The 72,089-nt window shown below is 36.0% G+C and overlaps 2 protein-coding genes across 2 annotated transcripts; one reads left to right on the top strand and one right to left on the bottom strand.

The window, feature by feature from the left end:
• The first annotated feature begins 44,106 nt into the window (after positions 1-44,106).
• On the top strand, positions 44,107-47,717 carry LOC112801432 (uncharacterized). The gene is made up of 3 exons (XM_025844149.3): positions 44,107-44,593; positions 44,689-46,684; positions 46,763-47,717. The coding sequence occupies exons 2-3, from the start codon at positions 44,707-44,709 to the stop codon at positions 47,386-47,388; spliced, it is 2,604 nt and encodes an 867-aa protein (XP_025699934.1). The 5' UTR covers positions 44,107-44,593; positions 44,689-44,706; the 3' UTR covers positions 47,389-47,717.
• Positions 47,718-52,287: 4,570 nt separating this feature from the next.
• On the bottom strand, positions 52,288-59,203 carry LOC112801431 (protein SPA1-RELATED 2). The gene is made up of 8 exons (XM_025844148.3): positions 58,828-59,203; positions 57,196-58,731; positions 56,755-56,912; positions 55,684-56,503; positions 54,851-54,997; positions 53,999-54,316; positions 53,545-53,604; positions 52,288-53,280 (listed from the first exon to the last, which is right to left on the bottom strand). The coding sequence occupies exons 2-8, from the start codon at positions 58,642-58,644 to the stop codon at positions 53,089-53,091; spliced, it is 3,144 nt and encodes a 1,047-aa protein (XP_025699933.1). The 5' UTR covers positions 58,645-58,731; positions 58,828-59,203; the 3' UTR covers positions 52,288-53,088.
• Positions 59,204-72,089: the final 12,886 nt, after the last annotated feature.

The raw sequence follows: 72,089 nt of genomic DNA, 5'->3' as shown, positions 1-72,089 counted from the left end.
GAGGTCAGGGTTGACAGCATCCACAAATTCTATTTGCACTTGTCTTCAATTCTTGATTCCTCCTTGTGCTTTTGCTTCTCTTTTCCTAAAATTTCCCTACAAGAATCATGAAACTAAAGAAATCAATGTACTAATAGAATAGTTTTAAAAATTATATAATTACTAAGCAAAAGTCATGACTTTTCTATAAGAAATGCTATGAAAAGTGCTTAAGATGCTCACTCATCACTGTTCTATCATCGTCGCTACCAGGGGCTACTGTCGCCACTGTTTTGATCATGGCGGTCGAAGCTGCCGCTGCTGAAGCTCATTGGAGTCAACCGTTGGCGTTGTAGCTGTTCGGTTCTTGGTTCTTTCTCGATATAGTAAGTTGTTTTTACATTGAAACTCTCGTTGTTAGTATTTTGTTATAGTTTGTTAAGGATTTTACGACGTTAATATCTCAGGGTCTAGTTACTATGACTGCATATGGTGTTTGATGACTCCTGCTATCGCAGGAGCGATTGAAAGCGTTGCCGCCGCTATGAATTGAAAGAAAAAGGGGCTTTGACGCATTTGATTTTGAGAGTTTCGGCGAGTTGAGGAAGGGGCATTTTCTTAAATTCAATTTACTTTTAAGAGTTGTTATAAGTCGATAATAGTATAATAAACATATTTTTATAATTATGTGAGTCTTATAAATTGAATTGAACTGTTTGGATGGATGTGATTATTTATCTGATTGATTTATTGAATTATTGAGGAAGCTGGTTATTCTAATTGTTTTAGTTTGTTGAGTTGGTTGTTGTTGGACTGGTTTCTTGAATTTGGTTTCTGGATTATGATAGATTGATTTGAGAATTTTGGAATTAGTTTGTTTGATTTATTAGAAATGATTATGAGAATTGGATATGATTTGAGATGAAAATAGTTTGATTTTGTAAGCGGATTGATTTTTAATTAGTTTGATTTTATAAATGTTTTAATATTAGAAATAGTTTTGATTTATTGGAAATAATTTTGCTGTTGGAATTGGTTTGATTTATTGGAAACAATTTGAAAAGAGTTTGAGAAATGGTTTGGATGGGACTCGAGAAGGGTGGCAAAGTCCGAGTTTTAGGGGAGGTGCTGCCAAAATTTTTAGAAGAATTTTGAGAAGTTTTATTTTGGTTAATTTGGATTGAAGAATTGTGTTATTCGATTTTGATTTATTTAAGAAAAGAATGAATTATTTTTTAATTTAAATGATTTGGTTTTGAAATGAGATTGGTTGTTGCTCTCCTCAAGTCTAGAGGCCTTGCCGAGGGGTTTAACTAATAAATGATTTTCCTTTGCCTTTTGAAAAGAATTTAAATTCAAAAGCGGTATTGAAGTTAGCTCGAGGAATATGAAAATGAATGAGACATGATCATGGCAATGATGATACTGATGAGTTGGATGTGGGGAAGACAGTAGCACGCTAATACCTCGATTCATTCTCCCACATTCTTTGTGAATTATGTTTTGTGGGATGTGAGGAAGGCGGTAGGGTGCTAATCCCTCGATTCATTCCTATGCATAGGGCACTAATCCCCTGACATTTTCTCTCACATTCTATCTCTCTTTGTCTGCAAGATGGTAGGGCACTAATCCCTCGGCTGGTATGGCACGACCTCACTAGGGGAAGGTGATAGGGCACTAATCCCTCGATTTATTTTCCCTGGTGTCTGCCTCCAGGAGAAGGTGGTAGGGCACTAATCCCCCGATGTTATGCCTCTTGAAGATGCGCAGACGATAGACGGCATTTGGGTTAGCTATCGGAATGTGTCAGGTTCTGGCAGTATAGCTGACATGTGAGCTCACGGCCAGTAGAATAGGGATGCATCATATTGCATTTGTTTGCTTTATTTGGGTGTGCTTAAGTATTTTGGTTTGCCTATCTGATGAATTCTGTTTAACTGGCAATTGTGATACTTATTGTAACTGTTCCTAAAATGTGTTTGCCTTGTATTTGTTTGTGCTTGAGATTGATTTCTATTTTGAAGTATTGGGGGTGGATTGATGATAGCGGAAATTTATTTTGAATTGGGCCAGAGGCCGAGTTGATTGATTTAATTTGGATCAGAGGCCGGAATTGGTTAAAAAAGTGTGGTAAGTTTGTTTAAAATGGTTTTTTCGTAAGCAGTGAAATGTATGGGATGCTGTTTTGTGCGAAATTTTATAAGAAAAATATAAGTTTTAAATTTGGATAATGAACTGACGTTCACCGCGGCTGAAAATAGTTTTATTTAAAATATCTTCTTATAACAATTCTTTAAAATCCTCTACTGAGAACCAGCGAGGACGATATTCTCACCCCTACAGCTTTATCTTTTTAGGACGGATGAAGAAGCTTGTGGAGTTTTAGTTAAGTACTTAGATATGTTGTGTCTGTTGCATACATATGTTATATATTTTTTCTCGCTCTTCTTATTATAATATTGTAAGAGGGATAGGAGTTATATGTTTTATATGTATATTATATTTATAAGCTACCTATGTAAGAAGTTTTGTTTATTTGTAAATGCTTGTTTTTTTTAAGATAAAATATTTTGCCAATTTTTCAAAGAAATCAGTGATACAGTTTCGAGTCAAAGGATTTTATTTTATTATTAAGTAGATGAAGTAGTCGTAATACTTCTTGCTATCAGAGTGGCGCAGCTGGAAGCGTGACATTCTGATAGGGAGAGTGTTTCATTATGGTATCAGAGCAGTCTTTACTGTAGAGCCTGAGCAATGGACTGACTATGCTTTAGTTGCATACTATGAGCGTCTGTCATGTACTAAGTCTTGTTCGAATGACAAGAGTTAGAGATTTATGCACATGACTGCTTAATGATTAATGCCGTTAGTCTACCATTGCATACATTATGGTATTAAGTTTGGCCGGCTTAATACTAATGGTTTATATATATGAGAGCACTAATGGGTTATCGTAGGCAAAGGTAACGCATATCGTAGGGTTTGAAAAACGTTAGAAGTTAAAGTTTGGGAAGTTGAAACTCTAAAGCTGATACGAGATTAGTATGTGGACATTAATCATATCGTTAACCACAACCTGTTTTATAACCCTTCACCGCCTTGCCTTACCATCACATGCTTGAACCATGTCATCTTTTGCGTCATGCCTGCCTCGTAACTTCTGCTTTGCAATCGCACTTCTACCCTTATACCTTTATACCATCTAAAAATCCAAGTAATTGAAGCTGTATATATGTATATATGTTGAGATCTTTTTGCTTCTTCCTTGATTGTATTTAAAAAGTGAAGTTAATATAGCCTCTCTTGTTTTGTATCAATTTTTAAGGACAAAATTTTTTATAAGTGAGATAGGATGTAAGACGTTTTATTTTTGGAAATTAAATAATAAATTTTTTAATAATTTATTTTATTTATTCGAGAATATATTTTTAGAAATATTTATATTAATTGAGTACTTTCTCATTATTGATTTAAAAATTTTAATAATTGAAAAATAATGAGAATTTTATATACTTTAATTTCAATATTTAGATTTTGAACTTTATTTTATGAATAAAAAATTATTTTAATTTTCTCTAATAATGAATTAAAATATTTATTTGAAGATAAATTTTAAGTTGATAATTAAATAGTATTTTTATAAATATTATCATTGAATTAAATTTGGTTTTTAATTAATACTCTACCCGAACCCTAATTTCCAAATCAAAACCCTAATCGGTACTAACCCTTACCTAACACTCACCCTCACTCCCTTTTCCAGATGCAGGTTGAGAGGCACCTCATTAGGCGTCTGGAGTTTCATGACGCAAGCGGAGTTGGGATGTTGTCTTTTGAGTTTTGTTATGTATATGTATATATATATGCATAGACATCTCCTTATATATGCTTTAATTTTGTCCCTCTTAGAGGCCTTTTGGAGAACTAGGAGTTTACTTTATGTATTTTTGATTATCTAGATTGCATATATATATATATATATATATATATATATATATATATATATATATATATATATATATATATATATATATATATATATATACATATATATATATATGTATATGATATTCTCTGGCCAGTCTTGGCTTTGTAGGTTGAGTGTGGAGCTCGATATTCTGTATCTTTGACACTCCTATCTTATTATTTGTATATGTCCTTCTTTTCTTCGTCCGCAACTTTCTGTTACGTGAGCATCGCACTTTTAATTTTCACGATTTTGTTTAAACTTTCCTTCAAGGCTCCTCGATTATTAAATTCCTTCAACTATTATTATGTTTATATTTTATTTTAGAGGTCGTAATGCCATACCACCTCTATTTTACCGCTTAAGCATAAAACTTTGTGTGGTAAGGTATTACAACATGAGCTCAAAGAGATTGAAGAGTGCATCACTGACGATGCATCGGAACCAAGTGCAATAGAAACAACGCCGACTTCTGATCTACCACTAGTCACGATGGAAGTTTGACTTGGTTGGGGTCACCGCACGAAGACACCCTTAGTCAGGTTGCACGACTTTGTCTCTGCTGCCACGATACAAATAAGCCCTGCCGACCAACTTTCCTCTCCATTAAAATTATCAAGTATGTCCTATTCTATACAAAATTATTTTGTGAATTATAATTCTTTTTCCAAGTAACACTGCAGTTTTCTTGTCTTTCTCCAAACAGAACAAGAGCCCCTACTTTTCTCTCAAGCAATTAGAGATGAGCATTGGCGTGAAGTTATTTCCCAAGAAATTCGTGCGCTTCAAATCAATGACACATGAAAACTTACAACCCTTCCCCCAGGAAAGAAAGCCCATGGATGTAAGTTGATGTATAAAATTAAATACAATACTGATGGGACAATAGAGAGGTTCAAAGTTCTGGAAAATAATTAAGTGAAAGGCTTGAATTACAATAAAATATTTTCCCTAGTTGTGAAGATGGTAACAATTCGACCGCACTCGCAGTGGCAGTAACCCAGGATTGGGAACTCCACCAGATAGATGTCCACAATGCATTTTTTCATAGAGAACTTGATGAGGATGTTTTTATGAAGCTTTCTCTTGGTTTTCAAGTGCCTCAACAAGGACTGGTCTGTAAACTTTAGAAATTTCTCTAAGAACTGCGACAGGCTCCACGTTGCTGGTTTGCAAAATTTTCATCTGCCCTCCTTCGATATGGTTTTCATCAATCCCCAAAGGACCATTTCTTGTTTAGCTTTCACCACAAAAGTGTGCAATTGGTAGTTTTGGTGTATGTTGATATCCTTGTAATTGCAGGAAATAATGGTGCTGCAAATCAACGTTTAAAAGACTATTTACACAAATTTTACATGAAAGATTTAGGCCGACTAAAGTACTTCTTGGGAGTTGAGGTTGCTAGATCTCTGAGTGAAATCTTCCTATGCCAAAGAAAATACGTTTTGGACATAATCACTAAAACAGGACTTCTAGGTGCTAAGCCTGTAGCAACACCGTATAAAGAAAATCATCGATTGGGGTCAGCTACAGGTTCTCTTTTATCCGATCCTAAAATATATCATCGACTTATTGGAAGGCTAATTCATTTGTGTTTTACTCAGCCTGATCTAGCCTACAGTGTTCATATGTTATCCTAGTTCATGCAAAATCCATGCACCGAACACTGGCAAGCCATTTTACGTGTTGTACGCTATTTAAAGGGACACCTTGGGTAAGGAATTCTTCTCCCACGAGAAAATGATTTGTAGCTCTATGGATGGTGTGACTCTGATTGGGCTAGTTGTCCACTTACTCGCAAGTCAATCACAGGCTGGTTTATTCACCTTGGTAACTCACCAATATCTTGGAAAACTCACAAACAACAGATAGTGTTTGCCTCCTCTACCGAAGCTGAATATCGTTCAATGGCTCAGACAAAAGAGTTGAAGTGGATTAAAGATATACTATCCTCTCATGTCCCCATACGTCTTTATTGCGATAGTCAAGCAGCTCTTCACATCACGGAAAATCCAGTTTTTCATGAACGCATGAAGCACATTGAAGTATACTATCGTCTTGTTCGGGATGCGATCGTGCACGAACGCCTCCTTCCATCTTATGTTCCCACTCACACTCAGTTGGCCGACCTTTTTACTAAAGTTCTTGGTGTCAAAAAGTTTGAGGCAATATTACTAAAGTTGGGCATTGAAGACTTGCATGCTCCACCTTGAGGGATGGGGTTTTAATGGATAATTTAGATACATATAGAAATATCATATTAATAATGTTTTTATAATTAAGTATAGATACAATACCCTTTGAGTACCCTCGTATATATTTATTATTAGGATAGGAAGTTATGTATTCTAATTTATTAGGATAATAAATTATGCCTTTTAAAATAGAAAAAATTTGATATAATTTTATATCTGATTTGGTCATTATAACTTGGCAGATATAAACTATAATTCAGAGATTAGGTCTGATCTGTCCTTATAAGTTGGCTACGTAAGCTATAGCTTGGCCATTTGCAAATTCAAAATAAAGCAGTTCGTGATCCATTCGTATAAGTCGGCCGCGTGTGCTATAACTCGGCCACATGCAGCAAATTCAAAAGAGAATGGTTACTTGCTGATAACCCTAAAAAGACCTTTTCAAAGAAGCCACAAAATGATTCTCTGTGACATTCTCGGGCCATATTCATGCCTCATATCTCGGAATGAAGAGAACATACCACTATTAAGTCATATACAAATATTATATAAACAAAACCAAGTAAACATAGCAGGATAAGTATAGAGAGAACTCTCCCTTTTATTTTCTCTTTAAACGAACATTATTCACTATGAATAACATATACCTCATCTTATACTCTTTCTGACTTGAGCGTTGGAGTCTCTTTGCAGATCCCAACCTCTTCCGGTGTTCCTCGATGGCAGAAGTATAGCTCGGCGTCTGTGTTCTTAGGACAGAAAACTCTATACACACGGAAGAAAGAGTTATACCTCGGCTCAGATTACTGGAAAGGAACATTTGGCGCCCATCGTAGGGCCGAAGTATAGAACCCGCGGTGAATTTAACTCTTTTAGCTTTACACTTTCTTTTTGCAGGGTTACTAACCCTCAGGTATGACTGATAACGGGGCCTAACAGCCCACTCATGCTGAGCTCCTAGCTCAGATTGCCGAACTTCAGGTTGAAGTTCGAAGGATAGCCGAATTGTCATCCAAAAGCCAAAACAGAAAGCACGGCAATAGAGATCCCAAGAGCTCAAACCTGACCAATACACAATCACGGGAGGCAGAACCCCAAGAGACCACCTCGCTGAAAAGGAAACTAACAATAGACAACCCCTTTTTGGAGGACATTGTCAAATTTCAAATGTCAAAGAACTTTGTGCTGCCGGCCGCTTTCAAGTCATACGAGGGATTCGGTGATCCCCATGTCCCCATTAAGAAATTTCAATCTTTGATGTTCTTTAATGGTGCCTCTGAACCTATACTTTGTCGAGCTTTTCCAACTTTTCTAGATGGTGCTGCATTACTTTATTTTTCTAAGTTGCCTACAGGTTCAATTTCTTCTTTTGAGGAACTGGCACGATGTTTCATCGATTATTTTGCTGCGTCGAGGATATATGTACACGGATCGGACCACATAAGCACTATCAAACAAGGACAACACGAGAGCTTGAAAGACTATATGACACGATTCGCCAAGGCAACTATGGAGATCCCAGACCTTAGTCCCGAGGTCCACCTGCATGCACTTAAAAGTGACCTCCGTTTTGGAAAGTTTCAAGAGACTATAGCCGTGACCAAGCCAAAGACATTAGCAAAATTCCGAGAAAAAGCAGTTGGACAGATGGAAATAGAAGAGCTTAGACAAGCTCAGCGAATCAATAAACCAACTCAATTAAAAGAAGATGATCAAGAGGACCTTTTTGAATCAACAAATTGATCGGTAGGGGATTTATACCCTTCAAGCACTACTAGGGCAAAAACTATGACTCGAAGATGTACTTTTTTTTTCACTCACAGGAGTTTTTCCTACATCGGATTTTGCTTGGAGAGGTTTTAATGAGGCACTTTATCCTATACCTTCTATGTTAAAAGGGTAATCCTCAATAAAGAGTATATTATTTTTAACTTCATCATTCTTTATTTTTATCCATGCCTTTAATTTGGCTACTGTTTATGCTCTACCCATATTATGGAAACTAATATTAAAGTCGGCATACAAAAACAAACCGACAGTTATAAGTTAGAACCAATCTAACAAACCGGCAACCATAAGTCGAAATCAATACGACAAACCGATACCTATAAGTCAGAATCAATCCAAACAAACCAACACCTATAAGTCAGAATCACTTCAAATAAACTGATAATTATAAGTTTGAATCAAATCAAAGTAAATCGACACCTATAATTCGGCGTCAGCACAACAAACAATCACCTATAAGTCGGCATCAGTCCAACAAACAATCACCTATAAGCTCGTTCAAAAATATATTGAAATAAGCAACTCATTTTCTCATGACAAGCCTGTCCAATTTTATTTTCAAGGTTATTAGGTTGATTTTGGGGGCTAATCCTCATATCTTCAAATTATAACACAACCGCATCTCTTCTATATCCTTACAAGTTATAACTCAATTTTCATAAAAGCTTAACCTGCTATAAGCTCAACCGCATCTCTTGGGGGCTGTGATCTGGTCATTATAACTCAGCGGATATAAGCTATAATTCATAGATTAGATCTCATCTATCCTTATAAGTCGGATACGTAAGCTATAGCTCGGCCACTTGCAAATTCAAATAAAGCAGTTCGTGATCCATCCTTATAAGTCGGCTGCGTGTGATATAACTCGGCCACATGCAGCAAATTCAAAAAGAAAATGGTTACTTGCTGATAACCCTAAAAAGACCTTTTCAAAGAAGCCACCAAACAATTCTCTGTGAGATTCTCGGACCGTATTCATGCCTCATATCGCAGAATGAGGAGAACATCCCACAATTAAGTCATATACAAATCTTATATAAATAGAACCAAGTGAACATAGCACGATAAGTATAGAGAGAACTCTCCCTTTTATTTTCTCTTTAAAAGAACACTATTCATTTTGAATAACATATACCTCATCTTATACTCTTTCTGACTTGAGCGTTGGAGTCTCTTTGCAGGTCCCAACCTCCTCCGGTGTTTCTCGATGACTGAAGTATAGCTCAGTGTCTGTGCTCTTAGGCAGAAAACTCCATACACATGGAAGAAGGAGTTATACCTCGGCACTAGAAGGAGTTATACCTCGGCTCAGATTACTGGACAGGAACAATATCAAAAGATGTTTATATTTGTATTCATGACTATTAAAAAAGTAGATTGAAACAACTTATTTTCAACAATAATATTTTTTTATTTTTAAATTAAAATCTTCACTATCTCTCTTTGTTTTTTCATATATATTTTAACAAGGATAATGAGGTAAAATTTTCTAAACTTTCACAGTTTATTTACTCTTGATGGCACTAAATTAACTTTGATTTTCTTTTCCTGATAACTAATAAATAAGAGTAATGCTACATGATCAATAAATATTATATGTTTTTATCAACAATAATTTACATCCATATTTATAAAAATTTTATTCACAAAAAATATATAATTTATACCTATTTAATATAATATGTATTTATTCATATTACAGTTATTATCTTTATATAAAAACATCTGTATTCATTATTTTGTGCCGTGACTAGTCATGTGATTTTATTATTTTTCGTTTACGATTACTTTGCCTATTGGTGTTCATAGTCATTTATTGTCAAAGCACTTATTCATTTTTTTTCCTTGCTAGAGTTCTTCCACATTTCGTGGTGCAATGCTTGGGTTTAATTCATTTTATAAATACCTAAAAGGAACTTTTCATTCTTTGCTAGAGTTCTTCCATATTTCCTTGCTTGAGTATTCGTGTCATACGAGTACAACGTAAAATATTTCTATGAAATTATCTCATAACGTATTATTGATGGATGACAGAAAGGTATATTTTTGCTAAAATATTTAAAATGATACTCCAATATAGTATTCATAGATGTCCATGCATGGCATGGCTATAGTTGAACTTCAAATAAAGCATAGATATCCTCCAATTTGTTACAATTCAATGTTCGTTTTATGTAACAGTGATCTTAAGCTTTTGGGTTGCCTCACAATGCTTGCCAACGGAGCAGATGAAATAATAGTCACCACAATGATTCAACGTCAAAGTGGTGTTCCCCATAAAGTACTGAGCCAGAGTCTTCTTCATCGAGCAATGATCGTAGTCGTCTTTCTCAACCTGCACCACCGTGTTCAACCCGGGTTTGTAATTGAACACTACCATTTTTATTAGTTAGTTCTTCAATAATTTTAATTTCCATAAGTATATAGTTGTTAGAAAATAGAAATACAATAGATATCACGCACAAAGTTTGTCACCAACACAAAATTTTCTGTTCTTGGCCCAGTCGTTGTAGAAACCAGTGTATTTGGGTAGAATCCAACCGAAATTGTCTCCTACAATGTGCACCGTTTTGTGTGAACTCACGGAAACAATGCACCCAATCATGATAAGCATGAAGAAACTAAGGTACAATTTGGAACTCATTTTCTTTCAAATTTAAAATCTTGTATTGTATTTGTGTTTTTGTTTCTTTGATCAATGCTTGGTGTATGAACGATCCAATAGTGGGGTTGTATGGTACCCTTTAATAGTGGCAGTAGCTAGCTAAAATTGGCTTTATTATGGCTATTTTTGGCCAAGTAGTTAAAAAACTAAATTATGGTAACATCAGTAATATAAGTTTGTTTTGAGGTGAGTTTCTTACCTAATTTCTGTTCGAATTAAGGTGACGAGAAAGGAGCCTGCCAATGATGTTAGCATATCTACATTTCATTGTGCCTATGCATTTTTAACAACACTCTGCTTTCTGTTAATTAGGCGTATCCTTATTGAACTAATTAACCGAGACCTATGATCACTATGGCGAATTGGTAATGCTATTCTAAAATTATTTTATACAACCGTTTTACTTTTAGGCCGCTTTTGGTTTTGAAAATAAAACAAGACAGAATATTGAGAATAAGACACAAATGATACATATACAAAAATTAGTATTTTTATGTTGTATTTTGTGATAAATTAGAATAAATTATAAAAGTTCAATTTACTCTAATTTTTTTCATACAAAAAATTTTAAAAAAATATAATGATAAAAATATAATTATAAAAATTTAATAAATATAATAAAAGAGAATAAAAAATAAGTTGTGTCTTTTATTAGTATTTTTCTAATTTTCTTGTTAAAAAAATATAAAATACACTAATTTAATATCTTTAGAAACATTGTCTCTATCCATATTTTTTTTGTCAAATATGATTTTGTATTTCTATCTCAGTGCCTCGTATCTATAAACAAATACATCTTTAATGCACTCAAAATCCAGAAGTCTCTTTCCACTAATAATATTGATAAAATTGAATGCAACAGGAGTGGTAAAAAGAAGGTAACAAAACAAATTAAATATATTTTCTACCATAATAATGTTAGAGAACTAACACTATAGTGCAGTAGCGGAACCAGAAATTTCATAAGAGGGGTGCCAATTAAATACAAAATAAATTAAAATATAATATAACAAAAAAGTAACAAAAGCATATATATCAAAGGAATAATTATATTATATAAAAGTCAATATTCAACTACATACTTTAAGATTTTGGTATTTTTTAAACTTACTCGACGATGCTTCATGGAACTAAAATCATCAATTATCATCTCTGAAGTGAATTTTCAAGCAATCTTCTTTTCAATATATATAATCATATAATCTGCTAAAAATTTATTTTCCATCTTATTTTGAAGCCTTGTTTTAATAATCTTCATAGATGAAAAAGCTCGTTCAGTTGTTGCTGTTATCATAGGAAGAGTCAAATCAAGACGAATTAATCTATCAATTAAAGGATACATATTTGATTTTCCTGTCTCTGTCAATTTTTGACACAATTCAGTAATAGTAGACAAATTCTAAAAATATGGGGCTTTAACTAAATCAACTTCATAATGTTGTAACTCATAATCCAATTGAATCTTCTCTTACTCAGAAAAATCTAAAGAATAGAAATTCTTTGCAAGATTGCATATGTTGCAAACATTGAATAACTTGAAAGGATCTTTAGGATCTAAAGATGTACTCAATATGAGGAGCTCAGTTGCTTGCTCACTAAATCTACTATTTAGCTCTTTCAATTGAAAATTTATCACGCTAGTAAAAATGTCAACACGGTAGTGGTGTTCAACAGTGACAACATCCTTTTTACGACGAGACCGAATTATGTCACTAAAAGAGGCACCCATGTCAGGTATCTGAATAGCATGATCATTGCAGAAAGAAACTAACTTTCTCCAAAATGTTGAATCAATGAATTTGTACTAGAAACCAGATGCATAGCATTCAAAATGTCTTGAGATTTTTGTTGCAATGCTTGACAAAATTTATCAGTGATTCTTATGATTTCTTTCATCATATGCAAAATGAAAACAAAATCAAATGATAATAAAGATTTAAAAGCATAAGTAGCATCACCACATTGAAAATATGTAGATCCATTAGTAGTCAAATCTTTTAGAACTGAAGTTGTTGCTCCAAACATACGTAAAAGCCTACAAATTGAGTTGAAGTGAGAGCTCCACTTGGTATCTACTGATTTTTTTAATGTGCCGATTTGATTAGCTTCCCTTCCTAGATGTGAATGGACTTGATTTTCTAGAAAATAAATAACATGGAAGACAAAATGCAGCATCCACTTCTGGCGAATATTTTAGCCAAGAAAAACTCTTAAACCAATGAGCTTTGAAACGACGAGGATGCCTTTCAAGACCAGCAAAAGGGTACTCATCCATAATAAATTGATATAGTCCAAACTTTATATATGCTCTACGGATTTCATCTTGTTGATTGATAGGATAAATCACGCATCAATGTATTAATATTAACTTGATCTATTTCAATCCTTATTATTTTGGAAGCAGGTGGTTGAATCTCTTGTTCAACAAGTTGTGTCACATGTTGTATCTTAGGTTGTTCAATAATACATTACTCAAAGAATTTGAAGCTGAATTTTGTTCATCATATATTCTCTCTTTTCTCTTGAAAAATGAGTGAATTATTTTCATCTTTGACATTTTTAACTTAACTTGAACTATCTAGCAAGAAAAAAACAAAAATAATTGCATATATGTTATTTTTAAAAAAAAATTATTAAACCTATTAAACAATAACAAATAATTTTAGAAACACAAATGTATAATAACCAAAAATAAAGTTATTAATTTACCTTATTATTTTTTGTTCCAAGTCTCACCCAAAAATAACTCTATTGAGTTTTGCTTTCACTTCAACCTTTGAACACTGTCCGTTATAAAAAAAATTAATTATTTTAAATAAATAATATAAATAATACTTGACATTGTTATTAGCTTAAAAAAATTGAGATATACCTTTTTGAGTCTTTGCTGTGTATCCAATGGTTAAATTTTGTTGTCCATTTCAAATCTTCAGTGATTTTTCTTCATATATCTTGTCAGTTTTGGTATGGAAAGAAAATTGAAATAAAAAGACCAAAAGTCTATATAAATTTATAATGGGAGTCACTAAAAGAGAGAAAAGTGTGTGCTGACGCTCACGCTATGAGCTTCTAATGCTTTGAAGAGAAAAGTTGGTAAATGTACTAGTACTACTTTAATTAATAATATGGACTATTGTCTATTGGGCTAGTATAATAGAACTATTTTTATTAATTATTAGAATGGGCTACCAATAAACAATAGCCCAAATACTCAATACATATTACAAATTTCAGTTATTTTAATTTACAAGATTCTGTGATTTATTTTTTCAATTTCATATATAAAAAATACTTAATATTATTAATTATTACTATTTACTAATTTTTTTGAAAAATCTTAGGGGACCATAGCCACCTTAGGGCCCCTCCGTCAATCTGCCTCTGGTTAAATGAGTTCTAAATTTCATCCAAGATGAATTTTTATTGAGATTGGATCTCAAATATTTTGTCTAAGAAAAAATGGACAAAAGTATGCTTGAAAGTTCTGGTTGCAATAGTTTTACCGAATTTTCAATTAGGTCCCTATACTTTTTTTCTTTTCAATTGGGTCCTTATACATTAATTTTTTTTTAATTTAGTCTCTATTAACGTTAAACATCAAAAAAACGTTAGTGAATTGTAAAATTACTTATAAACCCTTAGGGACCCAATTGAAAAGAAAAAAAAAGTATAGGGACCTAATTGAAAATTTAGTAAAACTATAAATATTCAATAAAAGATATTCCTATAATCCCTTTTATTTTGTCACTATCATTCTTTTACTTATTTATTATATACAAATTATACCAGAAATACCTTCTCTTTTTTTTTACTTCCAAAACACCTTATCTTAAGAACATACAAAAAAAGAAATGGATAAAATGAAACAGAAATAGTAGTAATAAGTATATATAAAATTCAGTTTCCATCATTCAAGTATTCATTATGATCTTGTAATATTTTATATTTGTGTGGATTCATAGAATATAGTTTGTGTCTTTATCATATCATGGTACACTTAAAAAAATCACAAGGCTATGTAATTTGTTATTGAAATTTGAAATCTAAAAACGAAAACCATAAGGCTATGTAATTTGTGTTATTGTAGCCTCCAACTCTCTGAACCAGCATAGGAATCAACAATAACATTGATAACTGCCGATTTTCAAGCCAAGAAAAATTTTGAAAAAGCAAACTTGAGTTCATCAGGTGTCCCAACAAGATAACCCTTTCCACCAAAAGTTTCAATCAAATCATGGTAGTTTGCTTTCAGAACAAAGAAGTCGGAGCATGATCATCTTTGTAAAGTCCATTCATCTCTTCGGGGGTTCTCCAGTCACACAATCAAACATAATAAATTCATCAAACAGTCATAACCTGCCATTTAATACAGAAATATAAATAATCAAACATATTTCAAAAAGAGGAGCACCTTCTCTTGAAGTAGCAGCAGAACCAGCATCATAATCCACAACCTCAAACCATAAAAACCAATCCACAAAACTGCATGAACCAAAACAAGAGGCATGCTACAAGCCAAAGTCACGGCAAGATGAAGAGTTTAAGGGAGAGGTTGCTACTCTTTGTGTAGTTCCATAATTTGTTATTTATGTGACACTAAGAAAAATTCGTTCTAAGCTTAGTGTATTACAAAAAAGGTAGGATATATGAAATTTAGTGAAAGTGGCTTGTGAATATATATAAAATTTGGATCAATATATATATGGTGAGTTCTATGGTGTAGAAGGAAGATTCCTTCTATATCTATATATTTGTATTGTCAAAAGGATTGTGAGATAAGTGTATAGAGAGAGTGTGTGGTTAAAAACAATCTATGTTCATGGTAACTAACATACTTCATATGTTACATCAATATTGCATGATGATAGTATATAAAATAAGCTGGTTAACTGTGTTTGTTATGATTAATTATTAAAAATGATATTGGACCTGGTTATAGTGGTGTTTTTTGTTTAAACTATTTTGAGAAAGTAAAAATAAATTTTGATTGTGAACTAACCTATTAATTCCAGTATTTTTTTTTGTCCTATCAAATTTTAAATTGTGTTTTGTGAATTAAGCTTGCAAAAGGACTATATATACTCATCAAAGTAACGCTATTAAACTTGCATAGAATTCAGACTCTCTTTTTTCATGAATTAATTTCTTTTATTCACACATGAAAAATTAAACTAAACTCCCAAATATTTATTAATAACTACTTATTTTAATATGTATATATAATTATATATCCATATATAAATATATATTTAATTATTTATATATAAATAAATTAAATTATGCATACACATTAGCGTATATAAATAAATTAATATCTTTTTCAAATTATATATTACTAATTAAAATTTTTATTATTAGGTAATTATATTCTAAATGTGTTTCTAATAAGTTTCAACAATTATTTTTAAAAAATTATTTAAATTAGTACTTTAAATACTAAACATATATAGCCTAAACGGTAAACATTCATTTATAAATATTCAACATTAAATTTTACACCGTACACCCTAAATCTTAAATCATACCTGTTAAATCCTAATTCATAAATCTTAAACTTTAAACTTAAATTCAAAATTGTAAACCATAAATTTTAAACTCCTGAATTTTTTATCTTAAATTCTAAATTTTGTAGTTAAAGTCAAATTGTGACTCTAAAAGTAATACTTCGAACAAATTTTATTACTTTCATGTATTTTCATGTGAAAAAATGTTGTTTATACTATTAATTATATCTATATAATAAATAAAAAATTTAAGACGCCAACACTTAACCAATAAAAAAAAGTAAGTAATTCAACATCATTAAATATAATCTCACACTATTAAAAATATTAATAATAATTAATTAATAATTACAAATCATAAAATTTAATGTCCTTAACACTCCTCTATAATAAAACTATTTGATATATTCCATTCAAATTACATGCCAGAATTGTTAAATTGGTATATCAAAAATTTAATATCATCATATTTTAACGAGGTATATAAATATATTCATTGACATATTACTCAACTAAGCATGTTTCTTATATATACTCAATCAATAGTTGAAATTCATTCAACTTTTTTTATATCTTCTTGAAAAAAAAATATTATTATTATTATTATTATTATTATTATTATTAATAAAAAATATCATTGTGTCACGTTAATAAAATTGGTATATGTAAAAATAATATACTAAAAAAATATATCACATGTATTATAGTTAACCACCAAAAAGTTACCGAATTATTTAAATCCTGATAAAAATGTATTCCGACAAAAATGCTTTTAAATAATTTAAAAACGCTATAAAATGTTCAACAATAAATATGTATTTTTAAAAAATGCTTTAGAGATTGAATTTAGATGCGATTTTTTGTAATCATGATTAGAAAAATGGGATATTATTATTCTTAAAATTTGGTGACTTTTTTGCTAAGTATATATTTTTTTGTGATATTTTAAAAATATTATTGGTTGTTAATAAAAAAATTTACAAAAAAATATATACTTAAAAAAAAGATCAAATTTTAAGGATAATAATATCTCATTTTTATAATTTTACTTACAAAAAATCACATCAAAATTCAATCTCTAAGGCATTTTTCAAAAATATATATTTATTGTTGGGCATTTTTTTCATGTTTTGAAAATATATATTTCAAATAGTTTCATTATAGAGGAGTGCTAAGGGTAGTAAATTTTGTGATTTGTAATTATTAATTGATAATTATTAGTGTTTTTAATAATGTGAAATTATATTTAATGGTGTTGAATTACTTATTTTTTTATTGATTAAGTGCTGGTCCCTAAATTTTTTTTATTATATAGATATAATTAATAGTATAAACAACATTTTTTCATATGAAAATACATGAAAATAATCAGACTTTTTTGAAGCATTGTTTCTAGGATCACAATTTGATTTTAACTACAAGATTTAGAATTTAAGGTTAAAAATCTAGGAGTTTAAAATTTATGGTTTATAATTTAGAATTTAGGTTTAAAGTTTAAGATTTATGGATTAGAATTTAAAGGATATAATTTAACTTTTAGAGAGTACGGTGTAAAATTTAACTAAATATTTATAAATGAATATTTACCGTTTAGACCATATGTATTTAGTATTTAAAGTACTAATTTAAATATTTTTTAAATAATTGTTAAAACTTATTAAAGATACAGTTAGAATATAATTACTTAATAATAAAAATTTTAATTAGTAATATATACTTTGAAAAAGATATTAATTTATTTATATACGTTAATGTATATACATAATTTAATTTATTTATATATAAATAATTAAATATATATTTATATATGAATATATAATTATATACACATATTAAAATAAGTAGTTATTAATAAATGTTTGGGAGTTAAGTTTATTTTTTTATGTGTGAAGAAAATAAATTAATTCATGAAAAAAGAGAGTCTGAATTTTATGTGAATTTAGTGGAGTTACTTTGATAATTACATATAGTTTTTTTTGTAAACTTAACAATTTACAAAAACACATGCTCAAAATTTCATAGGACAAAAAAATATTGGGATCAATAGATTAGTCCATAATCAAAATTTATTTTTACTTTTTCAAAATAGTTTAAATAAAAAATACAATTACTACCAGTCCAATATCATTTTTAATAATTACTCATAATAAATACAATTAACCAGTTTACTTTATATACTAACATCACTGACATTGATGTCAACATGAAGTATGTCAGTTATTATGGATAGAATTTATCTTTAGCCACACACTCTCTCTATACACTTGTCTTACAATCCTTTTGACAACACAAATATATAGGTATAGAAGGAATCTTCCTTCTACACCATAGAACTCACCTATATGTATATATATACCAAGTAAACGATAGGTGACTATGATCAAGTCTAAGAGAAAAATCATATCGAAGACTTTTTATCCGAAGACTTGGACAAGCAAACCAACATTATGACAACAACAACAATCAACAATAAACAAATTTCATAATCAATAATAAACAAACTTCATAATCTAAATCTCCAAAAACAATGAATATTTTTGTTGCAAATTCACAAAATTTGTAGTAGTTCTTTAATCATGATCCAATCCAAACCTAATAAAAGGGACAGTGATATATAACCAAGAGCACAATCAGTACTACTTCCCAAATGAACAACATCGGTCATATTAATTCAACACATCATGTTACTCACAAGATCCCATTAAATACAATAAAAATCACAATTATTTTTCGTAATTATCGATCTACAAAATATTAAAAGGTTTAATTACTCTGCAGGTCCCTATAGTTTTACCGAATTTTTAATTAGGTCCTTATACTTTTTTTTTCTTTTTAATTGGGTCCCTATACATTTTTTTTCAATTTAGTCCCTCTTAACGTTAAACGTTAAAAAAATGTTAGTAAATTATGAAATTACCTGTATACTCTTAGGGATTTAATTGAAAAGAAAAAAATATAGAGATCTAATTGAAAATTTGATAAAATTATAAATATTCAATTAAAGATATTCCTATAATTCCTATTCGATGATTCTACAACATGAAAGATATTCCTATAATCTTTTTATTTTGTCACTATCATTCTTTAGCTTATTTATATACAAATTTTACCAAAAATAATTTCTTTTTATTTTTTTTGGACTTTCAAAATACCTTATCTTAAGAACATACAAAAAAAAAGAAATGGATAAAATGAAACAGAAATAGTAGTAAAAAGTATATATAAAATTTAATTTCCATCATTCAAGTATTCATTATGATCATGTAACATTTTACGTTTGTGTAGATTCATGAAATATAGTTTGTGTCTTTATCATATCATGGTACACCATAGAAAATCACAAGGCTATGTAATTTGAAATCTAAAAATGAAAACCATAAAAAGCATAGTTTCAGTTAATACATATAATCTGGAAATCAATTCTTGTGTTGCAGCCTCCCACTCTCTGAACCAGCATAGGGATCAACAATAACATTAATAACAACCGGTTCTGAAAGAACAGACTTGAGTTCATCAGGTATCCCAACAAGTTAGCCCTTTCCACCAAAAGCTTCGATCAAAGTATGGTAGGATCATCTTTGTGAAGTTCATTCATCTCTTCGAGAGTTTTTTAGTTACCACCATATACACCTCTATTGTTAAAAACAATCACTATCACAAGTACTGAACCAATGTCCGAATTGAAAAAAGAGAAAAGGATTAAGATTTTTTTACGTATGATTTAAGATTTTAGAATTGAATAAAAACTTAATATTAAAGAACTTCCTTCATAAATAAATGAAGCTGATTGACATCATGTTCAACAAATTCTGTCTCATTGGTGGACGAAATTGTGACTTATACTTTCACACAACTCGAATAATCCCCGGTAATGGCTCCAAAAACTTGGTGCACAATACCATGGCTTACATACATTCTTCACAACCTCGCACATCTAACCAGCAAGTGTACTGGGTCGTCCAAGTAATAAACCTTACGCGAGTAAGGGTCGATCCCACAGAGATTGTTGGTATGAAGCAAGCTATGGTCACCTTGTAAATCTCAGTTAGGCAGATTAAATAGTTTTGGGTTTCGAAAATTAATAATAAAAAGAAAATAAAAGGGGATAGAAATACTTATGTAAATCAATACTGGAAATTTCAGATAGGCGTATGGAGGTGCTGTGCTCCTCTTGAATCTCTACTTTCTTATTACATTCATCCAATCCTTCTTACTCCTTTCCATGGCAAGCTGTATGTAGGGCATCACCGTTGTCAATGGCTACATCCCATCCTCTCAGTGAAAACGTTCCTATGCTCTGTCACAGCACGGCTAATCATCTGTCGGTTCTCAATCAGGTTGGAATAGAATCCCTTGATTCTTTTGCGCTTGTCATCACGCCCAGCCTTCAGGAGTTTGAAGCTCGTCACAGTCATTCAATCCCAGAATCCTACTCAGAATACCACAGACAAGGTTTAGACTTTCCGGATCCTCATGAATGCCGCCATCTATCTAGCTTATACCACGAAGATTCTGTTGGGGAATCTAAGAGATATGCGCCCGGCCTAAGGTAGAACGGAAGTGGTTGTCAGTCACGTGCGTTCATGGGTGAGAATGATGATGAGTGTCACGGATCATCACATTCATCAAGTTGAAGTGCAACGTGTATCTTGGAATAAGAATAAAAGAGAATTGAATAGAAAGTAATAGTAATTGTATTGAAACTTGAGGTACAGCAGAGCTCCACACCCTTAATCTATGGTGTGCAGAAACTCCACCGTTGAAAATACATAAGTGAAAGGTTCAGGCATGGCCGAATGGCCAGCCCCCAAAACGTGATCACAGGATTCAAAATACAATCCAGGATGATAATATGATAGTAAAAAGTTCTATTTATAATAAACTAGCTCCTAGGATTTACACGAGTAAGTAATTGATGCATAAATCCACTTTCGGGGCCCACTTGGTGTATGTTTGGGCTGAGCTTGATCTATCCACGAGCTGCAGCTTCTCTTGGAGTTGAACTCCAAGTTATAACGTGTTTTGGGCGTTCAACTCCGGATCATGACGTTTTTCTGGCGTTTAACTCCAGACAGCAGCATGTACTTGGCGTTCAACGCCAAGTTACGTCATCAATTTCCGAATAAAGTATGGACTATTATATATTGCTGGAAAGCTCTGGATGTCTACTTTCCAACGTCGTTGAGAGCGCGCCAATTGGAGTTCTGTAACTCCAGAAAATCCATTTCGAGTGCAGGGAGGTCAGATTCCAACAGCATCAGCAGTCCTTTTGTCAGCCTTTTTCAGAGTTTTGCTCAAGTCCCTCAATTTCAGCCAAAAATTACCTGAAATCACAGAAAAACACACAAACTCATAGTAAAGTCCAGAAATGTGAATTTAACATAAAAACTAATGAAAACATCCCTAAAAGTAGCTTGAACTTACTAAAAACTACCTAAAAACAATGCCAAAAAGCGTATAAATTATCCGCTCATCACTCATGTTCAACAAATTCTAAATAATAGTCATATGAGGTAATCATTCTGTCTCATTTCTGTTGAGAGAAAACTTTATAATTAGCCTCTTGTTTAGTACGAACTTCCAATTTATGTTCATAAGGTGAGTTTGAGAGGTTTCAATAACACTCATAGACATCATGTTCTAACCGCAACTCTTTTAACATTATCAGCTATATCCTGAAGTAGCATTTTTCTTTGATTAAACATGAATCCATTATTTCTTCTCAAAGCAGATTATTCTCATAACCATATTACGTTATTAACATCACAAACCATCAAAGAAAGTTATGCATAACTCCAAAAAGAAAGTGATAATATTATGAAAATGGGAAATATCAGAGAAAGAAATCAAAGCAAAAGGTTTGATTAATAGATTAATATGATGCAGATGTAGTGTTTCTTTTTCTTTTTTCTACAACAAGATAATTATTCTCTCTCCCACCTTTCTTTTTGTACAACAAAAATAATAAGGTATGAACCTAAAATCTCATGCATAATATCCAAATTTCTTACCAATATAATATTTTCTGCGGCTCTGTACATAGTTATTTGGCTATACTAGGGGACTCGCACGATAATGACGACTCGCCAAGAAACTCTAATCTTAGCTTCATCAATAAGCGACCAAGATAGTTTAAGCCTTCTCCATCTCGATCTCCACCCGAAAACAAATCATGAGGCGAAGCCTCGACAAGAACAGAACCAGTGGTCAAAAGAAGTATGGTATTCATCACAGCAACAACAATCAACAATAAAGTAAATTCATAATCAGCAAAACCAATTCATATGTCAATTCATCAATTCACAAAACCCTTATTTATATATATATATATATATATATATATATATATATATATATATATATATATATATATATATATATATATTCATATTGTAAACCCAAACTATTATATCAAAAGAATTCAGAATTCAATTAAACAAATAGGTATATCAAATCAATTCAGAAATCAGAAAAATTATCATTTGCTTAAACCTATTTCATTAACTTTGAGAAAACATAGAAAAAATTAACCTGTTACCTGTTTTGGAAGATCAACTTCAGGCAGCTAGGCGAGGTGCGGCGACGTAAGGCGCGGTGCACCGATCCACGGCGAGGGACACGACGAAAGCGACACACCACCAATGGGAAGTAGAGTAGAGCAGACGCACAACCAGCACAGAGCAGACCAAGGATGACGGACAATAACGACGATGGACGCTCACACCGCCAAGGAGGAGGAGGAGGAGGAGGAGGAGGAGGAAGAGGACGACGACGACGGCGCCGCCAGCGCAGATGGAGGACGACACCAACGAATGGAGGAGAAACGTAGTGACTTCAGAGAACAAGCACTTACTAGGGTTCTTTGCTTTTGGATAAAATGGCAAGGGTAATTTTGGTATTTTGAAAAAATAGAAGTGGGTTTAATTAGCTATTCTAATATAATTAGGAGAATATTCGATATTTTAATAGAATATTCTGTTATTTCAAACGGTTTTGTCACTGTAGGGACTAAATTGAAAAAAAAATTAACATCTAGGGACCCAATTAAAAAGAAAAAAAGTATAAGGACCTAATTGAAAATTTTGCGAAACTATAGGGACCAACAGAGTAATTAAACCATATTAAAAATAAATAATTTGGTATCACAGAAGCCAAATGCTTCAGTGTTTCCAGACAAATGAAACAATGAAACACATCAAAATCATTCCTTCGAGAGACCTAACAACAACAAAGCATCAAAATTCAAACAAAAAATACTTCCAAATTCCAATTAAACTATTATCATTAATTTATTATATTCAATCAATTTTAAAATTAAAAAATTAAATAAAAAAGAGGTGAGAAACAGAACTGACACTCCTTCGGCAACTCCACTGGCGAGAAGGGACTTGCAGATGGTGGTGAAGGCGTAGGAAGGAGTAGCGGCGGCAGTGACGATGCCTTCACGACTAGTGAGCTTAGCTTCCTCGGCCAAAGTAACGATCTTTGTGACTGCAGATTTACCGCTCTTCACATCTTCCGAAGCCATACACAGAAGGGATCGATTCTCTCTCTCTTTCTCTCTCTCTGTGTCTCTTTCTCAGTCTCCAATGGATGCGATGGATCGACGGCGTCGAAGGTTGGTAGCCGAACGATAAAGTTAGAGAGAGAGAGAGAAAGAACAAGTGAGTGAGCTCACAACAATTGCAAAAGCTTTCCATAAACTTTCTTTTTTTTCCCGTTGGTTTTAATCAGATCTGCGAAGGGGATGAGAGAGTACGAGGTGAGAAGGGGATCAAAGGCAAGGGATGGGGTTTCTAAATTAAAAAATGTTAAGGGCATTTTTGGAATTTAAAAATTATTGAGGTGTTTTAGATTAGGTTTTTTATTTTTAATTTTAGAATATTCCTTTTTTAATAGAATATTCTGTTATCTTAGACTTTTTTTCTAACGATAGGGACTTGATTAAAAAAATAAATAATTTAAGGATCCAATTGAAAAGAAAAAGTATAGGGACCTAATTGAAAATTCGGTGAAATTATAGGGACCTGCATAGTAATTAAACCAATTATTTAGTGAGTCATGTGTGCACATAATTCTTTTACTCCAATAGTTGCATTCACCATTTTTGCATTGGGCGTGTGTCTCCGTTAGCAAATCTACATACGTGTAATATTTTTGTCTAGGATGGCACTATTCTAATAAGTGATGTGGCTATTCGTTGCTATGTTGGATTAATTCTTTTTAAAATTACTTATTAAGTGAAATTAACCCTAAACCTCTATCCTTTCATCTTTACAAATTGCAAAAATTTGTAGAACCCTAACAGAGAACAAAGACTATGGCTTCAGTTCATGGAATGAAAAGCCCCATATCCTTAAGTTGTGGTAGCTCTTCTGGTGGTGCATCTTCATTATTGAGGAACAAAAAGAATAAGAAATTTGACTACAATAATGGCAAGTGTTTGCATTGGCTTGAAGTAATAATACTGAAGTTTGGAACGGATTGGAATTCAGGTATATTGTTTCTTCAATGCCTTTTGTGGGAGGTACATTATGATCTTGCATTACTCTTTGAATTAGGATTTAAGGTTTTTTCCATGAGTTTTCTTTCTTTTCTTTGTGATCTGCTAATTCTGTAAAATGCACAAATTTTGAACAAAGATATGAGCATTTTATATCGGCTGGTGAAGTTGAAGGAAGTATCAGAAATGTGGGATAGAAAAAAGGAGCGAAGAAAGCCTATGGAAAAAGTTAAGGGTATACCAAAAGAAAAAGATATGATAAAACTGTATAACACAGTTAATCAAATTAATGAAGATTTAAAGTGTATTAGAAAAATAGGTTAGAAAATCTGCTAATTTGAAATTTTGTACATTGTTGTTGTGTATGATTTTTGCTCAAAAGTAAAAATTATTATGTAATTCCTTTTGAAGGTTATGTCTATTTTGTAATTTGCATTGAATAAATGAAAAACTATGTTTTGTTTCATTCTAATTTGATGTAACTAAAATATTCTAGAATTTATCCTGTGACATGCAAAATAACAAAGAAATTTCAACCTAAATAGTAGTAATTATTATTAATATTAAATCATTCTATTATCATGGTAACAACCACAAAGACCAAAATACTTAATTAAAAGTCAGTGCTTCATTATAATAACCACAACAAATCAAATATAACCAACATAGAAGTTATTAACTTGCCACAAACTAAACATACTAGAAACATAATCAAATCAAAATAGAAGTCACTGCTTCATTACATTTTGCATAAGAAAGCAAAACTAGTGTCATAACTAAAATAACAATTCACCACTTGTGTAGAAAATAAGCAACTAAAATGCAAGCAAAAGTTGTTCTAATAATCTATTTTTTTAGTTGCTCCTCCACGCATTGTCCCACCTCCATTTTTGTTGGACTTTTGTGAGCCTATTTTTGATCCACTCCCAATTTTACTTGGGCCACTTTGACCACTTGGTTCAATTGGGCCACTACCTCTTCCAGGAACTCCTCTTAGTACAAGTTTTGTTGGTCTTGGACCAACTTCATGTTGTTGTGTGAAATTTGGGGTGAGAATGAACTGCATGAATCTCCCTCACATAGCTGTGCTTGCAGCATTCATGGTTTTAGTGAATACCATAGCCTTTAGCGTTATCCCAAAACTCTTTACTTGGTTTAAGGTTGATGTTAAGCTGATATGTGGTGTTATAGGTCGCCATTCTAAGCCAATTATGGATTTGATTCACTGGCCTACGTCCTCTCAAAGCAAGTGTTGTAGAAGCATGCCTGCAAGGCAAGCCTATAAGCTGCCAAAATCAACAAGTGCACTTGTTACTCTTTCTCTTTTCTCTCTTAAGCCTACTCAGTTGTCTAGGTGCAATAGTCTCAATATATCCACTTAGAGATTTCTTGTTCCTTGTCATGACCCTCATGATATATGTTCTAATATCTTCCAACATTATGATAATTGGCTTGGTTCTATATTTCAGGATTTTATTTTTAAATATCTTACAGTTGTTATTAGTCATATTGTCTATCTTTGGCCACTCGCTAAAATATGCTTTTATCCATGATCTAGGGTCAGGTCTATTTAAATATTCCCTGGCTACATTGTTAATCCACTTTAGCATCATCATTGCAGCATCAAACTCTTGGACAATGGTAGCTTTATAGCACTCCTATACTGCCCCTTTCAACTGCTTATCCTTTCACCTTTTTGTGAAGTTATTTCAGATATGCATTGCATAGAATCAATGATGGACTCTAGGCATGAGGCCTTGTAAAGTCATAGTTAACAACCATCAACAAGCCAATTTTTACATAGCATAATAATGTAGATAGTACATAAGAACCTGAATATATACCTTCTATTGGTCACTTATAAAGTTTCAACCATGCACTCTATAATTTTCTAAGTCACAATGAAGGAGTTCAAGAAACTATCTCCAATTTTCTCTTGTTTCTGAGTCAACAACTACATAAGTAATGTGGAAGATCTAATTGTTAGTATCTTGTCCTACTGTTGTAAGCAACCGTTTCCCATAATGTCCATTAAAAAATGTCTCATCCAGTTTGATAAAAGACCTACACCCTTGTATGAGTGCTTGTTTGTAAGCCTCAAATAAGATATAAAGTCGTTTGAAAAGTGGCAAAAAATTAGGCATAAGAGTTATGTCTATGCCAATAGTGGCTCTTGGGTTGGTCTTCAGAAGCTGTAGAATGTAATCTCTCAACTTAGCATACTACTTCCTCTTTGAACCTGATTGCAGATTTTACAATCACAACTACCACCAAGTGCACCGGGTCGTACCAATTAATAAACTCACAGTGAGTGAGTGTCGATCCTACAAGGATTAACAGATTTAACAAACAATAGTCAATCAATTATTCTAGTCATACAATCAAAATTTAGGGTTTCAGAAAGCTTTGACATAAATAATGAAGTAAGCAAAGGCAAACAGTAAGCGTTGAAAGATAATATGATTAAAAGAGTTAAGGTTTTAGAGATGTTGAGTCTTCTGGATCAATACTTTCACTTTTCACCTTGATCATGCAAATATACATCCATGGTAAATCATTAATAATCAAACCCCTATCCCTTGGTAATTCGATTTCTCTTTAACCTAATTAATCGCTAATTCTTTAGTCAATTATTTATGAAAGAGTTGAAGCACGTTCATTGATTTATACGCCACACAATTCATAAGAATCTCCCCTAGTTGATTCGATGTCACTTATCAAGTCTAGTTTAAAAATTTAAGAGATGTGAGAATAAGTTTTTAAGCTTAGTTTAATTAATCAACTTTTCCAAGAAGTTAAAAGAATTCAAGTCAGAAGAGAATTGTTTCCCAACGCATTCAAATCTTTTGGATGAAGAATGAAAACTTTTTCTTAAGAAGATATCAATGCATCGATCAAAGGTAGAAAATCTAGAATATTAGTCCATAGGAATCAACAGAGCTCCTAACCTTAACCAAGGAGATTAGTTGCTCATGTCTTCAAAGAAAATTTTAAAATTATGAAAAGTAAAAAGTGCCGAGGAAAAAGGAGCCGTGAGTGACTTCTCCCCTTAAATACTAACCCTAAACAAGTTTCAAATTCAAACTTAGAACATAATCAAAATTAAGATAAATCAAATTTTCTTCATAAGTGTTTTCTTCTAGCCAAGCTCTCAATCTTATCTTCTTGCAATCTATAATTAATTGCTGTGATATTTGGCTTAAGTTGAGCCTTCAATTGACCACACAAGTGATGAAGAATTGGAGGTTTAGTGGCTAAGTTAAGGGCCCTGGAATGTGACTAAAATCTCACATGGCACGTGAGCCATTCACGTTGTACGTAGAGCCTAAATCTTGATTCAATTCACTCCCTGACTTGATCATGTGGGATGTGAAATATCTCACATTGAATGTTACATTGATTTCATTCAATTTTGTCTCTGTTTTGCTCAAGGCATTGTACGTAGAAAAACTCATGTCTCACACGAACTAGGTGTTGTCCATACACATGTTTGATGTGTACGCATGATACCTCTTAAATCTCTTGCGTACGCATGACACCTCTTTTTCGCCCTAGTTGTAAGTACGCATGCTAGATGCGTATGCATGATAGGCTAATTATCCATCTTTGTGCATACACATGCTTGATGCGTACGCATGGATCTCTTTTAATCCCCAACGTGGTGCACCATCTCCCACGTTGCATGGTCATTGTGGGTTGTTTCCAATGAGCTTTCTATTTAATCCAGAGAGCTTACTGTTTGCTCTAATTCTTTGTACTTCTTGTGTTTGATGAATCCTATCTTATGTTTTCTCTTGTTTCTTGCCAATTTTCTTCCAAATTCTCCTATAACTAATTAATTCAATTAACTCAAAGTAGTGCCTATTTAACCATGAAATCATTGCTTATCCAGCAGGAATTCTTAGCAAATTAAACAAAAATCATAAAGAAAAAACACTAAAGGTGCGAATGCATCAGAACCCTCAAAATACTCCCTTACTTTTTCATTGTTCTCTATATCTTGTTGTAGTTAATGGTGATAGTAAAATCCTTCCTGAACAAAGCCTTAACTTAAGCATATTTACGTCTAAGTTGATCCCTTAACTTCTCCTCTAATTGTTTAATAACCCAAGCTTCGTTTGCTGATTTGTTTGTGTATCTTCTAGCACATGTATGTTAATTCACAAAAGTTTTCACTTAAAAGTTTCTTGGCTCATTTGATTTGAACAATAAATATTTTAAAGAGAATTTTTATCACAGAAAATAGTTTTTCCATTTTTTAGTCTCCATTCTTCTAAACTTAATGCTCCTACCAATCTGTATGTTAAACTTTTTAACTGCTCTTTTAGATTGATCTATTGTTTCAAACATCATGCCAAGCTCTAGATGAACTAATCTAAAAGTAGCATTTGAATTTTCTTAAGGCCAAGCAGTGCAGTCTCTCCTCATAATCACTGTCACAATATGATGAACAAGGGATGTGCAATTTCTCAAACTCATATTGATGGTAGTTTGGGTTAGAATAATCATCATTATCATCATCTGAATCTAAATACTCAATTTTTACATGAGGAATATATATTTTGGGAGCTTCACTCCTGCCTCACACAAAAGTTTGTCCAGCAGGAGTTGGCCTCTTTTATGAAGCTCTCCTATTCTTTTGCTTGTTTTTTTATTGTTGGCCAGGGATCTTATTTTGTGCAGCTTGAGATTGAGGTTAAGACTCAGTTTGTGTTTGGATTTGGACTTCAGGTGGTGGATCAGGTTGTGTTTGGATTTAAACTTCAAGAGGTGGATTAGGTTATTTTTGGGTTTGGGATTTTGGTTGGCCTATTTTGGTTTTAGGTTGTGTTGCCCTTTGGTTGGATTTTCTTGTTGAAGTTAAGGTTTGTGTAGTAGATTTTTGAAATGAATTATGGGTTGTTATCTTGGTTTGTCTATTTCTTCCGACAACTTTTTGGTTGAGATTATATTTTTTTTGTACCATCTTCTTCATTTTCCTATTAGGTGATATAGGTAAAGGATTTGCATTAACAATGGATAGTTCTGTTTAGGAGTTTGGTAGTTCTTCTTCATCAACATCAACTACCTAAACCTCTGATAGAAGATCAACAATGTGCTCTCAATACACATGCACCACTCAATCATTTTTCCTAATTGTATGCTCATATATTTTTACTGCATTACTGTCAAGGCTAATTAGTTTCATTCCAAGACCACCCATGATGCCAGGGCATCTTGGGTAGCTTTACAAGCTATTTTAGTTGGTTTAGAACTTAGTTTAGTGCATTTCTTAGGTAATAAACAAGCATTTATACTTAATATTCATGCATGCATGCATGTATTAAAAGTGTAGTGAAATAATGTGAACATGAGAGCATAGGCTGCGTAATTTAGTTAAGTTAATCAAGTGATTTTTATGGCCTTTAAAAGAAGGTTTCACATGCTTATGAACTTCAAACTTTGATGCACCTTCTTTGGTTTGTGACAGGGAAAGTTGAGGCAGAGATATAGAGCCCTGGAGGAGCAAGATTTCAAGTCTAAGCTCACCACTCAAGCTCACTCAAGAGCATCCAGCACATCTAAAACTGGCGCACTCCATCAAGCTCTCCAGCAACAACAATACCTTGTTAAGCATACCAAGCTCTCTCTCAAGCTCTCTCAAGAGCGCCACTCTCAGCATGTCAAGCCTCACCACTCTCAACAAACTTTGCCACACCTTGACACCAACCTTGCCACACATCGACACCAACCTTGACATTATTCTCAACACCACTTGACACCAACCTCACCACACCATTCGGCACTCCAAGATCTCCAGCAAGCTTGCTGGAAAGCACCACTTTCACCCTTCATGCCAAAACTCAAGCTCTCTTCCAAGCTCTCCAGCAAGCTTGCTGGAGAGCGCCATTCCCACATACACTCACCACACTTGACACCTTAACTCCTTATCACAAGCATCAACCAAGGCCACGCTCTCCATCTCAAGCTCTCTCAAGAGCGCCAAGATAAGCACACCAACCTCAGTGTCACGCTCATTTTGGGCGCTCTCCAACAAGCTTGTTGGAGAGCGCCAATCATCAACAATGCCTTGGAAGTGTCACGCTTGCTCACAACGCTCACTTGCAAGCTTGATCTTCAGCGCCAGCAACAAAGACACCCCTGGAGAAGAGGCAGTGCTCACTTGGCGCTCTCCTGGGCGCTCACTCAAGAGCACCATCGATTCTAAGAATTTGAGTTTTTCTTGTTATGTGCGTACGCACAAGCCTATTCGAATGCACAAAACATGCATTTTTAAGGAAGTGTGTGCACGCAGAAGCCTATGCGCACGCACAAAAGGGTGATTCGGGTGCTCGCTTCCAGCCTTCGTTTGCAAGCTCATGTTGGAGAGCTCCTTGGACACTGCACCAAGGAAAAATTGAAGTGTGTGCGTACGCAAAATTTGGTGTGCGCACGCACAAAGGGAAGTTTTTGTGAAGTGTGCGCACGAACAAGCAAGTGTGCGTACGTACAGAAAGAAAAATGACCCACGCTCATTCTCCACGCTCTTGAGCAAGTGTAGCGCTCTCCTGGAAGGTTCCAACGCTCACGTTTCAAACTTACTACCAAGCGCCAGAGTTACGAAGCCCAAAAGCCCAATTACATCAAGTGAAGACTTTGGGAGAGTGTGCTATAAATAGAGGAAGTTTTGAACTTCACAAAGGGAGAGCTTATGGAGTAGGAATTAGATCACTACACTTTTCATTTACTTGCTTGTACTTAGCGTAGTTTTACTTTCTTGCAAGTTTACTTTCATGCAATTTTACTTTCATACACTTTCAATTCCTTTTGACTTTTCTTAGAGCAATGATCAACTAAATCCCACTCATTAGGGGGAGGAACTCTGTTGTAATTCCAATAGATTAATGCAATTCTTCTTCTTCTCAATACGCTTGTTGTAGCTAAGTAAAAGTTTTTGTGCGTCATAGATCCAATCACTACCAAGAGGGGGGTTGGATCTACTTGAATCTCTATGTAAGTCTTGAGAAAGGGATCATAGGATTCAGTTTGAGACTTCTCCCTCACAACTCTTTTGATCAAAATATTCTTAGTTGGTACATGACATATAATCTCTTTGAATTGAGATCCTAAGGGTTGTGTGGCTTATGGATTAGGAATTGAGCTTCACCTCTTCTCATGAACAATTAGATCAAGAGATTGGCAATTGATTGTGTTAAGAGAAATTGAGTTGCTAAGAGATTAGAATTCAATTATTTACAATCCGTCATAGATCTACTTCATATGATTGAGAAAGAAGTTGAGACCCATTGATTCATGAAGGATCATAACATCTCCGATCCCTAATGAATCTCACCCATTATTGTTCTCCATTTAAATTCCTTTAAATTTTTAATTTCCTTTGATTCCCAATACCCAGAACCCATTTACATTTCATGCAATTTATATTCTTTTGTCATTTACATTCTTGCCTTACTTTCTTTTCATTTAAGCTTCTGCTCTTTACTATTCCGCAATTTACTTTGAGCTCTTTATTATTCAGTCGTTTAGATTCAGCACTTTTACTTTCTACACCATTTAGTTGTTGATTCAATCACACAAAATCATCAAATATTTGTTTGACTAAAGGAACCGATTAAGTAAAGTTGCTTGATCCATCAATCCTTATGGGATCGACCTCACTCAACAGTGAGTTATTACTTGACGATCCGGTACACTTGCCAGAAAAATTTATGTTGCGTAAATTCTCACTCATCAACCCCATACCTCAGTTGAATAACCCAAGTCCTTCCAACTAATGTATTCCAAATCTTTGAATAATCCCTCTATAAGAAAAATATTCAGTGTTTCAACATTCACTCTTGATATTAAGGGAACCTCTCCTCCACTGTATACCAAAACTCCCTTGGCATTTAAGCTTTCCTTGTGGTGATACATGAATGTAATATGAGTTGATATCTATGAAGAAAACAAAACTTCAATTAAGTACTAAACCAAAAAAAAAACTAATCTTTATAACGACCACTTAGTTGTAACAAAAACCTAAGAATATTTCAATCGGCTTTAAAATAGTGGAAAAGTTATTATATTTGATCGTTTCTCCTTTGATCCTTTCTAAAATGTGATCATCGCAATTGTGATATCATACCTTCCTCGAATAAACTGAAAAACAACTCTTCCAATGTTCTTCGCATTAGAATGATTCGAACAATATCTTCACTTCACTCTCATCTCCTTTTTACTAGGGCTTTCTAATGCTTTTAGAATGTGAAGTGTATTATGAAGAACAATGAAAAAACTAGCCTCATGGTAATAAATAATCACATCACTCGTTAGAATAGTATCATTTTGGACAAAAACGTTACACATGTGCAAATTTACTAATGGAGAGTTTATTGTCAGAATGATAAATATGATCATTGGAAAAAAAATTGTATATATACATGAGCCGTTAAATGATTCAAGTATAATTATGATCTCTATATGAATTTTTAGATATATTTTTGTCCATTTTTTTTTAATTGAGTTTCAAATATTCTTATTTTTTTTTAGATGTGTTTTACTTTATGTTGAATATTGGCCGTAATATTGGATGTGTAATATTAGCTCCAAAATTTTTTTTTCTACGTTATCTTGATTGCTGTTTATTCTATTATAAATTAAATACGTTCCCCTTCAATCTACATTGGCAGTTCTGCCTTGTGGCCAAGAATTTAGATATAGAAGAAAAGCAGTAATAATGGTCGAATAGATGTTAAAATAACATATCATAATTGAACGTACAGCAATTAATTAATCATTGACAGAGTCAGCATGCATGCTTCTAGTTTAAGCAATGTTTTCGGAGTAAACTGGACTGCAATAAACCCTCTTATAAGTTGTAAAAAGCGCATCCGAAATTTCGAAGAAAAAACTTAACATAGCAAAGGAGACTAATACACACGTAAACGACAGTTGACAACGGTAAACCAAACCCACACCACACTGCAGTTTCAAGGGATTGGGTAGAAACCTCAAGCGTAGACTAGGTTTTCTTCCGTTCATTTGCCGTGACAGTTTTGTATGCACTAATTAGGATCGGTTAATTGTCAATGACTGCAACAATATAATGCTCATTGCACCCTCACATCTTGTATACATATTATTACGGTGGGTAACCGGAGATGGACTGAATGGATGGCGTTGGCTGGTCCAAATGCATGAAGGAGGAGGGCTCCGAATGGGTCTGCAGCTCGGGAGGCTCCGTCCGACTTGTTCGTACGAGGAGAGGGGGGTGGTACCTGCAAAGACACTCCGATGCCTAAGTTAGCAAGAGTGTGAGCAGGCCTAGAGAGTATTAGACTTAGAGATACCTGAGGGGTGTCAGTGTATTTATAGTGGTGAGCCAATAACCACCGTTGGAGTAGTGCCGTATCTTTAGGGTGTTAACCGCCCCCATTATCTTGGGGAGGTTAAGATATGGCTTTATGAAGCGGTTAGAGAGATTTTAGGGGCGGTTACTCATTTGAATGAGTGTTTATCTGCCAGCTAATCTCACATCCGACTTCGTCAGACCAAGTCGTGGTTGATACCGACTTCTTACGTGGAGGTCGGTACTTAGTTAGGCTTAATCCTTTAGATTAGGCCTTTTAGTTGGACCTGGGCCTTTGTCGTTGGGTCAGGGTATGAACAGTGCCCCTACTTGAGCCCAAATTTTTCTTTAAAGTTTGGGTTCAAGTATTTAATCTCGGGTTCGTAGCCGACTTATTTGGAGGAAACGTGGGTCTTATAAACCGACGTGATTTCGTGACCTTTTGTTTCTGACAGTTACGTCATTTCAAGCGTCGTGTCCGTTGGGGAAGCATTGAGGGCTTTGGTAACGGTGCAATCTCATTAATGACTGCTCCATTTTTACCATTATGCCCCTTGGCGTGTTTATAAATACTTTCCCTCTCTTTCATTTTTCCGTTTCTGCAATCTTTCAAACTTCTTCTTTCCTTGCTCGTGCTGCATTCTTGTGCTCAAAGATTTCTGCTCTTTTCAACCTCCACCTTTCGGATAAAGGTTAGTTTTATTTCTTTCACGTCATGCCTTATGTTTGCATGTGTTTGTTTTGTGGGTGAAGAGGTTGGTCTGTAGATTCTGGCTTCGTATCTTTCCTCTTTAGGGACCGTGTTTTTTGATTTTCCTTTTCTTTTTCCCTTTTGTAGGTTTCTGCCACCTTTCTTTAAAAAAATGGCTTCCGTAGATGTTCTTTCTCAGTGGGTTGATGTTACAGTCCTTGGGGAGGAACCCCTGGTCGATGCTGAGTTTATCACTCATCTTTGTACTCATCACCGGCTTTGTAATTCGGAGGAGGACGAGTCAAAATATGAGTTGATAATCCCGGGTCCGGAAGACCGGGTTTGTTTTGGGAGAGTTAATGAGGCGGCCCCTCATTTTTTCTTTATGTATGAATGTATGATCGCCCGCTTGGGTGTTTTTCTTCCTTTCTCGGATTTCGAAATGTCTGTTTTGCGCCACTGTCGAGTTGCCCCTACTCAACTTCACCCCAATTCTTGGGGTTTTTTGAAGATCTATCAGTTTATTAGTCACGCTCTGGACTTTCCGACCTCTTTGAGAATTTTCTTCTTTCTTTTTCATATGACTAAGCCCTTTAGCGGGCTAAACAATAAACAGCAATGGGTATCCTTCCGAGCCATACAAGGTCGGAGGATTTTCACCCTTTTTGACGAATCTTTCCATGACTTCAAAAACTATTTTTTCAAAGTGCAAGCTGTAGAGGGTCACCACCCCTTCTTCCTTGATGAGCACTCTTCCCCTCGCTTTCCCCTTTATTGGCTGGAGGCCTCCCCTTGTGAAAAGTATGGTCTAGATGACCTAGACGAGGTGGAGGCGGCCATTGTGGGGTTTTTCCGAGAAGCGTGGGGGAAGGCCCCATACTTGGATACTAGGAAAATCCTCCAGGGGATGCCGACTTTTGTTCGGTCTCAACTAGGTAGTGCATGCATCCCTTATTTCTGACTTGTTTCTGCCGACTTGAATTTTACCGACTTGTAACTTTTGGTAGTTGTTTCTCTTGTAGATATGGCGAAGAAAAATGCTCAGGAGTCTTACCAAAGAGTTCAGGAGGCTAAGGCGAAGTCCCGGGCTAGGTCTGGTGGTGCCAGAGCAATCACCTCTCCTCCTCCTCCTCCTCCTCCTCCTAAGAATGTAGGCACTCCCTCTCAACCCATTATAATTTCCTCTTCAACCTTGTCTCGGCCACTCCCTTCTGCCCAACTTCTTCCCGAGCCAGAGAAGAAGAAGCGCAAGACTTCAGAGTCTGGCTCTTCTTTGGATGGTGGGGTTAAGGCGGATGCTCTTGCATTCGTCCGAAAGAACATCTATCCTTTTATAAATATGGATGATGTTTCTGTTCGGAACCACCTCACCACTCTGGCCGAGGAGAGTTTTAGGGCGGCGGGTGTTTGTGGTAAACTTTTGGACATTTTCGAAAAGACTCCCCTTAGCTCTTTGGGGGCAACCTCAAAGGTTGCAGAGTTAGAGGGGAGGCTCCTTGCTTACCAGGATCATGAGAGGGAGTTGAGGGGGGAGGTAGCTAAATTGAGGGAGGAGAGAGATAGCCTCCGGGAGAAGGAGAGCAAGCTGCAGGCCCAATGTACTATGGAGGCGAATTTGAGGAAGGCAGCACAGGACAGCTACCAAAGCTTATTTCAAGATATTGTGGCTATGAGGAAGGATTTGCTGAATTCTCGGAACGCTTATGCCGAGTTGGAGGACTCTATTGCGGATGGTGCCGAGGACTCGGGGGCAGAGGATTATTGAGTCTCCTCCTCGTTCCAAAGATGCTCCTAGTTCTTCAGACATTCCTCCGACTTCCTCTTCAGCTTCTCTTCCAGGTCCTGGTGGCGCTCCTCCTGAGTCTGGCGGTGGTGATTCCTCTACTCCTTTGAAAAAATGACTTTTATATTTTTTTATGGCTATATGGGGGCCCAGCCTGTGGGTCCCCCTTTTTTAAACTTATTTACATGTTTGTGTTGGTGACCTGTGAACAATTCCTTTCTGGCCTTTTGAGGCCGTTAACAAAATATTTCTGGCGAGTGCCCTTTTGAATAAGGGTGTAGAAAAATAAATGCCCTTTTTTGGATAAGGGTTCTAAGTTACCTTGTGCGTGTATGCTTTTCTAATTTCGATATTTCAAACCCTCTTGATCTTTTTCCGAAAACCTTTTTGTGGGCTTGTATCGTTTTTTCGAGCCTTTTCGTTTAAGGGCTTTTATGCAGCCTTTAAACTTTCCTCAGGTTTTCCAATCTCTTTTTCGTTATCCTTTATACTCAACTTTGCTTTAGCGAGTTTTTATGACTTAGGTTATTTTTGCGATGCGTTTTTCTTCTGCTCGGGGGACTTCCGAGTTTGTTTTACTCGGATTCTCATTTCGACTTGAGAGTCGGATTGTTCCCGAGTTTTTACGATCAACTCATATAACCTCTTTACGCCGACTTGTACCTCGTCGTTTTATCCTGACGACCATCTAGGTCGGTTCATGGGATTTTCACGTTTTGTCGAGCTTAAGTCGGCGCGTTTCGTAGAAAGACTTAGAAAAATAAAGAAGGATATTATAAGAGATATTGTAAAATAAAAAGATCTTTATTAATTGCGGAGGTACCTTCTTGCTACTAAGGGTCTTGATAACTTATTTCCCTTAGCCTCTACTATGATGCCTCGTTAAAAACCCTTCTCCAGAAAAAACCCTTTTGGGAAAAAATCATGAAGTTGGGAAAAGAGTACATCAGGGAGTAGAGTTCGCTTTTAACTGTAGTACCTTTTCATATTACAAGCATGCCACGACCTTGGTAGCTCAGTGCCGTTCAGGTCGGTTACTTTATAATAACCTTTCCCTAGCACTTCCTTGATTTTGTATGGTCCCTTCCAATTTGCGGCGAGCTTTCCTTCTCCCGATTTGTTGACTCCAATGTCGTTTCTGATTAGGACCAAGTCATCCGGGGCAAATGTTCTTCGAATGACTTTCTTGTTGTACCTGGTAGTCATCCTTTGTTTCAATGCCGCTTCTCTTATCTGGGCACCTTCTCGGACTTTGGGGAGCAAGTCGAGCTCCTCTTTGTGTCCCCGTACATTTCCGACTTTGTCGTGGAGAATTACCCTTGGGCTTTGCTCATTGATTTCTATTGGAATCATGGCTTCTATACCATAGACTAGTCGGAAAGGTGTTTCTCCTGTGGCGGATTGGGGAGTTGTTCTATAAGCCCATAGCACCTGAGGGAGCTCTTCAGCCCAAGCTCCCTTTGCTTCCTGTAGTCTCTTCTTTAATCCTGCCAGTATGACTTTGTTGGCTGCCTCGGCTTGCCCATTGGCTTGTGGGTGTTCCACCGAGGTGAACTGATGCTTGATTTTCATACTGGCTACTAGGCTTCTGAAGGTGGCGTCAGTAAATTGGGTGCCATTGTCTGTAGTAATGGAATAAGGTATTCCATATCTGGTGATGATGTTTTTGTAGAGGAACCTGCGACTTCTTTGAGCAGTGATGGTGGCTAATGGCTCTGCTTCTATCCACTTTGTGAAGTAATCTATTCCCACGATCAAGTATTTGACTTGTCCTGGTGCTTGGGGAAAACGACCTAACAAGTCCATTCCCCATTTTGCAAAAGGCCATGGAGAAGTGATACTGATGAGCTCTTCTGGGGGAGCTACGTGGAAATTTGCATGCATCTGACATGGTTGGCATTTTTTCACAAATTCTGTGGCATCTCTTTGCAAGGTCGGCCAATAGAATCCTGCTCGGATTACCTTCCTGGCGAGCGACCTTGCTCCGAGATGGTTTCCGCAGATCCCACTATGTACTTCCTCCAACACCTTGGCGGTTCTTGAGGTCGGTACGCACTTTAACAATGGTGTTGATATCCCTCTTCTGTAGAGGACATTTCTCACCATAGTGTAATGTTGTGCTTCCCTTCGGATCTTTTTAGCTTCTTTCTCCTCCTTAGGGAGGATGTCGAATTTCAGGTATTCGACTAAGGGATTCATCCATCCGAGGTTTAAACCGACTACCTCAAGTACTTCTTGTTTATCTTCTGTTTTTGCTATCGAGGGCTCTTGGAGGGTTTCTTGAATCAGGCTTCTGTTGTTTCCTCCTGGTTTGGTACTTGCTAATTTGGATAGGGCATCTGCTCTGCTGTTTAGATCCCGAGTTATGTGCTTGACCTCGGTTTCTGCAAAGCGCCCAAGGTGCTCCAAGGTTTTTTCCAAGTACCTCTTCATATTAGGGTCCTTTGCCTGATATTCTCCGCTTATTTGGGAGGTCACCACCTGTGAGTCGCTGTATATCATCACTTTTGTAGCACCGACTTCTTCTGCCAATTTTAGTCCAGCTATCAAGGCTTCATATTCTGCCTGATTATTTGAGGCCGGAAATTCAAATTTTAAGGAGACCTCTATCTGGGTTCCTCTTTCATCAACTAGTATTATGCCTGCACCGCTTCCTGTTTTGTTGGAGGATCCGTCTACATAGAGTTCCCATGTAGTTGGTTTTTCCTATTGGTCCCCTGCGTATTCTGCCACAAAGTCGGCAAGGCATTGGGCTTTGATTGCTGTCCGAGTTTCATATCTCAAATCGAACTCGGAGAGCTCTATTGCCCATTGAACCATTCTCCCTGCAACATCCGTCTTTTGGAGGATTTGCTTCATGGGTTGGTTCGTACGGACTCTTATTGTGTGAGCTTGAAAGTAAGGTCGTAGCCTTCGTGAGGCTATTACTAAGGAGTAGGCAAACTTTTCTAGTTTGTGGTACCTTAGTTCAGGGCCTTGCAGGACCTTACTGATGAAGTAGACTGGGTGTTGTCCGACCTCGTCTTCTTTTATCAGGGCCGACGAGACAGCCCCGTTTGCTACAGACAAGTACAAAACGAGGTCTTTTCCTGGTGTTGGTCGGGTCAGGATAGGAGGTTGGCTTAAAAACTTTTTGAACTCTTGGAACGCCTCCTCGCATTCCGGAGTCCATTCGAATGGGCATCCCTTCTTTAATAAGGAAAATAGTGGAAGGGATTTTATTGCTGATCCTGTCAAAAATCTGGAGAGGGCTGCAAGTCGGCCATTGAGCTGCTAAACCTCTCTCAAACAAGTCGAACTTTTCATTTCTAGGATGGCTCTACATTTATCGGGATTGGCCTCAATCCCTCTTTGTGTTAGCATAAATCCTAGAAATTTTCCTGCTTCCACCGCGAAGGCGCATTTTGCGGGATTTAGTCTCATCCCATGCAACCTTATAGTGTCGAAGACTTGTGAGAGGTCGGATAAGAGGTTGACTTCTTGCTTGGTTTTTACTAGCATGTCGTCGACGTATACTTCCATTAGGCTCCCTAGATGGGGGGAAAACACTTTATTCATCAGCCTTTGATACGTGGCTCCTGCATTCTTTAATCCGAATGGCATGACCACGTAGCAGTAGTTGGCTCTGGGCGTGATGAATGATGTTTTCTCCTGGTCGGGTTCATACATCGGGATTTGGTTATATCCCGAGTAGGCGTCCATGAATGATAAGTATTGGTACTCCGAGCTGGAGTCCACCAGGGTATCAATACTTGGTAAGGGATAAGGGTCCTTAGGACATGCCTTATTCAAGTCGGTATAGTCGACGCACATTCTCCATTTACCATTCTGTTTTTTGACTAGCAATACATTGGCTAGCCATGTTGGGTACTTGACCTCTCTAATAAAGCCGGCTTCCAGGAGCGCCTGTACTTGCTCTTCTACTATTAGGGCTCGTTCCGTGCCGAGCTTGCGTCTTCTTTGTTGTACAGGTCGGGACCCTGGGTAAACCGAGAGCCTATGGGACATGAGCTCGGGATCAATCCCAGGCATGTCGGAAGCCTTCCATGCGAAGAGGTCGGAATTAGCTCTTAGGAGTTCAGCCAACCCTTGTTTTAGGGTTTCCCCTAGGTTGGCTCCTATATAAGTGTTTTTTCCTTCCTCTCCACCGACTTGTATCTCCTCGGTTTTTCCTCCCAGTTGAGGTCGCAGCTCTTCTCTGGCCCTTGCGCCACCGAGCTCTATAGTGTGGACTTCTTTGCCCTTTCCTCTCAGATTTAGGCTTTCATTGTAGCATTTCCTCGCCAATTTTTGGTCTCCTCTCACTGTTGCTATTCCCGCTGAGGTCGAAAATTTCATGCAGAGGTGGGGAGTGGATACCACTGCTCCGAGCCGATTAAGGGTAGTCCTGCCAATTAAGGTATTGTAGGCTGACCCTTCATCAATGACTATGAAGTCTATACTCAGAGTCTTTGATTTTTCCCCTTTTCCGAAAGTGGTGTGAAGGGGTAAAAATCCTAGTGGTTTTATTGGCGTGTTCCCTAATCCATATAGGGTGTCGGGGTAGGCTCTCAATTCTTTCTCATCTAACCCAAGCTTGTCGAAAGCAGGTTTGAAGAGAATGTCCGCCGAGCTTCCTTGGTCCACTAGAGTTCGGTGGAGATGGGCATTGGCTAGGATCATAGTTATCACCACGGGATCGTCGTGCCCGGGGATTATCCCTTGCCCATCTTCTTTTGTGAACGAAATAGTGGGGAGATCGGGTGACTCTTCCCCAACTTGATAGACTCTTTTGAGATGTCTTTTCCGAGAAGATTTGGTGAGTCCTCCTCCCGCAAATCCTCCTGAGATCATATGGATATGCCTCTCTGGGGTCTGTGGTGGTGGATCTCTTCTATCCATATCCTCTCGCTTTCTCTTTCCGTGACTGTCCGTCCTTTCCATGAGATATCTATCAAGCCGACCTTCTCTAGCCAGCTTTTCTATCACATTCTTAAGGTCGTAACAGTCGTTAGTGGAGTGACCATATATTTTATGGTACTCGCAATAATCGCCGCGACTCCCCCCTTTTTTATTTTTAATAGGTCTAGGGGGTGGCAGCCTTTCAGTGTGGCAAATCTCTCTGTATACATCCACTATAGAAGTTTTTAGAGGAGTATAAGAGTGATATTTTCTGGGCCTCTCGAGACCGAGTTCTTCCCTTTTCTTGGCTTCCCTTTCCCTCTCCTTAGTTGAGGGAGGGGGTCCAGGTCGCCAACTCAGGTCCCTTAATTTGGCATTCTCTTCCATATTAATGTACTTTTCTGCCCTTTCTTGTACATCACTTAGAGAAACGGGGTGCCTTTTAGATATGGACTGTGAGAAGGGACCTTCTCTGAGCCCATTGACTAGCCCCATTATGACTGCCTCTGTGGGCAGGTCCTGGATCTCTAAACATGCTTTGTTGAACCTTTCCATATAGGCTCGTAAAGACTCTCCGACCTCCTGTTTTATTCCCAGGAGGCTCGGTGCATGTTTTACCTTGTCTTTCTGAATTGAGAACCTCATCAAAAACTTCCTTGAGAGGTCTTCAAAGCTAGTGATTGATCTCGAGGGAAGGCTATCGAACCACTTCATCGCCGCTTTTGATAAAGAGGTCGGGAAGGCTTTGCATCGAGTAGCGTCGGAGGCATCGGCTAGATACATCCGACTTTTGAAGTTGCTCAGATGATGCTTTGGATCCGTGGTTCCATCATAGAGGTCCATATCAGGGCTTTTGAAGTTTCTTGGAATTTTTGCCCTCATGATGTCCTCGCTGAAAGGATCTTCTCCGCCCGAGAATTGTTCTTCCTGTTCGTCGCGGGAGTTGTGACTCTTGAGGGAGGATTCTTGCTGTAAGAGTTTTCTTTCTAACTCTTTTCGCCGCTCCATCTCCTCTTTGAGGTACTTTTCAGTTTTCTTTTGCTTCTCCCGCTCTTGCTCCAATTGTTCCAGGCGGCTGTGGACTAATCCCATTAGTTCAGCTACGTGGGATGGTCCGCCTTTTTCTGATTCGCGCCCATCTGAGGAATTTACCTTCGGGTTCTTCACTCCGGAGGTGCCTTCTCTATGTTGATTATTAACTTCCTGGTGTAGGGCTAGATCCGCATCGTTATTACTCATGTCCAGATTCTCTTGTTCGGAATCTGTTTCGACATGGCCTTCTTCGTGGGATCTGTCCGCCATCAATGGATGATCTCTCGGGTCCCCGGCAACGGCGCCAATGTTACGGTGGGTAACCGGAGATGGACTGAATGGATGGCGTTGGCCGGTCCAAATGCATGAAGGAGGAGGGCTCCGAATGGGTCTGCAGCTCGGGAGGCTCCGTCCGACTTGTTCGTACGAGGAGAGGGGGGTGGTACCTGCAAAGACACTCCGATGCCTAAGTTAGCAAGAGTGTGAGCAGGCCTAGAGAGTATTGGACTTAGAAATACCTGAGGGGTGTCAGTGTATTTATAGTGGTGAGCCAATAACCACCGTTGGAGTAGTGCCGTATCTTTAGGGTGTTAACCGCCCCCATTATCTTGGGGAGGTTAAGATATGGCTTTATGAAGCGGTTAGAGAGATTTTAGGGGCGGTTACTCATTTGAATGAGTGTTTATCTGCCAGCTAATCTCACATCCGACTTCGTCAGACCAAGTCGTGGTTGATACCGACTTCTTACGTGGAGGTCGGTACTTAGTTAGGCTTAATCCTTCAGATTAGGTCTTTTAGTTGGACCTGGGCCTTTGTCGTTGGGCCAGGGTATGAACACATATATTAACGAAAAAGACTCAATTGCGATTTTGCTTATTACTAGTATGTCTATTCATTTAGATTGGATAAAAATTATCTAAGATATTGATCTTCTATTTTATTACGGAATATCTTGAATACTCATTCAATCGTACTTAACTCAAATAAATTGTGTTAATTTTTAGCGATAAATTATTCTGAGCTATATCAATTTAATCAGTTTTAGTGACAGTACTATAAACTTGACATTCAAAATTACATTAATGTCACATATAATCTGAACGTTTTTTAACAGTTACCATGTTATAAACACAGATCATATTTTACAACACAAGTTCGATTTTTAACGTCCGTAACAAAACTTTTTCTTTGGTGTACAAAATAATACTTTAATATATAATCTATAACATTTCTTTAATAATAAATACTCAGATTCTAAATCCATGTTAAAATAACGAAATATCGAATGTTCATAAATTCTACAAATGAAAGAGACCTCCCGAATGAAAAACGAGAGATTCTATCTTTTTCCATGTAAAAAAAGTTCATTTTAGAATATTTTATAAGTATTAATTTTTTTCATTGAAATTTTTTTATTGTATTCTCTTTATATTTTTAAATATTTATGATAATAAATCAAAAAATTAAGTTTAATATTTATATAACATAATGTTCGAAATTATGAGTTTAAAAGTTAATTACTTTTACTTATATTTATGTGATAATACATGATTATATATCTTGTGTAATAAAATTTGTTGCGTGAAATTGGCTTTTCTTTTCCATTAATTATATATTATTTTCTATTTGTTACGGTACGTTATTTAATTGGTGACCAAGTTGGCGTTGAATGTTGACGTGATTTGTTGGTGGAGATTCTAAAAAACGCAGGTCAAAAGAGGACGTCCTGGCAGAGTTTTTATATATAGACAAGATGCGGTGACTGAAACGAAATTCGCGGGAAACATAACTGACTCCAAAAACGACGGTTATGTCCAACGCCCATTTTACATTCTTCTTCAAACGGAAACTCTGAGTCAGGTTTGGATTACAAAGAAGAACAACAGGAACAACTTCCTCCTCCTTCTTCTTCTTCTTTCTCTATACCAAAACATTCTACTACACCTGTCCACACCTGTCTCCGAGTTTCCGTTATCTCTTAAATCCTAAATCTTCCACCATAAATCAATCACAAGAAACATAATATAACGTACCGCTTCGGTTTCTGCTTTCTTGCATTGCCATGCATACTCATTTGATTTTGTGATTTCATTCATTTCTTTTTTCTTCTTTTTTTTTTTTATTCCTTTGGTTAAATACAATCTGGATTTCTCCCACTGGACCCCAAATCCAACTTGTCTCTTTGAAGTTCTCACAGAACTTCATTGAGACATCATTTGGAATTGTTCATACGCAAATAACAGGAGGAGGAGGAGTCATTCCAGCTTAATTTTCAAGGTATATGATATTATTTTCCATCTCTATTTGACTATGGTCTCGTTTTCATATTATATTAACCTTTTATGGATTTTGGGTTGTTTCTTGTTACAAAGGTTTGTAAAGCCGCCGGAATGGAACAGTTCCGGCACATTGGAGAGACTCTTGGGAGTTTGAAAGCGCTTATGGTATTGCGAGATGAAATTCAAATCAACCAACGGCAGTGCTGTTTGATCCTTGAAATGTTTAGCTTGGCGTTCGAGACGATTGCAGAGGAGATCAGGCAGAATCTGAAGCTGGAAGAGAGAAGCAGCAAATGGAAGCCTCTGGAGTTGCCTCTGAGAGAGCTTTGCAGGGTTTTCAAGGAAGCCGAGTTGTACATCCGGCAATGTTTGGATTCAAAGGAGTGGTGGGGGAAAGCCATCACCATGTCTAACAATTCTGACTGTGTTGAGTTCCATATCCACAATCTCCTTTGCTGTTTCCCGGCCGTGATCGAGGCCATTGAGAATGCAGGGGAGGCGTGTTGTCTTGATCAGACCGAGAAGGAGAAAAAGAAGGTCATGGTGTCAAGGAAATATGACATGGAATGGAATGATTCCAAGCTTTTCCAATGGAGATTTGGGAAGCAGTACTTGGTCTCTCGGGATATCATCAGCCAATTGGAGAATGCGTGGAAGGAAGATAGGTGGAGGCTCATAGAATCACTCAAGGAGAAGAAAACTACGTCCAAGAAGAACGAGCAGCGGCTCGCCGAGATACTCTTGAAGAAGCTTGTAAATGGATCTGACAGCAAAATGAATCAGGATCTTTGGCCAATCCACGTTCTCGTGGGGGCCAAGGATTACCAGGTGAGGCGAAGATTGGGAAAGGGGAAGGAGTATAAGGAAGTGAGTTGGCTTGGACAGAGTTTTGCATTGAGGTACTTCATTGGAGAGAAGCAAGCCTATGAAGGTGAGATTTCAAAATTGTTATGTCTTTCTCACCCCAACATATTGCAATACCTTTGTGGATTCTACGATGAGGAGAAGAAAGAGTTTAATCTTGTGATGGAGTTGATGAGCAAGGATTTGTGGACCTACATGAAGGAGAATAGCGGTCCAAGGAGGCAGATCTTGTTCTCAATTCCAGTTGTGGTGGATCTCATGCTTCAAATTGCAAGAGGCATGGAGTATCTCCACTCCAAGAAAATCTACCATGGAGATCTTAACCCTTACAGTGTTCTACTCAAAGCAAGGAACTCCCAAGAAGGTTACTTCCATGCAAAAGTCTCAGGATTTGGCCTTCCTTCCCTGAGGAACCGCGATCCGGCACAGAACCCCGAGGACCTGAACCCTAGCATATGGTATGCTCCGGAAGTACTGCACGAGATAGAAAAAGGAGGGAAGGTTTCTACCTGGTGCAAGTACTCGGAGAAAGCAGACGCATACAGCTTTGGAATGATTTGCTTTGAGTTGCTGACAGGGAAAGTCCCTTTCGAAGATAACCACCTTCAAGGGGAGAGAACCACACAGAACATCAAAGCAGGGGAGAGGCCTCTCTTCCCTGGTCGCTCCCCAAAATACCTTGTTAGCTTAATCAAGAAGTGTTGGCAAACCGATCCTTCACAGCGTCCTACTTTCTCTTCTATTTGTAGGATCTTGCGTTACACCAAGAAGTTCCTCTCCACCAGTACTGAGTACTATATCATTAATCCCGAACTTAACAACCTTGAGCTTCAATCTCCACCTGTTGATTGCTGCGATATAGAGACCACTTTCCTTAAGAATCTACCGGAGGAGATGGCGCCACATGTTTCCGCTGTTTCTCAAATTCCTTACCAGATCTATGCTTACAAGGTTGTGGAGAAAGGGAAGATCAGCCTCTTGAATTCAAGAGATAAAGGCAGCGAGACAGAGTTGCCAAAGGAAGATTCTCCTCAAGGAAGCGATGAATTCAGCTTCGCTTTTGAAGATGATCAAGTTTCCGCGGCTGAACCCTTTCAGTTTATAACTTCTCCCAAGTCAGTTCATGGCGGCGAAAAACCGTCTTTTTTCTCCGAAGCACCGGCGAAGAAGACTGTTAGAATAAAGAGCCCAGTGCGAAAACTTGACAAGCTCAAGAAAGACCAAGGTTTGTTGCTGCTTCCTACATGATTTGTATTTGTATTTGTAAAATATTAAACTAAACTAATCTTATAAACATTGATAGGAGCGAAATCAATGCCGGCATCTCGCGTTACTTTAAAGGCAAGTAAGGCATATCTGGCGTCACCGGCAGCTAGTCCATTGCACCCTTCACTGAGAAAAAAACCAACACAAGTCTCAGAGACAGAGCGCAACACTCCTAAGAACAACAAAGCTGTGACCACTACTCCTTCGACCCCAATAAGGAGAAGAAAATGCGAAGGGCATCACGTGCCAGAATTCATGGGAAGCCCGAGGGTGAAACCAAGGGATCAGTCGCCATTAATGGCTAACAAGCTGAAGAAGACACCGCTGACAATGACCCCAGGAAGGATAATGGCACGTACAAGCGACGCGCATTTGATACTGCAGAAGAGGCTCTTGATGGGTTCAAGCACAAGCAAAGGAGGAAGATGGGACCATGGAACTGAACACAGGACATCGCTGTCATCATTGGCATTGAGTCCTTTGAGTCCATATGTGATGAGAAGAAGAAGATCAACGGCGACAGCAGCAACATCATGTGGCCACGCCTCTGACTCGGAGAGCACTTGTTCTAAGCACAAAAGAGAGAGCATATCACCATTCGCAATGAGTCCTTTGAGCCCCTACGCTTCCAGAACAACAGCCTGCGGCCATGTCTCCGATTAATTAAGAAACACCCGCCAAAAACCATCATTTGTTCTCCTGATTTTTTTTGCCACCGGAAAAAGAGATAACAAAATCAAAATCAAAACAAAATCTAATTTAATTCATTTGTGTGGACCCCAAGTAAGTCAAAGAAAAGAAAGAAGCAATGTACAGAATTTTTTATTTTTTATTTTTTTTATTTGTCAAGGTTAGAAGCCGAGTTTCGTGCTTGGTTTTATTGTTTGCTGTCTTTCACAGAATTCCGTTTTTCATTTAGGACTCTAGCTTTTAGCAGCTTAATTTTTGGGTGGATGAATGGGTTATCTCATAATTTGATGTATTTCTTTTTACTTTCTTTCAAAAAATTTTAATAATAAGATGTTAAACAAAGAATTTTTTAATAACAAAGGATTAAGGATTAAGAGAAAATATTAATTTTCAAATTTAAAGGTATAAAGAACTTAATATTTCCATTTAAATAACCTTATCAAGTATACTAAAATTGGATAGAAGCAAAATGTTTAGGACAGAAATTAATTTGTAAATGGATTTAAGAATGGTGAAATGCTGAAGAATGGATGAATGGCGTTTTATGCACAAATGTAAAACCATAAAATGTAACATGCGTTTTGTGTGGGACAAAGATCAAGAATATGTTGCATCATGCAAAACGTAACCTGCGATTGGTAGGACAAGGCAACCAATTTTCGTAACGTGTCCTGGTGTTCCCTGCATGCAAACTGGAGTAGTTGTTGACCAGTCTTGGGTTCGGGAAAATCTAGGCTTTGTTTGTTAGTCGTACAGGGCAAATTACAGGTTGCAATTGGCAGTCTCCCTAACTGCATGCTCGACACGTATAATAGAGGCGGGATGAATCCGCTTATAAAACCAAAATGCAGGTAGGTTTAAGGGTGAGAAAACGTTAGTGAAGAAGAGTGAAAAACGAGAGTAAGAAAGCAAAATTGATAAAAGGTTACTGAAGAAGGAAGAGTGAAGAAGTAAGTGTGGGAGAAGAAGAAGTATACTGTAAAGAGTTAGAGTTTGAGGGAGGAAGAAAAAATAGTTAGTGATTTTATCAAATCGGAAAAACACATTATTGAATATCTGAATTATCTTTAATGAATAATTTTTTTTTAATTTTATGATCAATAAATAAATAAATTTATTTGTATTTTATCTATTTGTGTTTTAACTAATAATTTTATTATTATTAGTAGTAGTATTGCGGTTATTGTTATTATTATTATTATTGTTAGTGACATTGTTATTATTGTTAGCCATTATTATGCTTAACTTTCTGGAAAAAAAATTGTTATCATAATTAGTATAATAGAATACTGTTTAAGATAATAATAATAAATTATTATTTTTTAATAATAAATAAATAATACTGTTTAATAAATAAATGTTTATTATTTGTTAATAATTTTTTAATGTCTTTTTAATAATAAACGATACTGTTTAATAATTAGAATACCGTTTAGGATGATAATAATAAATTGTTATTATTTTCTATTAATATGTAAATAATGTTTAATAAATTTTTATTATTTTTTGAATACTGTTTAATAAATAAATAAAGTATTTTTAATAATAATAAATAAATAAATACTGTTGTTAATATTTTTTGAATAATAATAAATAAATACTGTTTAATATTGTTGTTATTATTTTTTGAATAAATTATTAACTGATATTATTTAAAATTTAAATAATTATTATTTTTCTTTTTGCGAACTATTAGGAATTTGTTGTCTCGGAAACTCACACGTTCTACATTTTAGTTAGGGAAGTGGTGACGCCGAAAGACATTACATATATAATTGGCTTCCTAGTTAATGGGGAGCCCATCACGGGTAGAACAGACAGCAGCCACTAGTTTCTGTGGAGAACTGCATTGTTTGTTTTGGTCGGGAACTAGGTCTGCAGGATCACGTCTTGAGTAAGGTGAATCTTGCATGGGTTCGGCGGTGCAGAGACACCAAACCGTGTGACACGCAGGAGTTGTGTTTCCGGGCTCAAATTTTCTGGGTGCTTGGAACGGTTGTGTTTCCGAATAAGAACGGGTGCAGTACTCTTATACCTTGAACCTCCTCACTCTCACGATAAATGGGGAGCATTTTAATTTGAATACGAGACCTTGACATCTTTGTAGTCATTGCTTTCAACCATACTGGCAGAGTCTGGTAAGAAACTTCCCAATCACCAAAAATTTTTGCGACAAATTTCTGTTTTGCCAACCGAGTCTTGCGGTAACTTACAGTGTAGTTGAACCTGGATTGAACTTCTGTAATAATAGACTTCACCTTTATCGACGGGTCTACTTCGACCAACGGCCTAATAGCCTCTGCAATTGTGTTTAAGTCCAACTTGGCATGATCTTGTGAAATCGTGCCCATGGTGCACGTGTATTTGTCATTGTATCTTCTGATCTCCCAACAAGCTTTCTTTCGAATCAAGCTAGCTCGGATAAGCCAATCGCACCCTACACTATAACCCTTGCATTTCGCATAGAATGTCTGCGGCTCAGATTCATACACAATGTAATCAACTCCTCTAGAGATAGTGTAGCTTTTGATTGCAGATATCACCGATTCTCTCGAACCAAATTCCATTCCGAAACTAAACTCACCATCTTCTGCCGCAGCGTTGCCTTCACCTACGACATGCACACCACCATCAGTTAGACAAGGCAAATAAAATAAACACTATAAGTAACTTGAATTAATAATCATAACATACCCATGTTCGCATCTTCAAAAAATTTCGGGGCATGCATGGCTTCGAGATCTAGAGTCTACATAAAAGACGAAACACCAAATGGGTGCTGGCTTACAATCGCATCCCTTCATTTTGCACCGCCGGATTGCCTGTCAAGTCAACGTCATCATTTTCGTCATTGACTTCATAGTTGGCTTCGAACTCCTCTTTACTGTCATTATTATTTTCTTCCCAATCTATATCCCCGAGCTCATCAACATTGACCTACTCGCCAACCGCGCCTAACCCCAACTGCTGTTCGAACTCAACGTACAGCTCTATCATCGGCACGTGAAATCGGGTTTGTTGATAAATACATAACATCTGCTGCATACTGGCATCGTTAGTGATGGGTATTATTTGAAACTGTATCAGCCCACCAAATACTTATACAGAATTTCTGTATAAAATGTTGCTCACCCTTTTCGAAATGTGGCTTTGAATGTTATTACAAAATCCATTTTGCAACTCTACAGAACTCATGGTACATGGAATAACAAATGACAACGGATATTCACAAACAAAAGTCACTCCTTCATGTGTGTTTGGTATAACCTCACCGTTATAATACACTTACAAATTTGCAATATTTTTCATAACTTCAACCTCACCTAATCCGACTTTTTTGACACACCTAACTGCAAAAAAAAAACTAAGAACTACGACATATATGTGCAAGAAAGAAGAATAGGATAACTAGAAGTGGAGTGAGGCAAGTTGAACGAGTCTTATTTCGTATTTATAGGCAGGACTCTTGATTAATTTTTTTTTTACACAAAACAAAACGCAACCTACGTTTTATGTTTTCAAAAAAAAAATCTGACAGCTCATAAACGCAGCCTATATTTTGCATTTTCTAAAAAAAAAGCTAAAACAAAAACCAAAACGCAAGCTGCGTTTTGTTGTTTTAAAAAAAATAAATAAAATACTGTCCATCACTAAATGTAGGCTGTGTTTGGACTTAAATCGAAATAAACAAAATTTGAAAACCTTATAAAAAAACAAAACGCAGGATGTGTTTGTTTTGTTTCCTGAACAAAAAAAAAAAAAAAAAAAAGAGTAAAACATAGATTATGTTTTGAACTAGTATCATAGCAATGAAAAGTTTGTTGATAAGCCTATTTCATTGTACAACACCAACATTTTTTCTATAACAAAAAAATCAACTGAAAAATATTTTATTTCTTTTAACAATATTTTTTTATGAAAAATTCTATGGTGCCTAAAATATTTGTGTTTAATTTGTCTAAAAGATAAGAGGTGAAAATGTGACACTCACCTTTTGTATTTGTGTAGGAAAGTTAAAAAAATAAAAAGTTAGGCAAGCAATTTTCTTTTCTTTTTTTTATTTGTTTCGTTATCTTTCTCACCTCAATTCTCTTCGCACAAAGCCACGAATCTTTCTGCAACGCATTATGAGAGATCATACGATCTCTAACAAAATGACATAGCAGCTTCCTCAATTGTTTATAAATAGTGTATAGTGGATACACATTATTCCCTATAAATTATTCATTTTAATCTAATACTTACATAATTTTAAAGTTATTATATATATAATTTACAAAAAAAAAAATTTATATATATGTACACACTTAAAATCAATCAAAATCACTCATATAAAATATATATTAAATATTAAATATACATAAAAATATATAAAATAATATACATATTTATTCACAATTATATACTTATTTTTTTTATGTTCATGTAATATAGTTACAACTTGCAAGATTATACGTTAGATGACGACTTGACCAATATAAACATCAAAATTATTATTTATAGTTAAATTATATATTATTTTTATAAATTATATATATATAATAACTTTAAAATTTAATTATTTTGTTATTCCTTATAATTTTATTAAATTTATATACTTTTTTTTTCAAATTATAATAAATTTATTTTTGTAAATTTTAACTTATATTTACTGACTAGTATAATTTATATATTATTTTATAGTTATATTTAAATTTAATTATTTTCTTATTCCTTATCATTTATTAAATTTTTATAATTTAAAAAATTAAATTAAATTTTTGTATTAAATAAAAAATTTCAATTAGATCCTCTTAAATTATTTTTTGTTAAAAATACAGAATATTTTAAAATATTCCTTTTAATATTTGATGTAGAATAATTTATGAAATATTTTAACAAAATCTTCAAAATTTATTGTATTTTTTCTGAAAAATAACAATAAAAAAAATTCAATTACAAATTTTTATCTCGTATAAAAAGTAAAAACTCAACTACAAATTTTTAAACCGAAAAAATCTAGTTAGTTTAGCAACTCCATCATTAAACCTTATATATATGAAACTTATTTCTATTTGAGATATCATCATGTCGGTCTATGCTACTTTAATATATATACAACCGCTGGAGGAGGGGTGCTGAGGCCGCCACTGGTTGGGTTACAATTGAAATTCTGGGGATGCTTTCCTTTCATGGTAATGAAGCAGCTTTTATGTTTTGATGATAAACAATCATTTATTCCTACAAGCCTGTAAAGCTGTAAAGGACCGCAATGCAATTTACAAAGGCTCCAATAAGCAATTTGCAGACAACATGGTACATTCTTTAGCTTTAGAAGAAACTCAGCACCCGGCCTTCCAGTTCTGAAGTCTTTTTCTTTTTCATGTTGGATCCGCTTTTAAAGATTGATCATTCAATATTTAACTGGCCTTTCCCATTTGACGATGTGAAATTATGAAACCCCGAGTTTCCTCATCAAGATGAACCCAAGACCTGGAATTAGATAGCAGATCAGCTTCTCCATCCAGTTATGGGGAAATTCAATCCCTTCCACATCAAATTGTGAACCCGAGCTCAATATCTCAGAAGAACTTTGGACGCGTTCCTCAAGTCATTGAAGGCATCGGCTTGAGCAGCAGGGACAAAACTTCGGAGCAAGCTGTAAGAGAGCAATCATCAAAGGCTAACTTTCCTTTAAATCATCTGCAACACTTTTATACATCCACTTGAATTTGCTGCAATAAGCATGTCCGAATTCCCTTTCCAGCACACACTTGAAACAAACTGGCCATTGTCATCATCAGTATCCTTACCAGATATGGGATCAATAGACCCAAACTTGTGCGAAGTGATTGGCATGGGAAGCGATTTATAGTAGGAGTAAACCTGCCAAAAAATGAGAAAAAAGGTGTTATGCTACCAGTTATATAAATTAAGTCTACTTCCCTTATTCTCACAGTTCTTGTTAAAGTACTTTCAATAATATAAAATATAATATTTCAAGTCGAAAATATCTTCAGTTCTTCACAAAATCCGTGAATTAACAAGTTGCATAATAGGATTTACATGAAAATCCTAATTGAAGGAAGACATTCATTTTCAATAAGTTGAACGACACAAGTAGCCTTTCTAACGGAAAATAATACATACCTCATTTGTTTCTGAACCACATGCAATATATCCATCAGCAACCGACAAACCCACAAAATTCTGTCAAATAAGGGCGAAGATTTCAGCCAACCAATTTAGGTCAAAACATCAACAAACATGGGTAAGCTTAACTGGAAAAAAATTAAAAATAAATAAAATAAGAAAAGAAAAGAAAAGGGTGGTTTCGGTGTGGGTTGGGGGGGGGGGGGGATGGGGGGTTTTTCAAGCTTTTGATATTTGGACACATGAGCTATTCATCAATTTATTGTATCAGTGAATGAATTGTTTTGTCCAACGGCAATCAGAATTTGGTAAATTTAATTTTTCTACTGAGGTTTGTCAACCACACACTGATGCTCCATGTAACACCCAAATAAGTGAAAATTTAGGTCAAAAGGTTTAAATAGTTCACAAAGACAAATCAATTAGATCTAGTGGTGTAATTTAAACAAACCTTCTCATTAGTATGCCCTGACAACGTTAGGGTGCAAGCACTGGCAGATGGAACCACAGGAGAGGTTTTACTGAGATCCCAGATCTTTAATGTATTATCAGTAGATGCAGAAACAAGTGTTCCAGAGTCTAAAAATTTGACATAGCTCACAGCTTTACGATGCCCAGCCAATACACACCAGGGACTTCTAAGATTGCGAATATCAAAGCAATATGTAGAGTAATCGGCAGATCCAAAAGCCAGCAAGTGAGAAGAATGAGCAGAGAATTGAACACAGCAGACATTAGCAACATTCCCGATTGTGCCTAGAGAGTTTCTCTGTAAAATGATTTTGTATTATATTTAGCACTTCATGTGTTATAGGGAGAAAATAGTGTAACTTATAATTATTATTATTTTAACAGTATCTTAAGATAAAGTGTAGTAATAATGAGATGTAAAAAAGTATAATGCAATGTAGATTGTAGAAGGTGATGGTCACCCCCAACCCCCTCCCCAAAATAGAAAAGAAAAAAAAAAAAACAGATATTTAACCACAGAGTTCTCCATGCAAACTGGAAAAGTAAAACATTAATTTGTTTGAATCCAATTTCATCCTGGTATGAGAAAAGAAACCTCGCAAGTCACAACAAACCAGTTTTCAATGGAAAATTTTTCAAATCATGATTTTGATATTTATTCATCTTATTTTCGGGTAAGAAATGCAACAAGATCTCAAAAAGAAAGGAACATTCGTATTGCAATGTTTTCAATCTTTTCATTGTTAATTTCCATTTTTCAAAATAGGAAAGAAGTATTTATTTTCAATCTGCTTATCCACATGCTTACATGCATATGTGTAATAAAGCTTACCTCATTGATGTTCCACAGTTTGACAGAGCAATCATCACTTCCACTGGCTAACTTTGTTGGGCATACTGGAGAAAAATCAACAGACCATGCCCTTTTCTCATGTTCAGTTAACTGAGAGAACACTTGACCTGTGCTAGCATCCCATAGCTACAAATGGATTCAATTATGTAATGCAATGAATTCATGGATTTACAAATTTAAGTAAACAAGCAATGTTCACAATCTCTATTTTGATGCTAAATAATCACATAGCACAAGCTAGGCTGGCCTAGAACCATGTAGAAAGCAAATGCACTTCAATAATACAAAGAAATTCTGGTTATGATTCAGTCATGTCGGACACAGCATAAAAAGCTCCTGCTACCCCACACACAATCAAGATAATAAAACGGAAACAATGTATTCCTGTTCTACTAAATTCAACAAATTAAGAATTGTATCTGCATACATGTATCACAATATATTCATTTCTACTACCAGTTTCAATGCTTCCTAGAGTACTATTTAAGATATGTCTGGAAACAGACATCCCTAAAATCTTCAGATTAAAATTGATCAGGAGCAACATGAAGAATTACTGAAACCAACATCTTTACTGATAAAGTCATGGCAGTTTAGATAGATGCCAGGTTCCAAATAAGACCACCAGTCTTAGCCCAGAAATTCCAGGCGAAAAATTGAAAGAAAGTAAACCCTTTTAGGTAAACCATTGTATTTTTAGACAGAAATACATCTATTCCACATAAGTAACTGATTGATACTGGGGAAAAAAAGGTCTTCCAATCATGAAACAATAATTTAAAATGGTGTCTCATCTCAAATGCAAAAAATACCTTCACTACACCATCATAGTCTGTGGAGGCAAGATAGTTCTTGATATAGTTATTCCAGCAAACACAGCTGAGCTTCGATCCATTTGACATCTCAAATACAGGATAATGGATATCAATAGAGTCATTGCAAAGTGCATTAAAATCAAAGACTTTTATTTTCTTGGATATTCCAGCGGAAGCAAAGTAATCTCCATCCCGATCAAAGCTCAGAGAGCATATTACATTTGCAGGATTATTAAAATCTGCATTTCTAAGTACACCCCGTACTTCAAACTTGCTATAACGTGCATACTTGCACAAACCATCAAAGAAGGTTCCTAAAGAATCTTTCTTTTCAGCATGTTCCCCACCTTTTTGTGCCACATGCCAGTTCTCACGGCATCTTAGTAAATTATTATAAGGGTGAGTTGCAGCATCTGTTTCATAGGGCCTAACTTTGGATCTCAAGGAGAAGTAAGCACTTTCAAGATGACACATATTTCTCAACAATCTTAAATCATTTGAATTGGACATTATGGATACTGAGTTTAGCATTTCTAAACTAAGAGGTTCCTCTCCAATCTTTCTCTGACAAGAGTAATTATTCAGTGAGTCAGATGGATCCGAAGAGTCATGCCTCCTCTCCACCTCCTCAATATCTGATTCCAAACACTTAATTTCTTCTACTAATTTGGAGGCATCCTTCTGCCTCTTCTCTTTCAACGAGGCAAGGAAATGCAGTAACAGTTCTGATTCTACATCATCTTGTTCAATATTTGATGACAACTCCTCATTATACAACTCGTGCAATCCATTGATCACTTCAGATTGTAGGATTTCCCTGTTATGCAACATAAAAAAAACCTTAGGGAATCATATAATAGTACATCACTCGGGTTTGAGTTCCATATTTCAAGGAATAGCAGCATATTTAACTGAAACAAGCAACTAATGTAATGATGATACATGAAAAATAATTGATGAGACTTATGATGACAAATATTTTCCAAATCTTTATCAAAAGATATTATACATATGATGTGTTCAAATCAAATCTGGCCTTAATTATGATGGAAAAGATTTCAGTATTACCTAGTTGTTGGACGTGATGACGGTTCCGGATGCAGCAACCAGAGACAAAAGCCAGCTTCCTTAGGATTTTCTGAAAGGAAAACCGGAGGAAGAATCCTATGTTGAAGATCAGACATTGCTGCAATTCGAGCTCTTTCAGAGTCAAAATGGCCGAGTAACTGAAAGAATAGACCTAAATATAATCAGCTCCAATTTGATGTTTAATTAGGCTATAAAGAGTTGATTGAAAACCATATAAGGCCATTTCATTTTTTTTTAATAAGATTAAAAAAGAAGAAAAAAGGAAGGCAAAATTCAGTCCCAACATTTTTACATGGAAGCAGGTTTTATAATGCCTTTGATATTTAGGAACTCGTCTACATATAAGGAATAAAAATCAAAATGAACATATGAAAATTGCATCTAAATAAATGAATGAGAATCACTGGCTAGTCTACCCACCTCAAAAAGGAGGACACCTAAGCAGTAGATATTTGATGATGTTGTGCATCCCCCCTCAGGACTTGCATACCATTTTTCTTCCAATTTTTCACCTAAAGATAACAGTGACCGACCTGCACTGGATACGCGAGGGACGCTAGACATCCTCCTAATATTATATTTGGAATATTGGATATCCTCTTCATATTCATTGCAATAATCCTGTGATCCAACTGTACGGGCTTTTCTATCACTGGCATTTTCAAGACATGAATCACTCCCAGATATTCTCACACCTTCATTAAATTTTTGTTTCTTTGACACCATGTCATGAGAAGGAAATGTTACTTGCTCTGACAGCCTTTTACTACTTAAAGATTCATTTAAGTGAAGAACTTCAGAATTCACAACACTATCTGACATCTGCTCTTGTATAGGTAACCCGATGTGCAAGACTTGGTTTGATGGTAATAATTTTATGTAAGATGGATATAGGTTGTTCAATGCAGTTCCCTGAGAGTGAGAATCATCCACTAAATCCACAATCTTTCTAAATAAATTCAAACACTCCACTTTGCTTGCTTTGTGTTGTTCACATTTCAACCATTCTCTCAAAGTTACACCACCATAGCCAAATCCTCCTGGTCTATGCACAGAACTACTATAAGAAGGACACTTTGCAGTTATGGAATCACAGCTTGCCGATATGGTAGACTTCCACGGACTATCGCTGCCAGTCTTCTGATACTGATCTGTACCAATGCCAGCTTTCATCTTATTCTCACCGATATCAATGGCGGTCTTCCTTGGTTTCTGATCAGTATCAGTGCCAGTCTTCATCTGATTTTTATCTCTAGACTGAACGGCGAGCACATCAGAAGATGGACCTCTACATATGATACCCTTACCCTTCAAGGTACTTTTAATGAAATACTCAGCAAATCCAGAATTGGATATAATTTTCGTCCGAATTTGTCCATGAACATCAGCTGCAATCTCTTTATTCTCATAATCTTCCAAGCGTTCAATAACATTGGTGTGACCATCACTGAGTGATTTTCTAGCTAGTAGCTGTGCAAAAGATGTGGACCCAGCAGCATCAGCATCCTCCTGGACAGCGTTTCCAAGCCCTGAATGGCTCCCTACCTGAGAAAGATTCAGCCAACGATTCTGCTTATTATTATAAATCTGCTGTCGGTTGCTGGATGTACCAATATCCAAAGTAGAACTATTGTAACTTTTCACAGTTAATTCTTCAACATCCCTAAAAAGGCTTTGATGCGGATGCTGTGATGCTTCTGCAACGTTTTTACCTTGTACGAGTTCATCATATTCCCCCTTAACAGCTCTAGGGATTTCTTGAGATTTTAAGATTTTTGTGTTTAACGCATACCTATCTTCTTTGCCCTGGTGCTCTGAATCCTCGTCAATCTCTAATTCTGTGGGCCCAGCAACCAATTCTTCATCCATACCTAAGCCTTTAGCTTCATTCAATCACGCCTCGTCGTTCCATAATCCTCGAAATTAACACTTACCCTATCCGTATGCCGCCTCAATCTGTCACATGAATTTTGCAAACGCCACGCATTTAATAAAGCAGATAACAGTAACTAATCAGCATTAAAAATCACAAAAGACGGATAGAGTACGAACACGCTATTTGCAGATTTGAATGACCGGCGAAATGAAAGGATGAATCGAGAGAGAGAGGGGTGACGGTAAAGTGATGGAATAAAAAGAAGGGGAAATTGAGGAAGAGAAGAGAGGGGTTGTAATTTCGAAAAGGGGGAAATGGTTGCGTTTGGTGTGTGATGAAAAGGAAGGGAAGTCTAGTCAGGTACAGAAGCAATAGGAAGAGGAACAGGGTGGTCTCAGCTCAGCATCATGATGATGTGGAGGATGAATGATAACGGTGCAAAGGGATCAGGGATGGGCTTCATTATTGGGTTCCTAAATCGTAAATTCGCAATCATACTAGATCAAATGCATTTAGAAAAGAGATACGTATTGTTTTGGTCCTCACGTTGAGGGTCGGAATCGAACCCGTCCCCGATATATATTTTGATTTAAAATCGTCCTTAAAATCGCATTTAAATTTAAAATTGTCATTTATAATATTTTCGGACGTAAATACTCTTGTGTCGTTATGAGGCAATTATGATCATCGAAAATAATAATAAATGTATATATGTATATATAGGAAATTAAAATGAAAGGGAAAGTTTAATAATGATACATTGAATTGAAAGGAGGAAAGGATAAAGTAGCGTGGAAGCCATTGTTGCAGAGCTCACCGTGAGGACCTGCTGGAGAGAGACAGCCATGGCTGCACGAAGCTCAACCTCGTCTCGAATCCCATCTTTGTCACAAGGTAAGCTGCTACTTTGTTCTCATAGTGAGAAGCCGGTGTTGCGAATCTCGGGGACTAAGGAGAATCCAGGTCGCAGATTTTGGGGTTGTGTCTACTTTGAGGTTTGTTTACTTTTTCGCTGAATTGGGTCTTCTGGGTATTGGAAGGGATGGTGATCTCTGTGGGTATGTGCAGGTGCAAGAAGGCTGCAATTTTTTTCGTTGGGCAAATCCAGATACAGAGGTGGAGTATTCAGAAATTGCTAGGTTAAGGAAGAAGCTTTCGATGATGAAATCAAGAACTAAATTGGCGGAGTGGAAGCTGAAGTTCGTTGCAGTGTTAGGGTTTTTGGGTGGGTTGGGTTTGTATGTTTGCTGTTGCAGAGTTGGTCTAAAGCAACGCAACAATGTCTCATTCCGTTGAACCTGGTATGAAACATGTGTAGGTATATTCTGCTATTGTTTTTGGTGGTGAATTGGTCTGGCTGGGGTTTATGTATTAGGGGGGTTCTTGATTGTGGTATGTTGAATGTATTTGAAGATGTAATATGACTGTCTTGTAAGCATGGTTGGATATTGAAATGAGAGTGAAAGTTTTTCTTGGCAAAACATGATTTCCATAACTGAACAATAAGATAACAGTGTCATTAAAATGGTAACAACCTAAAGTGTTTGACATTAAAATGGTAACAACCTAATACATAATAAGCATAGTGTTTGACATTACCAGAACCTTAATAGAAACTTAACTCAAAACAACCTAACCATCAAAAGGATTGGCTAGCAACAAGCCAATATTTCACTACAACCAACAGTAGCACAAAGACAAAATATAAGCAACAAAAAGCAACAAAATATAAGCCAATATTTCAGTACAACCACACTGGATTAACCAGAAGCTTAACACAAACTTAAAACAAAATAAATCAACATGTTAAGTGTTGTCATTTCCCTAAAGCAATCCCCATTTTCTTGGAAGCAACTTTGCCATTAACTTCAGTTTCCTGGGAGAAACATGAGGTCCTCCAGTAAAGCTAACAGAGTAGTGCCTAGTGGGTTGGCTTGAAGATGTGGCAAAGGATGGCTGAAATGCTGGAAGAACAGTGGAGGTTGGTTGTGATGATGAAGTTGGTGGATCAGGTTGGGCTGAAGGTGTGGGCTTCGAGGTCCCCTTGGGCCTGCCTCTAGGCCTTTTTGGTGGTGCTATAGTGTTGGACTGGGCTGAGCTTGTTGGCTGTGTTGCTGAAGCAACTTTTCTCTTGACAGTGAGCTTGGGAGTGGGCTGTGTAGATGCACTTTTCTTTTCTCCCTTAGCAGCTGGAGGGATAGAGTTGTTGCTTCCCCTGGATTGGTTGCCCTTGCTTTGTTTCTTGGAATTTTGGGCCTATGAAACATTTGCAGAAGAACATAAGGCTGAGTTAAAAATTCTCAGACATGCAATGTAAAAAAATTTAATCAATATACCTCATTCTCAATAGGTTTAGGGCATCTGCTTTTATTATGTCCAACAACACCACATATAGAGCGCCTCTGTTTCTCCCCCTTCCTGGACATGTGAGTGCGGCTGCTCTGTTCTTCATCTCCAGCAGCTAGCTTCCTTTTTTTGACTGGCCTGTGACTAGGCCTTCTGTATGGGGGAGGCATTACATCAGGATGTGGTGTAATCTCCCATAGGTCAGGGCCGTTCAATGGGTGAATTACTGCCTCGTAGCACCTCAAGTATGCTTCTCTCTTGTAACAGTCAGCCACATAAGGTTCCAACTGAAGCCCTTTGAACTTGATGCAACCAATTGCATAGACACAAGGTATTCCACTCAACTGCCACCTTCTACAAGAGCACTCAGAGGATCCTAAGTCAACAATAAACTTATCTAACCCATTCATAACCTCATATTTCTGAGCAGCAGACCAATATGGACGCCAGTCACCAGCAGATCTAGACCTCCTCTCCAACTTGATTCTAATCCTAGGTAAGATTGTCCCTGCATACTTCTGAGCCAACTCCCTATTCTCTGCCCACCTAGTCATCAGTTTAACCCGGATCTCCTCTAACATTGTTAGTATAGGTTTCTCTCTAGCATCAACTATGGCCGCATTAAAGCTCTCAGACATATTGTTAACCAGTGTATCTACTTTAGAATTATAGGTAAACCTAGATCTAGACCAATACCTAGGGGGGTAGCAATTAGGTACCTATAGGCTTCCTGATTCACAGCTTTCAGTTCGGCCATGTTCTTCTCCCAGTCCCTCCAGTGAGTCGCCTTAGCACACCTCCACATTAGTTGCTTCAATTGTAACCCTGGAAACCGTTTTCTGAAATTGCTGTATAGGTGCCTCACACAGAATCGATTCTCCACACCTGGTATAACAGCATCGTATACTGGCAACAAACCCTGCAAGCAGAAAATAGAGGACCAAATAGTCATTGATACTTGAGATATAGTAATTCATTGTGTCAATGTACATAAGTTAAATTCGGTTTAGGCTTGCTTACTTTCTGCTGGTCAAACATAAAAGTAATTCTTCCCATCTTCTCAACACCAATATCAGTTGCAAGATGACTAAGGAACCAAGTCCATGAGTCCTTGGTCTCGGCCTTTACAACTGCATAGGCAATGGGCAGCATTTGGTCGTTTGGATCCCAACCAATGGCAGTGAGCAGTTGTCCCCCCTGTGGTGTCTTCAAAAAACAGCCGTCTAGACCAATAAAGCTCCTACAATGGTTGAAGCTCTGCTTGCATGCTTCCAAGCAGATATAGATCCTCTGAAAGATACAGCAGCTGGTCTGTGATGAGGCTACCTCATTATCAAGTTCAGGGAATCTTTGCACTTGTAAGCAAACAGATGTCTGGTGGACGAAATTGTGATCACATCAATATAGCATCAATATATTTATTGTAAGATTGTGGAACTTAGGATTTTTGGTATGAGTGGGCACAATTCCGTTCAACTGACCAGCAAGTGTACTAGGTCGTCCAAGTAATACCTTACGTGAGTAAGGGTCGAATCCACAGAGATTATTGGTTTGAAGCAATCAATATTTATTTTATTGATCTTAGTCAGGATGTTAATAGGATTATTTGGATTAAAAGTGAAATTATTGGAATTGATAAAAGAGGGAACAATGTTACTTTGATTTGCAGCACTAGGAAATATGTTGGAGTTTTGGAGATGCTTTGTCCTCTGATTTCAACTCTTCCTTGAGATCTTCTTCTCACACGCAGGTTCCTTCCATGGCAAGCTCTATGTAGGGTGTCACCGTTGTCAATGGCTACTTCCCATCCTCGCAGTGAAAACTATGCACGCACTCTGTCACAGTACGGCTAATCACCGGTTGGTTCCCGCTCCTACTGGAATAGAATCACTCTTTTGCGTCTGTCACTAACGCCCAGCAGGTTAAAGTTTGAAGCACGTCACAGTCATTCAATCCCGGAATCCTACTCGGAATACCACAGACAAGGTTTAGACTTTCCGGATTCTCATGAATGCTGCCATCAATCCGGCTTATACCACGAAGATTCTGTTGGGGAATCTAAGAGATATTCATTCAATCTGGTGTAGAACGGATGTGGTTGTCAGGCACACGTTCATGGGTTGAGGAAGGTGATGAGTGTCACGGATCATCACCTTCTCCACAGTTAAGCGCAAATAAACATCTTAGATAAGAACAAGCGTGTTTGAATGGAAAACAAAGGAATTGTATTAAATCATCGAGACGCTGCAGAGCTCCTCACCCCCAACAATGGAGTTTAGAGACTCATGCCGTCACACAGTATGTAATTCAGATCTGAAAATGTTATGAGGTACAAGATATGTCTGTAAAAGTTGTTTAAATAGTAAACTAATAACCTAGGGTTACAGAAAATGAATAAACTAAGATAATTGGTGCAGAAATCCACTTCTGGGGCCCACTTGGTGTGTGCTGGGGCTGAGACTAAAGCTTTCCACGTGCAAAGGCCTTTCTTGGCGTCAAACTTCAGGTTATGACGTGTTTTGGGCGTTCAACTCCGGATCATGACGTTTTTCTGGCGTTTAACTCCAGACAGCAGCATGAACTTGGCGTTTAACGCCAAGTTACGTCGTCTATCCTCGCTCAAAGTATGGACTATTATATATTGCTGGAAAGCCCTGGATGTCTACTTTCCAACGCCGTTGAGAGCGCGCCAATTGGACTCCTGTAGCTCCAGAAAATCCATTTCGAGTGCAGGGAGGTCAGGATCCAACAGCATCAGCAGTCCTTTTTCAGCCTAAGTCAGATTTTTGCTCAGCTCCCTCAATTTCAGCCAGAAAATACCTGAAATCACAGAAAAACACACAAACTCATAGTAAAGTCCAGAAATATGATTTTTGCCTAAAAACTAATATTATTTTACTAAAAACTAACTGAAACATACTAAAATCTACATGAAATTACCCCCAAAAAGCGTATAAAATATCCGCTCATCAATGTCCCTGGATTTTCCCGCATCAGCTCATGTGCATAATCATATATCCTCTTATACTGCTCTCGGAAGGTTCCCTGGATTTCATCAAGTGCAATCTGCTTGGTCCTCGTTGCCATTGACTTGGTGACAGTCAAATTCCACTTTTTTTGAGCCTTTGACACTAACTCCCTAATCTTGACCTTCAGATTTGATTCCACTTTCTTCTTGAATGCCTTCCCTAGCCATCTAGAGTGCAAAATCCCCACCCTGTGTGTTTGTGTACATGTGTGAGTCAAGTTCATGCTGCAAAGCTGCCAAGTATCCTCTTTTTTCATCTTCGCAGCATACAACCAAAACGGACACTCGCCAGTGCAAACTGACCTAACCATTTGCAGATCACACTTTCTAAATGTGATTGCCCGAGCCCTCTGCACAGCATATGCAGCCACAGTGTCCTTGAACTTTTCCCTGGTAGCATACACTGTGCCCACTTCCCACTTGTATTGGCTCATGTCTTTTTGATGCTTGTGAACTGGATAACTCTGTCCCTGGTGGTCTGAATCTGACACAGCACCTCCAACCTCGTGGTCATTCTCTATTTCATCACTCCCTGCTCCATCTTCATCCTCAAAGTTTTCAGTTGCAACCCTCTTATGTTTCACTGCCCTACTTTTTTCATTCAGCACATTAACATCTTGAAATCCACTGACAACAAGATCAAGCTCATCTTCACTGCTGGTAAAGTGTAAATCATCTTCAGTCTCTTCCTCTTCCTTAGATGGTTCATACTCTGAATCAAAGCTATCACTATCACTATAGTTACCCATATTAGCATCCAGGTTAACATCATCACCACCCTCTATATTCTCGGCCCCAGAGATATCAGCAGCTGCTTCAGATTTTTTTAAATCAGCATATTCTCCTCCATACACAACCAGCTGTTGTCCCACATCATCCATCCTATGATCCCCCCAACATCAATGTATCCACAAGCAGGAAACACCTCCTCTTCCTGAACCTTGTGCACTACATACAACTCAACATAATCTCTTACCTCAGCTATTTTTCACATAGCAATAGAATCTGCATCAGACTTAAACAACTTCAAATTTTTCTCCAAGTCTTCATGTGTAGGATCCTTGAACCACAACGAAGGGATATTCTCCTCCACATATCCAAACTGCTTTAACTCTGCATAAGCTTCAAATACGGACCACCGATCACCATCCATTTCTTCTATCACTGTTGTTTCTCCCCCCACATACTCTAACGGCCCATTCCGATAGGTAAACCACCCCTATGGTAGACTTTCAGTTTAAAGTACACCATTGGCTTCTCCAGCAACCTATACACAGTGCCATCTCACACAAATAGAAGAAAAAATTAAAACCTAAACCACACAGTGATCTTTATCCCTAATCTCAGTAAACGGTAAACAGCTACACATACCTGATAGAATGTGCACGACCCTGTCTTCCAGTAAACCAGAAGGGTATCATCGTCATTTATAAAAAGTTTACTTCTTAAAGGACGATTTTAAATTCAAAAGCGACTTTAAGGACGATTTTAAATCAAAATATACATCGGGGACGGATTCGATTCCGACCCTCAACGTAAGGGACCAAAACAATACTTATCCCTTTAGAAAATAACCAACTTGGGTTGGTCTAGCGGTTAGCTCACTAGTCCGCTTAAACAAGTGTCGGGGGTTTGAATCCCGCCTTGTGGATGCAGCAACCCATTGGCCAGTGGCAAACCCTTAAATGGAGCTCAGTACCGCGACGGATTAGTCATTGGCCTGTCGGGCTGAGGGATACCGTGAAAAACAAAAAAAAAATGCATTTAGAAAATGAAAATTATATTATATATTTTTAAATGATTTATATTACTTATATGGCAATACTGTAATCTCAAATTTAAGTTTAATTTGCTTCTAGATTAAAAAAAAATAGCTAACATATTTTTAACAATCATATTAAAATTATCAATTTAAAATTTTTTTATAACAAATATAAAAATTTTAAAAAAATTACTAGTAGTTAAAATAATTATTTAATATTTATTTTTATTTTTTATTATATTTATTGATTTTAAGGATAAATAATTATGTTTTAATTAAAATTATGATTAGAAAATAAAATGATTTTTTGAGTCTTTTTGAAAAAATATTAAACTTAAAATGAAGTTGAAGTTAGTTTAGAAACTTGATTAAACAAAATAAGTTTAAAGTTGTGTTAATTGCCAAGTTGATTGGTGAATTAACTTATTTGATTTCATTAACAGCGAAAAAAATAAATAAGTAATTAAAATTAGCTTAAAAAGAGGTTTAACTAATTATATATTTAAAAGTTAATTATTTTATCAAAAAAAATTTAAAAATAAAAAGTGTGAGATGGAATTTAAATGAAATTAAATATAAGACTTGAGGAAACGAGAGTTATTTAAAGAATATAATATAAAATTATGATCTTAAAAAATGATGAGGTAAGTATCAAGTACTTTTGGTTATATACTAAGTTGAAGTTGAAGATTATGAAAGCATGATCTATTAACTCGTAAAGTGAATAATTAATCAACGATGTGATGAGATTGAACAAAAAATAGTGATGTGTTTGGGTTAGGTTCAGGTTGGTTATAGGTGATAATGTCGTATCTGAATTAATTTCCAACCTTGATCTCAAGTCTAGGGTATTGTATTAGACGTCTCATATCCACATGACGTACGTAACGGCCTAAACCTAACTCGGCGAACATTAAAGTGTGTAAAGTAGGAAGTGGAGTTGTATTAATACTTATGATGAGAATTATGTTGGTTATGAGACTAATAATGAGAGATGGGACTTAATTAGAGACTTATAATAAAAAGTGAGACTAATATGAGAAGTATAATAAAAATTTTGATTAAGTTGAGATATATGTAAGTGATAATTGATGATGATGATTATGCTATAATGACAAGATTTGTAATAATGATGAATTTGATTATGATGGTTTTGGTTGGTGATGATTATTGATTGACAAATACGGAGGTTTTGTCCTGCTTGCGTGATTTTGATTGAGATATGACTATTGCTTGGCAAGACATGGGTTTTGCCCTACTTGTGTGATTGATGAGACACATGCGCTTGACAAAGATGATGGTTTTGTCCCTCTTGCTCAATGATGCGGTGTGGATGTGGGGATGGCAGTTTTGTCCTGCCTTTATTCTCTCTCGTCGTTAAGGGTGGTCGAGTACTCTCTCGAATAGTGCTACCTCCAAGAGAAGTTGACAGAGTACTCTCCCTCCCAAGACTGACTTGTGATAAGTGCAGGATATTCCTCTTGGGGATGCACAATAGAGAGTAGCATATTCAAGTTAGCTAACGGATGTTTCGAGTTTGACAGTATAATCGATACGTGAATTCACAGCCAATGGGATAGACATACATCATATACATTTGTTTGAATTATTTGGATGTGCATTTTATTATTATGTTATGCTTATGTGTTTTATCTGATTACATGCTATGTATTATGTGCGTTCTATGTGCTTGTTTGTGTGTATGATTGTTTGATTTGATTGTGTTTGCTGGTGCACGAAGGTGATGGAGGTTGAGACGAATTGATTTCAGATTGCCCTTAGACTACTTTATGTGTTGAATGTATAAAAAAGTGAGATGGTAGTTTATTGGGTAGAAAACTCTTAGGTGTGTCTTTGACCCCTGAAGAAAATACTTAAAGACTTATTGTGCTTTTTTTGAATCACACTCGACTAAGAAACATTAGAATTTAGATTCTCTAAATTTTAGATTTTCACTTTAGAGGATAAAGTGAGATATCTCATCATTGAATGTTTTCTCTCTCATATTTTCTCTTAGTCCCACCTATGAAATAAATTGTGATAGATCATACTTTACCCTCTAAAGGAAAATTTAAAATTTAGAATATCTAAATCCAAAGCATTTGTATATGAAATTATATATAAGTGAAAATGAGTTGAAAATAAAGAAAATAAATACCGCAAACTTTTATAAATATAGACTTTGTGGGAATGTGCATTGACCAAGCGTATTTATTTCTATTATTTTTGTAGCATTTCCTTCTCTTACAGAGGACCATGTAGTTTGGTCTTACCCCGTACGTCCTATATTTTTTAGAAAGCAGATGAAAAAGGCAAGCGTTGGAAGTGCGTTATTTGTTTTATTATCTTAAATGTTTTTTCTCGCCCTTATTATTTTACATCTTGTAAAGAGGAATAAGAACTATAACTATATTATATGTTTGTATATTATTTGTATAAACTATTATAGTAAATAAAAAGTACAGTCATGAATTGTGATGTATTTATGTATATCTATATGAATTGTTCTTTAAAAAAAATAAAGTGTATAATTATATATGCACTGATTGTTCAAAAAAATTACTAAGACTTTTAGATAAAGGTTCCTATTTTATATTGATATATATGAATATGTCCTAATAATATTCTCGCTATCAGAGAGGTATAACTGGAAGTGTAACATTCTAGTAGTGAGAATATTACCTCACATCTTAGAGCTAAACTAGATCCTAGAGTCAGAAAACTTACATTTTTAGGCTTCAAAACTGGAACCAAAGGATTCAAGTTCATTGACATGAAATCTAAAGAGATATTCGTCTCAACTCTCAAGGAATGCAGTCTTCTATGAAGACCAATTCCCTTTTCTAAATAAAGTCATCACTTCCAATAATCACGCACAGGCTTATATCATTGCACCAACTCAGCATTCACTTGATTCATTTTTATATGACGCATACATTTCATACTCTCATGACATTTCATACACTTTTCATCACCAAAACATATCAATATAAGCATCTGATATGCCCCACACATACTTAACACTAGAGACAATAACTCACAAAATTCAGAAAATCAACTTTTGCATCATGCATCGAATATTGACACTAGTGCACCTAATACAATCATTGCATCATACCATTCAACATCTACTTCACATAACATTGTATCATCTTTATACAATAAAAACATTGACATTTATGAGCATGCTGCTAGAAAGTCCACAAGAGAAACTAGGCACCCCAATTTATTTACAAGACTATCATTGTATGACTATTAGAACATCTCACACTAAGCAATTGCTTTCCAAAATATCCTTTCTTGCAAAGATTATCATATGATAAATTTAGTTCAAAATACAAGTCTTTGTCTTTAGCCATTTTACAAAATTCATAATCTAGCATCTATGATGAAGCTGCTACTGATCCTCACTGGAGAGAAGCAATTCAAGCAGAATTAATATCTTTAGAGCAAAATCATACTTGGTGTCTCATTGAACTCTCACATGGTAAGAAGATTGTGTGTTGTAAGTGAATTTTTTTAGTCAAATTTAATCCAGACGGGTCCATAGAGACATATATATATATATATAAGGCACGTTTGGTGATAAAGAACTTTACAAAGTCCATGGTGTTGGTTATGCTGATACCTTCAACTCCGTGGTTGAGATAACAACCCTGAGGTTAATATTAGTGATTGCAGCAGCCAAAATTTGGCATCTCAAATAATTAGACGTAAATACTGCGTTTTTACACGACGACTTGGATAAAGAGGTTTAAATGAATATTTCACTGGGTTTAGTAACTCACAAGTCAGGCCTTATTTGCAAATTGCAAAAATCTATCTATGCATTGAAGTAAGTTAGTAGGCAATGGAACATCAAGTTGTCTCAAATGCTAGTTGAAGCTGGTTACTAGCAGTGTGTTGATAGCCACTCTTTATTCATCAAACATACAGATAAAGGCTTCAGTGCCATACTTGTGTATGTAGATGACATTGTACTCACTGGTGATGACATTGAAGAAATTAGCTCAATCAAACAGACCTTGGATGACAAATTCAAGACCAGACCTTGGAGACTTGAAATACTTTTTGAGTATGAAAGTGGCACGATTCAAAGTTGGGATTCACATTTACCAGAGGAAGTATGTTATTGACTTGCTTAAGAATTTTGGATACTTAGACTGTAAGCCACTCTCCATCCCAATTGACTACACTTAAAAGCTGACAAAGGAATCTAGAACTCCCTTAGAAGACTGTCCCTCTATAGGCAACTCATAGGATGCCTCCTCTATCTCACAAACACCTGAACTGATATTTCTTATGTTGTGGGTCGCTTGAGTCAGTTTCTAAGATACATCAAAAGTCAACCCACCATAGGTCTCTTCTTCTCTTTTTCCTCCAACCTGCACATTTCGGTTTTCGTTCATGTTGATTGAGCTACATGTGCTAACACCAAATGCTCGATTTCAGGCTATTATTTCATGCTTGGTGACTCCTTCATTAGTTGGAAGAGCAAGAAACAGACGACTGTGATTTTCAACAAAGGTAGAATATAAGGCACTTGCCTTTGCTACTTGTGAAGCTAGATGACTCTCATTTTTCATGTCATTCATTGGCTTTTCCTTGCAAAAGCCTATCACCATTTTCCATGACAATCCATATAGATAATAATCCCATATTCCACGAACGAACCAAAGATATTGAAATGGACTGCCATACTGCACGAGAGAAGCTACTCTCGGGCTTGATTCACTTAATGCCAGATTTTTTCAAAGATAAACTTGCTGATTTTTTCACTAAGTCTCTACCACCAGGACCATTTTCTACTAATCTTGACAAGCTTGGATTGTTAGATTTATACAATCCAAGCTTGAGGGAGAGTGTAACCTAGCTCATTTCTCATGTACAACAGTAGCCATAGTTAGTAATTAGCATTAGTTAGTTAGACTGCTCATCATAACTAATTATGTTAGTCAGTTCTTAATTTGGTTAGCAATTAGGAGAAGTAGTTAGAAGCTTCCAGAACAAGTAAAGTTGGTTAGGACAGTTATTTAAGTCTTGTAAACTATCTTTGCTTTAGTAATTCAGAATTTTCTCATTTGGTGTTATGAGAAGTTAATCAAACTCTCTCTGATCTGTACTCCATTCATTGGTAACTCTCTGATTCATGGATGCCTAGATCTTTATTTTCTACACCAACTATGTTGATTTGGCAGAATTGAAAGAATCATCAACTATTTTTTTCCTGAAAAAACTCAGACAACTAATCTTAAGACCTTAGAAGCTGCTTATCAAGGGAAAAAGAAGCAAAAATTGTCTTCTGGCGATAACACAATGTTTTCATCTTTTGTCTTGTTTGTAAAATGTATATATGTGCGAGATTAGATTTTCGTATATAAATAAGAGCTGCAACAACTAAGTCATTTTTTTATCTTTGAAAATTCAGAACATAAGATAAACTGCCACTATAGAATTGATGAATTGAACATTAATGAATGTTGTACTGAATCGAAGTTAGTTTACTTGTTACAAAGGCTAATAAACACAACATTAACCAATAACAGATTGACTTGCTAACTGATATAACAATAATAACAATAGTAACTAATTTCCTATAACAGCTATCATAACTAACTCAACCTTCTATGATCACATGTGATTATGGATAGGTTATTGTTAAACCCAAAACTGTTAGGTACAATTATTATGACTACAACTTAGTTCAGTAACGTCCTTAGAACATTTACTGCTTTATCTAAGGCCCACAAATGTGAATCTAAAAAAACAAATTTGCTTTTACCTGGTTTGGCAAATTATGCACTTATTATGTGCAATCATAGGAGGTTAAATGTGTGGAACTTAGAAGCAACATAAAATAAAGGATGAGGAAAATTCAACCTAACGAGTAGTTTGTGTAACACCCTAATTAGCCTAAACTTTACCTCGCGTCGTAAAGCAAAGGTTAATAAAAGGTTACGACAGTTCTAAGCAGATACGTATAATATATAGAAAGAATTAATATAATCTAGAAGACTGATGAAGGATATAGCTCAAAAATAGGATTTAAAAGCGCAAACGTACTAACGAAGCTTCTAACTTAAAAACACAATATACAGATAAGATATATCAAAATATAATAGTATAATATCATAAGAATCTAGCCACGGCTCGCGGAGTTTAAGCCGGCTAGCCATACATAGACCATACATGAAACTAGACAGTAAAAACAGCTTATACAAGTTTTGTTCTCTCAATATATGCCTCTAGGCTAAAGCAAAATACAAAATGAGAGATGTATAAAAAAAATAAATCAAAGGACT

The sequence above is a fragment of the Arachis hypogaea genome, chromosome 5 (assembly GCF_003086295.3).
Source record: "Arachis hypogaea cultivar Tifrunner chromosome 5, arahy.Tifrunner.gnm2.J5K5, whole genome shotgun sequence".
In the NCBI taxonomy this organism is placed as follows: domain Eukaryota; kingdom Viridiplantae; phylum Streptophyta; class Magnoliopsida; order Fabales; family Fabaceae; genus Arachis; species Arachis hypogaea.
Note: the sequence above shows the minus strand (reverse complement) of the source record. Positions and strands in the feature narration are given on the sequence as shown.

Bases quoted from the DNA above. Each gene is read 5' to 3' on its own strand.
- LOC112801432 (XM_025844149.3), top strand. From the start codon at position 44,707: ATGGAACAGTTCCGGCACATTGGAGAGACTCTTGGGAGTTTGAAAGCG. The intron at 46,685-46,762 runs GTTTGTTGCTGC...AAACATTGATAG, and splicing joins CAAGCTCAAGAAAGACCAAG to GAGCGAAATCAATGCCGGCA.
- LOC112801431 (XM_025844148.3), bottom strand. From the start codon at position 58,644: ATGGATGAAGAATTGGTTGCTGGGCCCACAGAATTAGAGATTGACGAG. The intron at 54,998-55,683 runs GTATTTTTTGCA...ATCCATTTGTAG, and splicing joins ACTATGATGGTGTAGTGAAG to CTATGGGATGCTAGCACAGG. The intron at 54,317-54,850 runs GTAAGCTTTATT...ATCATTTTACAG, and splicing joins AACTGTGGAACATCAATGAG to AGAAACTCTCTAGGCACAAT.